Source organism: Squalius cephalus, assembly GCF_949319135.1.
Source record: "Squalius cephalus genome assembly, chromosome: 1".
Lineage (NCBI taxonomy): Eukaryota > Metazoa > Chordata > Actinopteri > Cypriniformes > Leuciscidae > Squalius > Squalius cephalus.
Window position 1 is genome coordinate 2,627,416 of NC_137122.1, and position 55,445 is coordinate 2,682,860.

Below are 55,445 nucleotides of genomic sequence, written 5' to 3' on the forward strand. Positions count from 1 at the left end.
ATATTCTAGGTATTATCAACTGGCCGGAATTTTGAGATCGTAATAGACGTGACGGACTATAATGCGTTAAGAGCTCGCTCAAGTACTGCGGAGCTAAACCATTCAGTGCTTTGTAAGTAATCAGCAATATTTTAAAATTGATGCGATGTTTAATAGGGAGCCAATGCAGTTTTGACAGAACTGGGCTAATATGGTCATACTTCCTGGTTCTGGTAAGAACTCGAGCTGCTGCGTTTTGAACCAGCTGTAGTTTGTTTATTAAGCGTGCAGGGCAACCACCCAGTAGAGCATTACAATAATCTAGCCTTGAGGTCATGAACGCATGAACTAACTGTTCCGCATTTGTCAATGAGAGCATATGGCGTAATTTAGATATATTTTTAAGATGGAAAAATGCAGTTTTACAGATACTAGACACGTGACTTTCAAATGAAAGATTGGTATCAAAGAGCACACCCAGGTTCCTAACCGACGACGAAGACTTAACAGAGCAGCCATCAAGTGTTAGACAGTATTCTAGATTATTACGTGAGGAAGTTTTTTGTCCAATAATTAGAAACTCTGTTTTTTCAGAATTCAGAAGTAGGAAATTACAAGTCATCCAATTTTTTATATCCGCTATGCATTCCGTTAATTTTGTGAATTGATAAGTTTCGTTAGGTTTTGAAGAAATATACAGCTGAGTATCGTCAGCATAACAGTGGAAGCTAATTCCATGTTTCCTAATGATATCTCCTAAGGGTAGCATGTACAGAGTGAACAGCAGCGGTCCTAGTACTGAGCCTTGTGGTACGCCATACTGAACGAATAGAGGAAAGTTGAGTGTCACTCAGAGTCAAGACCATTCAAGACCACAGAGCAAAATCCTCAGTGTTAAAGTACACAGTTCAGAGTCTATATGAGCCCAATCTACAGAGAGGACAAAGTTACACTGGTATAGTGTCACTATATAGCAACGGATGTAAACACTCGGTTGGTCAGATGAGAGGAAGTTAATAACCACAGGAGGAGCTGCTGATGTTTAAAGGAGGAGCTGTAACTATATATAATGAAGAGAAAGAGCTGTAACTATATATAATGAAGAGGAAGACTGACAGAAACAGAAAATGGCTGATAAGTGTGATCTGTGTCTGCTGGGACTGATCATTCTCTCTTCACTTCTCACAGGTAAAGAAATCTGTATTTTCTCTAAAGACATTTAGTGGAATTAGTCTGGAAAGAGTTCATTTGAACATGCTCAGTTTATTCTTGCACACGTTGTGTTGATCTCAGAGTTGTGTATTGATACACACAGATCATACTGTATTATTCCTGATACTGGACATAGTGTCGCTCAAACATCTGATGATGAAGAATTATCTTCATATTAAGAGTGTGTCAGTGATTTGAACAGCTCTCTGATAAAGACTAATAGTTTATTCTGGAGAGTGTGTTGTTTGCTTTAAGTCAGGAAAAATACTATGATTTAAAACTTCTGCTTTTTATGCTGGTATGTTTTATGTTTCATTTATTAATATATATCATAATGATCACTGAGATATACTGTGTTTCAGGAACCAGTGGAGTGAATGTGTTCATCAGTTCTGGTGAAAATGTCCGTCTGTCCTGTAATAAAGCTCTTTCTGACTGCAAATCAACTACATGGACCTACAAGAAACATTACAGTGATTCAGCATCAGTTGAACTGATTACTGGAGGGATAAAGAATAAAGACACAGAGAGACATGAGAGACTGAGTCTGGAGTCTGACTGCTCTCTGAACATCAAGGACATCACAGTAGAAGATTATGGATTATACATCTGCAGACAATACGTGAATGGAGAACAACAAGGACCTGATGCTCATTTTGATGATGTTTTTCTGCATGTTCTTCATGGTAAGTTTATGATTATGTGGTCAATTTAAAAAGGGCAGATTCTCCCTTTAAACTCAGATGATGATTGAAGAGTCTGTGATTTGTGTCTTGTGTTCAGTTTCAGTGTCTCCATCATCATCATCATCATCATCATCTTTATCATCATCATCTCCATCATCATCTTCATCCTCACAGACTGAGATCAGTCCAGGCCGCTCTGTGACTCTCTCCTGTCAGTTGTATACTCTATACTCCTGTTATGGTTGGGCCAGTAATAGTAATAAACTTAAGCTGTTGTGGGTGAATCAGACTGGTGTTGATCTGAAGACAGACTCCAGATATCAGATATTATCATCATCAGATCCCTGTATCCTCACTCTGACTACAACACTCCTGAATGAAGATGACAACAGAGAGTGGAGATGTCAGTTTACTCACAAAGATCAACTCGAGACCTCAGTCAGATACACTGTCAAGTATTCAGGTGAGAAACAACACTCTTTTCTGACAGATTTGTGAAAACTTCCACAGATTGGCTCTACTCTTTCTGATGGCTTCATACGTTTTGGAGTTGTAAAATATTAGTGGTCAAAGTTACAAACTGCATAACAATCCTTATAATTCCCAATATTGGCCTCCTGCATGGGTCATACATGATATATTGCATAAATCAGACGAGTGTATTAAAGCCTAGTATGACCCATGTAGGAGGTCGGGTTTAGGAATTATAAGGCTTATGTCCTTCATACAAGCTGAAGTTCTCTTACGAGAGTTCTCTCGTACTGCGTTTGAAAAACGCTATGGGAAAAGTCTCTTTTCACGAAACACTGAAGCAAAAAATTATCCTTTAATTTTCATATATGTAAAACGCGTTGCGGCAGCAGCAGTCAGCTGAAGCGAGACGGCTTGTCTGCTCATTGGCTGCTCTGCGGCAACTGCATAAGCCTATCGAGCGCAGGCCTGAGGTGACGTCAGGCCAATGAGGGCGCTTTGCGCCCTCCTCGCCACTTCCCGCCGAGACGGGCGTGGCTTACCTCTATAAAAGGAGCTCGAGAAGGCTGATTCACTTGATTTTAATCTCTTCAGCGAAGCGCACGCATCGCTGGATCACGAGGAAGCACGCGTCGTCTGATGCAAGCACTTCAGCGGGACGAGCCCTTGAAGCCGCTGGCCAACGCCGCCTTCTACCGCCGTACCTGCTGCGCTTTCCGACGCCATATCCTTTACATTCTTGTTCTTGTGTATGTGTGTGTGTGTGTGTTCGCTTTGCAACACACACCCCTAAAAGAGCTGCGTCTTTTTCAAGATGCCTTCTCATGCAGCGCTCGCGCTCGCTGACGGCGAACGCCTTCACTCCGAGCCAATTGCCTACGGTGACTCTGAGGACTCGCCAGGCATCCTTTCCGAGGCTGCCCTTCCTGGAAGCGGATGGTGGGATTAGTTTTTCTTTACGTTACAAGAAAAGCTACCCTGCCTCTGCACGCGTCATTCACCGGCGAAGGAGAAAAGAGTGTTCTTAGTCCCACCGTTGGTCGGTCTGACCTCTTTTCTCTCACATTTCTCAGTTCCCTGTTCGGCGACTGGAAATATTATTGCAGCAAGTGAGTCTGTTACACGCTTGCCTGCCAGCAAACGCCGAAGAATACATGTTGACGCCGCTTTCAAAAGCCTGTATCCCCCTGTGGCTCAGTGGTGGAATTATAGGTTTTCCACACGGGAGACCGGGGTTCGGATCCCGGTCTAGCGGCATATATATTTATGCCGCCAATGCTTTGCTCTGTCAGTCCCCTGAAGGCGACTGCAGAGATGCATTTTGCAGCCAGCGAGCGCGTAGTACCCACTTGCCTGCAACCGAACACCGTTTCTACGGTTCCCGCGCGTCACTGGCGAAAGGAGAATGGAGTGTTTTCAGCCCCGCTGAAACTGGGCGATTTCCACTCTTCTCACATTCTGGCATTTTGCAGGCGTCTGAAAATGCAAATCACTCTGTCTGTTCCCCGAGAGGCAACTGCAGACGTGTTTTTTGCTGCCCACGAGCACGTGGTACATGCCTGCAAGCAAACGCCAGTGTGGATAATACTCGCGCTGACTTTGTCTATGTATCTTCACTGTGGTCCAGTGGTAGATTCTTAGACTTGCGTGCAGGGGATCGGAGGTTTGAATCCCAGGCCTGCCGACAGAAAATATTTATGCCGCCGAATGCAATTCACTCTGTTTGTTCCCCGAGAGGCAACTGCAGACGTGTTTTTTGCAGCCCACGAGCACGTGGTACATGGCCGGACTTCTACCGAAGTCCCGGCCACGGCCGATGATGCTATATGTGTAGAGAAGATGCCCACTGCTAGTGCCCATCCCTACACACTAGCACAGCCCTTCACACAGGGCCCGCGCTCATATATTCGACTCGGGTCGATCACGCACGCAACATAGTGAACGTGCCCACTGCCTAGTGCCCACAAACACTATGTTCTGCATGCCTTGTGGTTTCTGTAAAGACGAAACCTGTGTGCATTCACTCTGCTCAGACAGACAGTGCACTCATTGCAGTAACTGTGCCCGCTCTCCCGCGCCCACACTTACTCACGGTATTTTCTGGTGTCCCGGCCACGGCCGATGGTGCTATAAGTGTAGTGCTCGCGCACATAAATTCGACTCAGGTCGATTGCGCTTCCAACATAGTAAAAGTGCCCACTACCCAGTGCCCACGAACACTATGTCTATCAGATCACAGGCTCTCTGTAAAAACGAGACCTGTGAGCGCGCGCGCTGCTCACACAGGCAGCGCGCCCAAAGCAGTAAATGTGCCCGCTCCCAGCCCACATCTACTCGCACACATGAGTCCCACGGGACTCTCGCAGCCCTCCCTCACTCAGCCAAGCACTGTTGTAAGGTCGAGGACGAGCGTTCCGCCCGCTGTATTAAGCGCGCCCCCCGCCTCAAATGCCACAGGCATAACGCCTACGTTTGTGAGCCCCGTAGCACCTCTGTCGCACGGCGAACAGAGTGTGCTCTGTATCCGGCCCTTAGCCAACCATGCAGATGCATGGGCAGCGCTTCCAGGGGTTTCGGACTGGGTCTTAGGCATTATAAAGAGAGGCTTCTCGCTACAGTTTTATCGACGCCCTCCACGCTTCACAGTGCGCGTCGAAACTTCGGTACCGTTGAAAGTAGCACACCTACTTCACGCCGAAATATCAAAACTGATAAGCAAAGGGGCGATAGAGCGTGTTGCCCGAGCTCAAAGCGAACAGGGGATATACAGCAGATACTTTCTAGTCCCCAAAAAGGACGGCGGTATCAGACCCATTCTGGATCTAAGACGGCTGAACAGAGTATTAGTGAAACGCCGTTTCAAAATGCTCACGACCAGCAAAATTCTCGCCGAGAAGACTGGTTCATGTCGATAGATCTGAAGGACGCGTATTTTCAAATACAGATAGCGTCACATCACAGGCCATTCTTGAGATTCGCCTTCGAGGGTCAGACATACCAGTATACAGTCCTGCCTTTCGGCTTGTCCCTGGCACCTCGTACATTTACGAAATGCATGGACGCAGCGCTCGCTCCTCTCAGACTCAGAGGCATGCGAGTGCTGAACTATTTGGACGACTGGTTGATCCTAGCCCAATCACGATCTCAGCTCATAGAGCACAGAGCCATTTTACTCGATCACCTCAAGAATCTTGGTATCACGGTCAATTGGGCGAAGAGTTCACTGAACCCCAGTCAAACGATTTCGTTTCTGGGTATAGTTCTGTACTCACAGTCTATGACAGCGCGGCTGTCGCCACAGCGCGTGCTGAGCATTCAGCGCGCGGCGAAGTCTTTCTGCCGCGGCGCTCTCACCCCGCTCAGGAAGTTTCAAAGGATGCTGGGTCTCATGGCCTCAGCATCGTCAGTTCTCCGGCTGGGCTTGCTCCGCATGCGCCCGCTGCAGTTCTGGTTGAAAGCGCGGGTGTCCGGTCGATTACGCCTCAAGGTCGATCAGGACTGTGTCACAGCCCTGGTGCCTTGGATGGCGGACGACTGGTACCAATCAGGTGTAAGCCTGGGGACTTCCTCGAGGGTGAGGATGGTGTCGACAGACGCATCCTCCTCGGGATGGGGAGCGCTGCTCGAGGGCAGACCGTTCTTCGGCCTATGGTCGGAACGAGAAAAGCTCCAACACATAAACTGCCTAGAAATACTGACAGTGCACAACGCGCTGACGCGTTTTTGTCCCCACATCAAGGACCAGCACGTCATAGTCCGTTCGGACAACATGGCTGTGGTGTCCTACATAAATCGCCAGGGCGGTCTGAATTCCATATCCCTGTACAGGCTGGCGAAACGCCTCCTACTGTGGGCTCAGCACAACTTACGCTCGCTGAGAGCAGTGCATGTACCTGGGCTTCAGAATGTGGGCCCAGACAGACTGTCCAGGAACAACGTTCCCCCAGGCGAATGGTCTCTACACCCACAAACAGTCCGGCTGTGGTGGGAGAGATTCAGCAAAGCGGAGGTGGACCCATTCGCGTCCCACGAAAACGCTCACTGCCCCGCATTCTTTTCAAAGACCGACGGCGCGCTGTCCCAAAGGTGGCCGCGCTGCCCGCTATACGCTTTTCCCCCCGTCTCCCTCCTGCCACAGGTGTTGGAACGGGTCAGGAAAACAAAATGCCCAGTGCTGCTTGTAGCACCGTTCTGGAAGAACCAGGCATGGTTCCCAGTTCTGATGCAGTTAGCAGACATCGCTCCATGGCCAGTGCCGTTGAGGAGAGATCTCCTCTCGCAGGCCAGGGGCTCGATTTGGCACCCACACCCGGAACTGTGGTCCCTTCATGTGTGGGCGCTCAACGGATACCCGTTGGTCTCGCAGAGGGATTCATGAATACCATCACTGAGGCTAGAGCGCCGTCGACCCGGCGGCTCTATGCTTCAAAGTGGTCGGTTTTCTCCGGCTGGTGTACAGCTCGGAGCCTTTCACCCCTCGAATGTGAGGTAACGGAGGTTCTCTCCTTCCTACAAGAACTGTTGGATAAGGGCAGATCCCCTTCCACGCTCAAAGTGTATGTGGCGGCTATTTCAGCGTTCTCCGGTTCAACGCTGGGTCAGTCACTGGGAAGGAATGATTTAGTCATCCGCTTCCTCAGGGGAGCTAGGAGACTGAATCCACCCAGACCTCCTTCAGTCCCTATGTGGGACCTTTCTACGGTCCTGGCGGCCATGAAAGGTGCCCCTTTCGAGCCTATCCAGTCTATCAGCCTCAAACATTTGTCTTTCAAAACAGTGTTTTTGATGGCTCTCGCTTCAGTGAAGCGCATAGGCGATCTGCACGCGCTCTCTGTGAGCCCGACGTGCTTGGAGTTTGGTCCTAACGACTCTAAGGTCATACTCAAACCTAAGCACGGCTATGTGCCGAAATCCCTCAACACGCCTTTTCGGGCTCAGGTTATTTCCCTGGCTGCCCTGCCGGCGTCGAGTGAGGAGGGGGACTCGAGTTTTCTTTGCCCTGTTAGGGCTTTAAGAACTTATATGTCCCGCTCTGCTGCCTTCAGACAGACAGAGCAGCTCTTTGTCTCGTTCAGCGGACGTTCCAAAGGAATGACTGTTTCGAAACAGAGTCTATCCAGATGGATAGTTGACGCCATAGCGCTGGCTTATACTGCCAAGGGCATTCAATGTCCGTTGGGAGTCAGAGCGCACTCTACGAGAGGCGTTGCCTCCTCGTGGGCTTGGTCCAGCGGGATTTCCTTACAGGATATATGTACGGCGGCAGGCTGGGCCTCTCCGTCTACATTTATCAGGTTTTATAACCTAGAGGTTCCCGCCTTACAGGCTAAGCTTTTGTCGGTGTAATCTATTTACAGGCGCAATGCGCTACCGACTATACTGGGCAGAACTGTGTAAGACCCACGTTTCCCACATTAGTGCAGGCTCCCTACCCTGGCTATGTGATGTCATACTCGCGTCTGTGGACATGTCTATATAAGGACGGAGGAAACCCCTCCTGTCTTTAGACTCTCCCTGTGAGGTCATGTTAAGCCTGCGGACGCTACAATATAGGGAATTAAGGCTCCCCCCCCTTATTCCCTGACTCTGTGTGAGTCTATCTGGTGATTATGCACTGTATGCCTGAAATAGCTTCCGGTGATCAGTGTTTTTATCCCAGCACGCACGGCGTTTTGCAAGGGGTTCCCGTAGCGTTTTGATAAAACGCAGTACGAGAGAACTCTCGTAAGAGAACGTACTCGGTTACTAACGTAACCTCGGTTCTCTCTAGAAGAGGGAACGAGTACTGCGTTCCCTGCCGTGCGTTTGGTTCACTCTGGTTTGCTTCGGCGATCAAAATCAAGTGAATCAGCCTTCTCGAGCTCCTTTTATAGAGGTAAGCCACGCCCGTCTCGGCGGGAAGTGGCGAGGAGGGCACGAAGCGCCCTCATTGGCCTGACGTCACCTCAGGCCTCGCTCGATAGGCTTATGCAGTTGCCGCAGAGCAGCCAATGAGCGAACAAGCCGTCTCGCTTCAGCTGACTGCTGCTGCCGCAACGCGTTTTACATATATGAAAATTAAAGGATAATTTTTTGCTTCAGTGTTTCGTGAAAAGAGACTTTTCCCGTAGCGTTTTTCAAACGCAGTACTCGTTCCCTCTTCTAGAGAGAACCGAGGTTACGTTAGTAACCGAGTACGGTTTATTTGCAGAAGCTCAACTGTGTTTCACTCTCATATAAACCAGGAATAGATTATACAGTGGCTCTACTCTTTCTGATGGCTTCATACGTTTTGGAGTTGTAAAATATTAGTTGTCAAAGTCATAAACTGCATAACAATCCTTTTCCGATATGAAAATATGATGTTAAATAAATAATAAATAGATTTATTTTTGGTGAATGGTGATAGTCATTCTCCTCCTGACAGCTTGAGAGTGAAGTAAGAAGATAATAGATGACAGACTCGTGCACATATTCATCATTTCTGTGATGTGAAGCTCCAGTATTATGTGATGATGATGTTGTGTATATGTGGCATTATGTGTTGAACTGAACTAACAGACGTGATCCACAGATCCAGCTGATACAGCATCAGAAACTGAAGTCAGTGTGACTGCTGGATCATTATACAGAGGTACGACACGTTCATTTATACTGACAGCTTTATAACATTAAACTATCAGTCAGTCTGTAAATGCTTCATCAATAACTGTTGATAGTTGAATACCCTTGACTTCAGTCATGTACAGTTTCTCTTCTTCCTCTCATGTTTCCTGCAGTGATTGTGATTATTGTTGAGATCGCAGTGTTTGCTGCTCCTACTGTGATTCTTCTTCAGATCATCTGTGCAAGAAGAGCTGGTGAGTTTTGAGCCGCACACAATCTGATGATTCACACTCATCTGATCTGGAACAATCTGCAATCATGATAAAAACACATACGAGAGGTCAGTCAATGCTTTTATTTTGCAGGGAGGAAAGACTCGAAGCACCCAGAGGAAATAGAGATGCCGACAATATTAGAATAAAATACTGATGAGTTTAGAGCCAATCTGCAGCAATATTTACAATAGCAGAAACTTACAGAGGATTGTTCATTGTTTTATTTTCTTCTTCTCAGAAAACAGAGAAAAAACTCTGAGCACTTATAGTGACATAATCAAGCTTAGATTAAAATGTTTTTTATTTTTCATATTAAAAGCCAGATTTATTTTCATTTATATGTATTTTATGGATATATTTGCCTACAGTGTTGAAAGTCATTCTCTTGCGCTTCATATGTAAACTGCTTTAAATATAATATTAATACAGTAATGGACAGACTCAGACTGTATAATCTCTCTCTGTTCTGTGTGATGGAGCTGATTTGAGGATTCTTGGATCTTGTCTGTTCATTCCTGTTTTCAGCATCTTTTTTCATTTTGAATGATTGCTATACTTTTCTTAATAAAACCTCTGCAGTTGTGTTTAATAAGTCTCCTTTCCTGAGATGTTTGTTAGGAATATGTTAATTCCCCTTCATGAGCTGGTAATGTATCTGTAAGTCCACTGAAGCGAGTTGTAGTTGAGAAGCCGCTTCAATAACCGAGAGCTAGATATTGGGTCTTAAACACCTCACGACACCCTGAAGGACCCACTGAGAGGTCAGACTTGAAGCACTGTTCCTGAGATGCTCTTCTTGGTGGTTAACTGTAAGCAGCAGACAGATCCAGCAAGAGGAGAACTGAGGATTCGGAGGCTCCTCTTGCCAGTCTCAGAGCTTCAATAACCGAGAGCAGGGCCGTCTCAGTTTAGTGGCGCTTCTGAAGCCAGACTGGTTGTTGTCCAGGAGGATGTTCTGTGTGAGAAATGGAGATAGTTGGTCGAAAACGACTCGTTCAAGTGTTTTAGCAAAGTGGTCCAGAAGTTCAGGGAGGCGGAAGTTAAATCAGTGGTGCTTGAGAAATACATCCCAGATCTTCCAGAGCATTTGTAGTGTTGATAAATACTATAAATAGAGCACTTCCAGCCTCTCTTGTAATTGCTTTAGCATAGACTGTTGAGTTGCGATCCCGAGAGGCCCCAGGTCTGCTGGGGTAATTTCTGGGTCGATGGGCAGCTTCATAACTCTTCCAGTCATGAGTTCGAATGGACTGATACCTGTGGCTTTTGAAGGAGTTGCCCGCAGTATTGTTAGAACTGTGGGTTAGGGCATCAATCCACTGGTTTTTGTGTTGTGCAGCCTGTTTCAAGATGCTTTCTTTTATGGTGCGGTTAACGCGTTCCACCATGCCGGAGCTCTGCGGCCTGTATGAAACGTGGAATCTTTGTTTGATGTTCAGCATCTGGCATATGTTTTTCATCACCTGACCTGTGAAGTGTGTGCCCTGATTGGATTCAATTTGGATTGGTGCTCCCCAGAGTGGGAGAATTTGGTTCGCTACCACACGTGCCAGTGTGTTTGCACTGTTATTGCGAGTAGGAATCGCTTCAACCCATTTGGAAAATTTGTCAATTATCACAAGACAATAATGATACCCGCCCTTGGCACTGGGTAGTGGGCCTATAAAATCCAATTGGAGTGACTCCCAAGGTCCTTTGGGTGGCTCTGGTCTACACAGTTTTGTACGGCCAGGCTTACCTTGGTTAATGGTGGCACATACGATGCATGTGTCACACCATCTTTGAATGTCTGATGCCATTTGTGGCCACCAGAAGTTCTTTTGTATCAGCTGTTATGTTTTGGGAGCTGATACATGTGCATAATCATGGTATAACTTTATCACTGGTTTCTGGAGGGCTGGAACGATGTATTTATCGTCTCTCAAAATCATGCCTTCAGTGACCTTGACTAGTTGGTCCTGCTGCAGGTGCGGTGTCAGCTCTCAATCAGAACTCCACAGTTCTTGTTGGTACTGTCAGGCTGCCATTCATCTCCCTTTTGTGCTGCTAATTTGGCTAATTGATCTGCAATGTTGTTGTTTTTCTCGTGTTCATCTGGATTCTTGTTAATGTGCGTGCGCACTTTGATGACGGAGAGTGAGGAATCGCGTGTTTTAATCTCCTGCCAAATTGAAGTTATGATGATAAAATGTTTAATTGCCGTTCCGGCAGATGTGAGGAATTTTCTCAACTGCCACTGTGCCATAAAATCAAATCATCATATGCACCAAAAGCATATCAACTATCAGTGTATACACACAGCGGTTCGTGATGTGATCCGATTGCTTCGAGAAATGCAATAAGTTCAGCTTCTTGCGCAGATGTGCTTGCGGATAGTTTGATTAGCAATTGGTTAGTGCTTGAATCGGGAGAGTGAGGAGTCCACACCGCACATCCCGTGTGGAATTTGCCATCATGCCAGTATCGGGAACCATCAATGTACACCCGTGTCTGATTTGGAAGTTCTTGGTCATGAACTGGGCTCTGAGCTTCCTGTTTGGTTTCGCATGTGTGTGGGTGGCCCTCTACGTCTCCCAATAAATGAGGTAATATTCGGTCGTTCACTGTTGTGATGTCACGTGCCTGTATGTCTGCTAGCCATCTTGCTAACCTCTGCGACGATACACCTTTTATTCGGCCCTGCAACAGCATTTGTATTGGTAGGTTGAAAACCTACAATCGGTTCAGTTGCTGTCAACATCCAGTGAACTGCCAGCACGTGCTGAGTGCACGGGTCGAGTCCTTGTTCGACCGTGGATTTTTTTCCGGCTGTAATAGGCGATCAGACACAATTTTTCCCCATGATCTTGTGTTAAAACGCCACTTAGAGTGTTTTCGTTCGCGTCCACTTGTAAGTGGATTGCTTTTTTAGGGTTGGGCAGTCCGAGTGCGGGAGCACTGCACAAATTTTCTTTTAGACTCGTAAAGGCTTTTTCGTGTTCCTCTGACCATTCAAGGACGTCAGTGGGCTTTGATTTTCCTTTTAAGAGGGAATACAATGGCGTGACTACATTTGCAAAGTCTAGAATGAAGTCTCTTGAGTAGTTTGCTGTTCCCAGCACTTTCTGTAACACGTTCAGCGTGTGTGGTCGGAAAGTTCAGCAAAGCTTTTTCTTTGTTTAATTTGAAGTCAGCTTTACCGAGCGTTTACAGTACTTTGTCAACGAGTAGCAAATGATCATCGAATGATCCCTCAGTCACGATAAGTATATCATCAACGTAATGGATCACGTTTCCGGTCCCTGTCAGTGGATTGAGCGTGTCTTCTAATGCTCTGTGAAAAAAACACAGTGTATGTGTACAATGATTTATCAGAAAATGACTTTTGTCTCTTTGTTTGAAGAAAAACTTAAATCAGCTGGTGCTTAATAACTATTGAAGCTATTAAACACCCCTGAATTCGGTAATGACGTGTTTTTATGTAATATTTATATCACGTTTTAATTTCAACTCAATACTTTATTTCCAAGGGAACATTAGGCTTTATGTTTATTTCACCAGTGATGTCTGTGACACAAAGTAATTGTAGTCTGACTACAAGTATATTAAAATGTAATGTAATTACAAGTACTATATATTTGGAATCTGATTATTTAATCCAGATTACATGAACCAGTTCCTACCCCGGCTTTACATCCAACACTCAACACATTACATGGGGTTTTGTAGAGGAAAGTTGAGTGTCACTCAGACTCAAGACCATTCAAGACCACAGAGCAAAATCCTCAGTGTTAAAGTACACAGTTCAGAGTCTATATGAGCCCAATCTACAGAGAGGACAAAGTTACACTGGTATAGTGTCACTATATAGCAACAGATGTAAACACTCGGGTGATCAGATGAGAGGAAGTTAATAACCACAGGAGGAGCTGATGATGTTTAAAGGAGGAGCTGTAACTATATATAATGAAGAGGAAGACTGACAGAAACAGAAAATGGCTGATAAGTGTGATCTGTGTCTGCTGGGACTGATCATTCTCTCTTCACTTCTCACAGGTAAAGAAATCTGTATTTTCTCTAAAGACATTTAGTGGAATTAGTCTGGAAAGAGTTCATTTGAACATGCTCAGTTTATTCTTGCACACATTCACGTTGTGATCTCAGAGTTGTGTATTGATACACACAGATCATACTGTATTATTCCTGATACTGGACATAGTGTCACTCAAACATCTGATGATGAAGAATTATCTTCATATTAAGAGTGTGTCAGTGATTTGAACAGCTCTCTGATAAAGACTAATAGTTTATTCTGGAGAGTGTGTTGTTTGCTTTAAGTCAGGAAAAATACTATGATTTAAAACTTCTGCTTTTTATGCTGGTGTGTTTTATGTTTCATTTATTAATATATATCATAATGATCACTGAGATATACTGTGTTTCAGGAACTAGTGGAGTGGATGTGTTCATCAGTTCTGGTGAAAATGTCTCTCTGTCCTGTAATGAAGCTCTTTCTGACTGCAAATCAACTACATGGGTCTACTATAACAGCTATAGTCATCCAGCAGGAGTTGAACTGATTACTGGAGGGATAAAGAATAAAGACACAGAGAGACATGAGAGACTGATTCTGGAGTCTGACTGCTCTCTGAACATCAAGAACGTCACAGGAGAAGATTATGGATTATATTACTGCGAACAATCTGTGAATGGAGAACAACAAGGACCTGGTCAATTTAAAAAGGGCAGATTCTCCCTTTAAACTCAGATGATGATTGAAGAGTCCGTGATTTTTGTCTTGTGTTCAGTTTCAGTGTCTCCATCATCATCTTCATCATCTTTATCATCATCATCATCATCATCATCTTCATCCTCACAGACTGAGATCAGTCCAGGCCGCTCTGTGACTCTCTCCTGTCAGTTGTATTCATATATGTACTCCTGTGATGGTCGGGTCCGTTATGATCATAGGGGACTTGAGGTGTTGTGGGTGAATCAGACTGGTGTTGATCTGAAGACAGACTCCAGATATCAGATATTATTATCAGATCAACATTACTGTAACCTCACTCTGACTACAACACTCCTGAATGAAGATGACAACAGAGAGTGCAGATGTCAGCTTACTCGGGGAAATCAACTCTTGACCTCAGTCAGATACACTGTCAAGTATTCAGGTGAGAAAACACTCTTTTCTGACAGATTTGTGAAAACTTCCACAGATTGGCTCTACTCTTTCTGATGGCTTCATACGTTTTGGAGTTGTAAAATATTAGTGGTCAAAGTCATAAACTGCATAACAATCCTTATAATCCCCAATATTGGCCTCCTACATGGGTCATACATGATATATTGCATAAATCAGACGAGTGTATTAAAGCCTAGTATGACCCATGTAGGAGGTCGGCTTTAGGAATTATAAGGCTTATGTCCTTCATTCAAGCTGAAGGTTTATTTGCAGAAGCTCAACTGTGTTTCACTCTCATATAAACCAGGAATAAATTATACAGTAACACAGTAATGCAGTTATACAGTAATACAGTACAGTCTCTTCTCAACTACTGCCATTCTCCTCCTGACAGCTTGAGAGTGAAGTAAGAAGATAATAGATGACAGACTCGTGCACATATTCATCATTTCTGTGATGTGAAGCTCCAGTATTATGTGATGATGATGTTGTGTATATGTGGCATTATGTGTTGAACTGAACTAACAGACGTGATCCACAGATCCAGCTGATACAGCATCAGAAACTGGAGTCAGTGTGAATGCTCTATCATTATACAGAGGTACGACACGTTCATTTATACTGACAGCTTTATAACATTAAACTATCAGTCAGTCTGTAAATGCTTCATCAATAACTGTTGATAGTTGAATACCCTTGACTTCAGTCATGTACAGTTTCTCTTCTTCCTCTCATGTTTCCTGCAGTGATTGTGATTATTGTTGAGATCGCAGTGTTTGCTGCTCCTACTGTGATTCTTCTTCAGATCATCTGTGCAAGAAGAGCTGGTGAGTTTTGAGCCGCACACAATCTGATGATTCACACTCATCTGATCTGGAACAATCTGCAATCATGATAAAAACACATACGAGAGGTCAGTCAATGCTTTTATTTTGCAGGGAGGAAGGACTCGAAGCACCCAGAGGAAACAGAGATGCCGACAATATTAGAATAAAATACTGATGAGTTTAGAGCCAATCTGCAGCAATATTTACAATAGCAAAAACTTACAGAGGATTGTTCATTGTTTTATTTTCTTCTTCTCAGAAAACAGAGAAAAAACTCTGAGCACTTATAGTGACATAATCAAGTTTAGATTAAAAAAAGCCAGATTTATTTTCATTTATATGGATTTTATGTATATATTTGCCTACAGTGTTGAAAGTCATTCTCTTGCGCTTCATATGTAAACTGCTTTAAATATAATATTAATACAGTAATGGACAGACTCAGACTGTATAATCTCTCTCTGTTCTGTGTGATGGAGCTGATTTGAGGATTCTTGGATCTTGTCTGTTCATTCCTGTTTTTAGCATCTTTTTTCATTTTGAATGATTGCTATAATTTTCTTAATAAACCTCTGCAGTTGTGTTTAATAAGTGTCCTTTCCTGAGATGTTTGTTAGGAATATGTTAATTCTCCTTCATGAGCTGGTAATGTCTCTGTAAGTCCACTGAAGCGAGTTGTAGTTGAGAAGCCGCTTCAATAACCGAGAGCTAGATATTGGGTCTTAAACACCTCACGACACCCTGAAGGAGCCACTGAGAGGTCAGACTTGAAGCACTGTTCCTGAGATGCTCTTCTTGGTGGTTAACTGTAAGCAGCAGACAGATCCAGCAAGAGGAGAACTGAGGATTCGGAGGCTCCTCTTGCCAGTCTCAGAGCTTCAATAACCGAGAGCAGGGCCGTCTCAGTTTAGTGGCGCTTCTGAAGCCAGACTGGTTGTTGTCCAGGAGGATGTTCTGTGTGAGAAATGGAGATAGTTGGTGGAAAACGACTCGTTCAAGTGTTTTAGCAAAGTGGTCCAGAAGTTCAGGGAGGCGGAAGTTAAATCAGTGGTGCTTGAGAAATACATCCCAGATCTTCCAGAGCATTTGTAGTGTTGATAAAGGAGTCTGGATCTGATATATTTCTCAAGGCTGGAGAGAGTAAAGCAGAACGTTATTATCCATGTGTAGAAACTCCCTGAAGACAGTTACTATCTGCTTTACAGACGCTCATGTGCAAATGCAGGTTTATTTTACCAAGCTGATGCTAATAATTACTCTACAATACTTTTAAAATCTGTTTTATAATTCAGGAGTCATGGATAGTGGAAACCTTTTCAGTGACAAACCAATTTTATCAGTAATAATTGCAAGATTTTACTTCTAGAGTTTAATGGCATGCTGGAAACTGCTAAAATAAAGAAGTGAAACTAACAGTAATGCAAAGAATAGCCTATAAACTGTTCAGAGCAGATGTGTGTTGAGCCAGTATACGCACTTCTCACACGTTTCACACATCTAAAGCAACACTTCACTGTGGCATCGTGTCTCTATACAGCAACTCTAGCAGAATTTAAACACTGAGTTGATCAGAACAGAGGAAGTTAATAACCACAGGAGGAGCTGATGATGTTTAAAGGAGGAGCTGTAACTATATATAATGGCTTGGTTGAATTCTAATGTAGAATGTGGTCTGTTATTTCTTGATAATTGTTTTTAAATCAATATTTTGTGACAAATTATTGATTTATTTGGTAGGTAGCCATGTAATAAGCTCTACATTATCCCTTGCTTAATGAAGAGGAAGACTGACAGAAACAGAAGATGTCTGATAAGTGTGATCTGTGTCTGCTGGGACTGATCATTCTCTCTTCACTTCTCTCTGTCAAGGTTCTGTCAGTTGTGTCACCCGCCAACAAAAAACTGCTTATTAATCTCTGGTTTTTATGATATAATGTATTCTGGGTAATATTTGTTGTTTTAGAGAAAGTAGCCTACAGTAATATACTGTGAATTAGCAGCGCTCAAAGTCGACACTCAGAGGCTGTGTTCCAGATCACACCCTATACCCTCATCATTTCTCTCATACATGTGTCTAAAAGTTCTTGTTGAGAATGAACAGAGGTTTAGATGTTTTATTGAAAATAATAGAGTCGCTGTTATGGTGATCAGTGTTTGTGTTAGTTGGTGTCTTCACCCTTGACTCTTTAACATTAGCTTTCCTCTGGCTGCTGTGACAGTGTTGTATGACCCCATTGTGCTGGAGAGTAGAGAGAGAGAGAGAGAGAGAGTGTGTGTGTGTGTGTGTGTGTGTGTGTGTGTGTGTGTGTGTGTGTTTTAGGGGTAGGGTTAGTGTAAGGGGCAGAATGTACGGTTAGGGTTAGGATTAGTGTGTGCGTGTGTGTGTGTGTGTGTGTGTGTGTGTGTGTGTGTGTGTGTGTGTGTGTGTGATGGGTAGGTTTAGGGGTAGGGTTAGTGTGTGTGTGTGTGTGTGTGTGTGTGTGTGTGTGTGTGTGTGTGTGTGTGTGTGTGTGTGTGTGTGTGTGTGTGTGTGTGTTTTAGGGGTAGGGTTAGTGTAAGGGGCAGAATGTACGGTTAGGGTTAGGATTAGTGTGTGCGTGTGTGTGTGTGTGTGTGTGTGTGTGTGTGTGTGTGTGTGTGTGATGGGTAGGTTTAGGGGTAGGGTTAGTGTGTGTGTGTGTGTGTGTGTGTGTGTGTGTGTGTGTGTGTGTGTGTGTGTGTGTGTGTGTGTGTGTGTGTGTGCGTGTGTGTGTGTGTGATGGGTAGGTTTAGGGGTAGGGTTAGTGTGTGTGTGTGTGTGTGTGTGTGTGTGTGTGTGTGTGTGTGTGTGATGGGTAGGTTTAGGGGTAGGGTTAGTGTGTGTGCGTGTGTGTGATGGGTAGGTTTAGGTGTAGGGTTAGTGTGTGTGCGTGTGTGTGTGTGATGGGTAGGTTTAGGTGTAGAGTTAGTGTGTGTGCGTGTGTGTGTGTGATGGGTAGGTTTAGGTGTAGAGTTAGTGTAAGGGGCAGAATGTACAGTTTGAACAGTATAAAAACCATTACATCTATGGAGAGTCCCCACAAAGATAGCGAACCAGACGTGTGTGTGTGTATGTGTGTGTTTGTGTGTGTGTGTGTGTGTGTGTGTGATGTTGTGCAGCAGCTGCTTTACGTCTCTGATATTTAATACACACAACAGATGGACACACACGTGCAGCATCACTGTCTGCTATTGTTGAGCGAGCCAATGAGAAGAGTGTGTGTGTGAGTGAGAGAGAGAGAGTGAGTTTAGTGTTCATCTCAAACTCACTGGACCCTCATCTGCTGCTCAGGTAACACACGTTCCCTCTCACGGTCTGTCTCTTCATGCGCTTGTTTCCTGCGAGTTTGAACTTGCATGTGTGTGAAGCCGATTAAAGATTACCCATGATGCCCCTGGCTGCCGCTGATGAGCCCGTGTGCCCGAAGTTCCAGCCCAACATCTTCGACTCCACCCGCTGCCACGACTGCTTGCGACAGAAACACCTGCACAACACCTGCAGCGGCGGCGAGCACGCGCCCGGGCCACGCGCTTCTGACGCGCACAGCGACGAGAAGGACACCAGCGCCAAGGTGAGACACACACACACACACACACACAGAGATAGCGACACACACAGATAGTGACACACACACACACAGACTGCAGACTGATGCTCGAAGCTGTTGAACAGAAACTAGGTATGCAATTTACTGCACAATTGTGTTTGGTTTGGATTCTGTAATAATGACAGATGCAGTGTGTAATAAATTAGAGTAATTAATTCAAGTAATACAGGAGAGTGGATGACGTGCGCGCGCACATTCTCGTTATTAATGAATGAAGGCGGATCATTTTCGTCTCTTTGCGGCATCAGAGTAACACGATACATTCACAGAGAGACTTCGACAGCTGAACACTGCCGTAACTGACAGAAATATATTATTGTGTGGTTGCTATAACACTGGTAAAAAATATATGTTGGATTTACTTAAAATATATATGCACCTTTTTTGCATCACACTTTCTAAGTAATTTTTTCAAAATTGAAATAATTTCAATTAAGAAAACCTTTGTGTATACTTAAATATTTGAGTTCACACAACATTTTTTACTTAAAAATATATGTAACGTGATATAATCTACTAAGTAATGTTAAGTTAACACAACTTGCAAAAAGAATGTTGAGTGAACTCAAATATTTAAGTACATATAACAAAGTTTTTCTTGTTAATTTTAAGTAAAGTAAAATTATTCCAATTTGGGTTTACTTGATGCAAAAACGGTGCATACATATTTTAAGTAAATCCAACACATCATATTTACCAGTGTAGGGTGATCAGTGTGTTTTCCTCCTGCATGGCATGAAAATGTCCTCTTCGGCTCAGGTTCTTCCTTCAATGTACGTCTGTTGGATTTTTTCACCTGTTTTCCATTCCGGCAGGTAAAATGGTTTGTCTGATCCCTCAGTAAAGTAACATCACTGTCCTCAACAACATCACTGATTTGAGGGATCGTTCATGTCTGGAGTTTTATCAGCACCAGTGATGATGACTGATCTAACATTACCAGTGAACACGTGATCCACTCTTTGATCCATTAGAGCTGTTAAATATTGCCAGACAGTAAAGAGTTAACACGTAATCATGTTTATCATCCCAGAAGTGTTCATCCGTATTTGACGAATCCTGATATTTCAGCTGCTGATTATTCACTCATCTGAAATAATAATGAGAAGAAAAGCCACAAACCAGACAGAGTTACAGCTGTGAAACCCTAAACCCGTACAGTGTGTGTGTGTGATACTGCATGTGAAGTGCTATTTTAGTTGCTTAATATCCTCAGAAATCTCCAGTTAACAAGACCTAGATCTAGTCTTATTTTATTTGGAGCAAAACATGTATATTAGTGATAAAGAACCGCTAACATTACTAATGCTGAAACCTTGGTTTATTATAAGCTGGATTCACAGCATCATTCTCTTCTGATGCCTTAAAGTTCCTTCAGAACATTATGGGTTACACAGATGGTTTCATTGGTAATGCGCAGCTCTCTGATTGGGTGTGTTTGTTCCGTCCACCAATCAGGAGGACTCAGATGTGCTGTCAGTGGTCAGCAGCTACTGTGATGTCAGCAGAGGGGGGCGGGGCTTTGAGGAGAGCTCCCTCTGCATCTTGAGTCCCGACTGTGACCTTTATCTGTGTGACGGAGACGACGACCAAAGCTCGGACAGGTAAGCCTGCTAAAGAGCCCTTGCATGTTACTCAGTTTTGAAATGGAGTCTATGCTGTTGTTATGATATTTATCTTGTGCTATAAGAAGTTTTTTGCATTGCATACTTTGCTCCAAGAATGTGTTTTGAGGATAAAAAGGTTGAGAGTGTGTTGAGTTCTGGCCTCATTCTTTCCATATGCAACTTTAATCCCAGTCAGGGTGACGATTCCGTGTACAGCAGCTCTGCCGGTCCTGAGGAATACTCCAGCCTCCTTCATCATCCTCCATCCTACCGTAGAATGACCCGCTTGGATCCGCCGCCGCACCGGACGAGCCCCCGTTCCTGGACAGAGGTGCCTCAGAGTCGCCGCGATGGCTTTGGCCAGATCGGTTTTTCTCACGGTGAGGAAAACACCAATATCCAGTTACCATCCGAGCAGCTTGTGGTGTTGTTGGGATAGTCAGAGTGGCAGTTTGAGGTGTCAGGTGGAGTCGGGTTGCACGGGCTTTTCCTGGGTGCTGCGTCATGGTGCATGACTGCAGGGTATCAGTTCACATATTAACACAGGTCACGATCTTGTCTCTCTGTCTGCAGGCAGCGTGAAGGAAGGAAGGGATCGGGAGAGTGGATATTTCTCTCTGGGAAGGGCTGCCGGGAGCAGAGCTCTCCGTGATCAGAGTCCCCCTGCTCCTTATCGGCATTCTGAGAGAGGGCATCCCCTGCCTAGCAACAAAAGCCCAGAACCCAAAGCCGCCATTCCATTCCGGAACCCGGATCTAGGCGTCCCCTCGGAAAGGAGAACCTCAGAGTTTCAGAACCCCGAGCAGCTCACAGAAGACTATCCTGCTCAGTACCCTCCAGACCCGCTGGACCTCAGCGTGGAGGTTGAGGCCCTCGCCGGTCCCCGAGCGCTGAGTCCAACCCCATTCAAACAAGCTGAATCGATCGGTTCCTCTGGCCGAAGAGGTGGACGAAATCCCCACACGTCTCCCTTACGGCATCCGGGAACGCTCAACTCTTCCCAAAGAGGTTCCGGCCTCTCGCGTTCCTCTTCTCCCTCCCGTAGTACCTCCCCGTTCAGACGGGCCGAGTCCAGCTCCTCTCTCAACACGGTCGGCTTTCGGCCTAGCAGTGTTTCACTGGGACAAGATCGGGCATCGGTCAGTCCGGCACGGAATAGCTACTCTGGAGGTGCGCAGAAAAACCTCAGATCGTTTGCGAGCACTGTAGGCACCCTCAGTACTGTCAGTAAGTCTTACGTGGACCTGAGAGGCTCTTTACAGAAACCCGATACCAACAGCTCCTTCGTTGGGTCTAGAGAAAACCGTGGAAGCTTGTCGCCTTCCAGACGGAGTTATGAAAGTCCGGCTCTTAGGAAAACTGAAACAAAAAGCCCTTTGTATGAGCGCGGTCATGACAGACAGAGTTCCTCCCCCTCAGTGAACCGATTTGATTCAAGAAGCCAGTCCCCTTCCAGACGGAGTTATGAAAGTCCTGCTCTTAGGAAAACTGAAACGAAAAGCGTTACGTATGAGCGCAGTAATGATAGACAGAGTTCCTCCCCTTCAGTGAGCCGCTATGATTCAAGAAGCCAGTCCCCTTCCAGACGGAGTTATGAAAGTCCTGCTCTTAGGAAAACCGAAACAAAAAGCCCTTCATATGAACGCAGTCACGATAGACAGAGTTCCTCCACCTCAGTGGGCCGATTTGATTCAAGAAGCCAGTCTCCTTCCAGACGGAGTTATGAAAGTCCTGCTGTTAAGAAAACTGAGACGAAAAACACCTCGTACGAGCGCGGTCATGACAGACGGAGTTCCTCCCCTTCCTCAAAGGGCCGCTATGATTCAAGAAGCCAGTCCCCGATGGGGAGGCCGGAGACAAATGGCTCATCAAGTCAGATTCGAGAGGGTCGACGCAGTGCGTCTCCGGTCAGGAAGGGCTACGGAACGCTCAGCCAATCAGACAGAAGATCTGTGTCTAATGGGCGGAGTTATGACAGAAACAGCCCCTCCCCATCCAGGAAAAGTTATGAAACGCAAAGCCAAACCACAATGAAGACACCAGAAGCAAAGAGCTCTCTTCACAGCTACAACCGAGACAGCCGACACTCTTCCCCAAGTAGAGGTCCACACGGAAACCTTGGCTCATCATCGCTTCGTAAGTCCGAGACGAGCCAGTCCTCATCAAACCGTGGCCCCAAGAGCCGCAGTCCCTCCCCCTTAAGGCGGGCCAATGACAACCCAAGCCAATCTCTTCCCCGTAAGTCAGAGATATCTACAGGTATGTCTACACTGAGGCGTGACATTGCAGACCACATCCCTCTCAGGAGCACTGTGAGTGACAGAACTGGCTCCACCTCTCATGTAAGAAACTCCACAAGTAACCAAGATTCAACCCCTTCGTCAGGCCGCTGGAGAGGCTCCACCCACTCTCTCAACAGCCAATCAGTCTCACGCAACTCCTCCCCATCACGACACAGCACTGAGAAGAAACATATCAGCTCCTTTCCCAAATCTGTCCCTGTTGTCGCCTGGGAATCGCCACAAGACGGAAGCAAGAAGAGCAGCTTGAGGAAAAGCCAAGAGGTGCAAAGCTCCACGCCTGACAACCGGCGAGCGCCGAGCCGACACAGGAGCCCCTCTCCTCCGGTCCAAAGACACACCTCTTCCCAGAGCTCCATGGACTCGGAGTCAAGCCATCTATCCGCCGGCTCGTCGGGTCTCAACCGGGAAGAATATGCCATGATGGCTGACATTCCCAAGGTCAAAACGGTCTTCCAGAGGGAGGGTCCGAGCCAGCTGGGGGGGATCGAGAGCCGGCAGAAACGAGAACTTTCCCGCTACAAACCGGCCAGGTGCGCAGAAAATATGTCACACAATGTAAAAAAAGAGTAGCAAAGCCAGGGTGTGCTTAGAAATGTTATCAGAAATTCAGGATTAAACTGCAAGTAATTCATAACGCAGCAGTGAGAGCTCAAGGGCAGTTACCAAATTGGACCAAATATGAAATAAACGTATGAGTAAGGTAGTGGTTGACCGATATTGTTTTTTTGATGGCCGATGCCGATATCTTAGAGAGCAAGGTCGCCCTATATATATACTTTAAATTTATTTGAATTAATATTTAATAAATTAGAAATAAATCATTTAAAAATGAAAGAGGCCAAAAATATAAGTTGGTCACATTGGGCAAACAGAAAAACTTACCGGTCGTAAATGAAAAATGCCAAATATCGGCCGATATATATCGGTCGACCACTAGTGTAAACGCCAGAGTATGTGTAGAATATTGTGAATCAGATTGCACAAGGGTTAATCATACCTTCAGACTCATGGTCGTGATGAGCTAGTGACCCGGGTGAATCTGTGTTTGTGTTTCCAGTCACTCCCAGAGCAAATCTCCTCACTGGGAATGGGACGAGCTAGAGGATGAAAGAGACAGTGGTACACTATCAAGAGCTCACTCGTCCAGCTCCCTGCACACACTGGTAATACACACATTCTCTCACATTCACAGCTCAATACTGAGGATCACAGGCCAAGGAGAAGTGCTGTAAACCTGTTCACACCATGGATGATAACTAATAACTATAACCATAAAGTTTTAATAATTGTTCTATCTCTACGAAAACAGTGAAGTCTAAACCACAACTATAATGATAATGTCACAGTGGAAATATGCCATTGGAATCACTTTCAGAGTGAATTTTCTGATGCTGATGAACGATAAAAACATTGACAGCTAATCAGAATCCATCCTGCTTTGAGCTTTTAAAGTGGCACACGACAAAACTGCAGCGCTTAAAATAAACAATGTTATCGTCCACTGGTGTGTATGCTAATATAGTTATTGTTATGGTTTTCATTATAATTATTGTTACAGATATACTCAGTGTAGGAGAAAACCACACACCCTTGTACTTTCCAGTGGATAAACCGGGGTCAGCCCTATGTTCCCACAGCCCTATGTTCCCACATTTCGAAGAATTTTTTTTTTTACGATTTGTCTAAACCCCAGTTACGGGGTAGGCCATTTGTGGGAACATAGGGCTGTGGGAACATAGGCACGCTCCCGTTAAACCCAGCCAGCATGAGTATCTTATCCTGAAAGACATCAAAAAACAAACACACACATACTGTTTGCACACACGTCTGCCCAGGTCCATGATCATGAACCTGTGTGCCTCATGCATTATATGTGTGTGTTTGACAGAGAGCGAGCAGTCCGGTCGAGGAGCAGCCGTCCAGATCATCCGGACAGAAGCAGGTAAAGTCACATCTCTGCAGAAACACTCGAGATCCTTCACCGCTTGATTACACCAGTGTGTGTGTGTGTGTGTGTGTGTGTGTGTGTGTTTGTTCTTCAGAAAGCACACAGACCCTCAGTGTATTTCTCCTGCAGCGTGGATCAGACTGATGAAGAACCAATGCAACAACAGGCACGTCACTCACACTCACACTTACACACACTTACAGGGATCATTCACACATAAATAAAAACCCTGTCATCATTTACACACCATTGTTGTTCCAAACCCGTTTGACTTTCTTCTCCTCTGGAACACAAAAGGAGATGTTACAGGCAGAATGACAGCCTCAGTCACCATTCACTTTCATTGCATCTTTGAACAGAACTGATTAAATCAACATCTACTTTCTGTCATACGGGTTTGGAACAACACGAGGGGGAGTAAGTGATTAGTGAGTCATTTTTGGATGTACTTCACTTTATGAGTAATCTTTTAATCTTAATCTTTTTTTGCTTATTTGACTTATTTTAACTTTATATTCATTTTTAGTTATTGGAGTGGACGCTCGAGTATTGAGTTCTCCCCATTATTTTAGTAATGTGTTATAAACCACCGTAGCAGGTTTACTGTGAGAGTATTGTTTGCGCGCTGCTGATTGGTTGCTGTACTGCGCTGGGCGGTTGTGATTGGCCGCTCACTTGCGCCGGGCGGTTCTGATTGGATGTTGTGCTTCGCTGGGCGGTTCTGATTGGCCGCTCGCTTCCGCTGAACTGTAATCGGGATCCGCCCCGGCAACACCGACAGCAGCGCGAGTTCCGTCAAACTTACGCTGCGATCTACCGATTAAATCAGTAAAAGTATTATTAAACATGATCATCTTCAGCTTTAGTGAAACTTGACAGCGAGCGGTAACGCTTCTCAGATGCGGCGTGTTTAATCTGCGTTTGTGTTTGTGCTGCGGCTGGATTTGAACATCATGACGGTGAGTTTCACTTTAATTCACTTTAATGTCCGTCGCTCTCAGTGTAAACACGACGGCAGTTTAATTCTGTGTTGTACAAGTCCATTCAAACTCCAGTTAGTGTGTGTTGGCGTGCAGTGTGTGTTGTGTTTGCACGGTACGTGAGCAAACACAACTAGTTTTTTTCTGTTTTTTTATATGCGTGTGTTTGTGCGCGCGCGACACACCCGCGGCCACTGCGCATGCGCATCACTGAGGCTGATTTCTGCTGGTTTCTGGTTCATGTAAATAAACAAACTCTGATATAAGTGCTTTGATAATCCTGATCAGAGTTTAGTTCAGCTGTCACCATCACCTGTGTGTGTGTGTGTGTGTGTGTGTGTGTGTGTGTGTGTGTGTGTGTTATAAGGCATGTGATCATTGTGTAACTCTAGAATATTTGATCAGATTAGTTTTTCTAATGTTCATTTATGTGTTCATTTGTCTTTCTGTGTCAAAACCGGTGGTAATCAAATTAAGGCATGAAGCATTAACAACTAAATATTAAATATTTAAAAATGTAATCAAATGAAAATCAAACAATTCCTTTTTTTTGGCAAACAAAATACTACAACTAAATGTTAATGTAAATGTTATAATTAAAATGAAGTTTTAATAAGTTTGTTATTATTACTTTGAAAGGTACAGTCTGCATTACAATAGTATTATATTTCTGTCTTAATTTCATCCCAATCCCGTGACATTGTTGCTCAGTAAATCCCATTATAATGACTGGATTCTGTCCGAGTGTTCGTGAATCATTCTAGAAGCCACTGAATCATCATGGTGAATCATTTGATATTGATTCATTGTATGAATCACAAACACTCATTGACTGTAAGAGCGGTTATTAAAGTTTGTTCATTATTATTACTGAACTACAGAAGAACTGAGTAATCTGTGGTGAAGTACACTAGTGACATATAGCCTATTTATTCATATTTTGGTGGAAATAAGGGATGTATTTTGCAAAATTTTTATTTAGTGATAACTGAACATCAGTTTCACCATCAGTGTCTGTTGTTTGCTGTGCTGTCGTGTTTCTTCCTCACACACTTACACGCATTTGAGTGTGTGTGTGCGTGTGTGTGTGTGTGCTAAGGATGATGCATTGACACTGCTCTGATACACCTGTCTGTCTGTAGCCTGACCTGCTGAACTTTAAGAAGGGATGGATGTCTAAACTGGACGAGAGTGGAGAGGTGAGACACGTCTGTCTGTCTGTTATCATGATGTTGAATGTGTTTCATCATGACTGACTGTGTGTGTGTGTGTGTGTTCAGTGGAGGAAACACTGGTTTGTGCTGACAGACGCTGGACTGAAGTACTACAGAGACTCTGCGGCGGAGGAGGTGAGAATCACACGTGAACACGCATGAACACGACACATGCGAACGTGTGAACACGCTAACATGCAAACACGAGATGCGAACACAAACATTTATGAACACGCTAACATGCAAACACGAGATGCGAACACAAACATTTATGAACACGCTAACATGCAAACACGATACACGTGAACACGTGTGAACACGACACATGCAAACGTGTGAACACGCTAACATGCAAACACGAAATGCGAACACGCAAAGACATATGAACACGCTAACATGCAAACTCGAGATGCGAACACAAACATTTATGAACACGCTAACATGCAAACACGACACATGCGAACACACAAACATTTATGAACACGCTAACATGCAAAAACATATGAACACGCACCATGCGAACACAAACATGTATGAACACGCTAACATGCAAACACGACACATGCGAACACACAAACATTTATGAACACGCTAACATGCAAACACGATACACGTGAACACGACACATGCGAACACGCAAACATGTATGAACACGCTAACATCCAAAAACATATGAACACGCACCATGCGAACACAAACATGTATGAACACGCTAACATAGAAACACAACACGCAAACATGTATGAACACGCTAACATAGAAACACAACACGCAAACATGTATGAACACGCTAACATGCAAACACGACATGGGAACACGCAAACATTTATGAACACGCTGAAATGCAAAGATGTATGAACACGACACACTCATATATGAACACGCTAGCATGCAAACACATATGAACACGTGTGAACACGCAAGCATGTATGAACACGACACACTCGCGTGTGAACACACGCAGACACGTATGAACACGCAAACACATATGAACACGACACATGTGAACACGTGTGAACACGCAAGCATGTATGGACACGACACACTCATGTATGAACACGACACACTCGCGTATGAACACACGCAAACACATATGAACACGACACACTCGCGCATGAACACACGCAGACACGTATGAACACGCAAACACATATGAACACGACACATGTGAACACGTGTGAACACGCAAGCATGTATGGACACGACACACTCATGTATGAACACGACACACTCATGTATGAACACGACACACTCATGTATGAACACGACACACTCGCGTATGAACACACGCAAACACGTATGAACACAACACGTGTGAACACACAAGCATGTATGAACACGACACACTCATGTATGAACACGACACACTCACGCATGAACACGCAGACACGTATGAACATGACACGTGTGAACACGTGTGAACACACAAGCATGTATGAACACGACACACTCATGTATGAACACGACACACTCGCGCATGAACACGCAGACACGTATGAACACGACACACTCATGTATGAACACGACACACTCATGTATGAACACGACACACTCGCGCATGAACACGCAGACACGTATGAACACGACACACTCATGTATGAACACGACACACTCATGTATGAACACGACACACTCATGTATGAACACGACACACTCGCGCATGAACACGCAGACACGTATGAACACGACACATGTGAACACGTGTGAACACACAAGCATGTATGAACACGACACACTCATGTATGAACACGACACACTCGCGCATGAACACGCAGACACGTATGAACACGACACACTCATGTATGAACACGACACACTCATGTATGAACACGACACACTCGCGCATGAACACGCAGACACGTATGAACACGACACACTCATGTATGAACACGACACACTCATGTATGAACACGACACACTCATGTATGAACACGACACACTCGCGCATGAACACGCAGACACGTATGAACACGACACATGTGAACACGTGTGAACACACAAGCATGTATGAACACGACACACTCATGTATGAACACGACACACTCGCGCATGAACACGCAGACACGTATGAACACGACACATGTGAACACGTGTGAACACACAAGCATGTATGAACACGACACACTCATGTATGAACACGACACACTCGCGCATGAACACGCAGACACGTATGAACATGACACATGTGAACACGTGTGAACACACAAGCATGTATGAACACGACACACTCATGTATGAACACGACACACTCGCGCATGAACACGCAAACACGTATGAACATGACACGTGTGAACACGTGTGAACACACAAGCATGTATGAACACGACACACTCATGTATGAACACGACACACTCGCGCATGAACACGCAGACACGTATGAACACGACACACTCATGTATGAACACGACACACTCATGTATGAACACGACACACTCGCGCATGAACACGCAGACACGTATGAACATGACACATGTGAACACGTGTGAACACACAAGCATGTATGAACACGACACACTCATGTATGAACACGACACACTCATGTATGAACACGACACACTCGCGTATGAACACACGCAAACACGTATGAACACGACACATGTGAACACGTGTGAACACACAAGCATGTATGAACACGACACACTCATGTATGAACACGACACACTCGCGCATGAACACGCAGACACGTATGAACATGACACGTGTGAACACGTGTGAACACACAAGCATGTATGAACACGACACACTCATGTATGAACACGACACACTCGCGCATGAACACGCAGACACGTATGAACACGACACACTCATGTATGAACACGACACACTCATGTATGAACACGACACACTCGCGCATGAACACGCAGACACGTATGAACACGACACATGTGAACACGTGTGAACACACAAGCATGTATGAACACGACACACTCATGTATGAACACGACACACTCGCGCATGAACACGCAGACACGTATGAACACGACACATGTGAACACGTGTGAACACACAAGCATGTATGAACACGACACACTCATGTATGAACACGACACACTCGCGCATGAACACGCAGACACGTATGAACATGACACATGTGAACACGTGTGAACACACAAGCATGTATGAACACGACACACTCATGTATGAACACGACACACTCGCGCATGAACACGCAAACACGTATGAACATGACACATGTGAACACGTGTGAACACACAAGCATGTATGAACACGACACACTCATGTATGAACACGACACACTCATGTATGAACACGACACACTCGCGTATGAACACACGCAAACACGTATGAACACGACACGTGAACACGTGTGAACACACAAGCATGTATGAACACGACACACTCATGTATGAACACGACACACTCGCGCATGAACACGCAGACACGTATGAACATGACACGTGTGAACACGTGTGAACACACAAGCATGTATGAACACGACACACTCCTGTATGAACACGACACACTCGCGCATGAACACGCAGACACGTATGAACACGACACACTCATGTATGAACACGACACACTCATGTATGAACACGACACACTCGCGCATGAACACGCAGACACGTATGAACACGACACATGTGAACACGTGTGAACACACAAGCATGTATGAACACGACACACTCATGTATGAACACGACACACTCATGTATGAACACGACACACTCATGTATGAACACGACACACTCATGAACACGACACACTCGCGCATGAACACGCAGACACGTATGAACACGACACATGTGAACACGTGTGAACACACAAGCATGTATGAACACGACACACTCATGTATGAACACGACACACTCATGTATGAACACGACACACTCATGTATGAACACGACACACTCATGAACACGACACACTCATGTATGAACACGACACACTCGCGCATGAACACGCAGACACGTATGAACACGACACATGTGAACACGTGTGAACACACAAGCATGTATGAACACGACACACTCATGTATGAACACGACACACTCATGTATGAACACGACACACTCGCGCATGAACACGCAGACACGTATGAACACGCAGACACGTATGAACACGCAGACACGTATGAACACGCAGACACGTATGAACACGCAGACACGTATGAACACGACACACTCATGTATGAACACGACACACTCATGTATGAACACGACACACTCGCGCATGAACACGCAGACACGTATGAACACGACACATGTGAACACGTGTGAACACACAAGCATGTATGAACACGACACACTCATGTATGAACACGACACACTCGCGCATGAACACGCAGACACGTATGAACATGACACATGTGAACACGTGTGAACACACAAGCATGTATGAACACGACACACTCATGTATGAACACGACACACTCATGTATGAACACGACACACTCGCGTATGAACACACGCAAACACGTATGAACACGACACATGTGAACACGTGTGAACACACAAGCATGTATGAACACGACACACTCATGTATGAACACGACACACTCGCGCATGAACACGCAGACACGTATGAACACGACACACTCATGTATGAACACGACACACTCATGTATGAACACGACACACTCGCGCATGAACACGCAGACACGTATGAACACGACACATGTGAACACGTGTGAACACACAAGCATGTATGAACACGACACACTCATGTATGAACACGACACACTCATGTATGAACACGACACACTCATGTATGAACACGACACACTCATGAACACGACACACTCATGTATGAACACGACACACTCGCGCATGAACACGCAGACACGTATGAACACGACACATGTGAACACGTGTGAACACACAAGCATGTATGAACACGACACACTCATGTATGAACACGACACACTCGCGCATGAACACGCAGACACGTATGAACACGACACACTCATGTATGAACACGACACACTCATGTATGAACACGACACACTCGCGCATGAACACGCAGACACGTATGAACACGACACATGTGAACACGTGTGAACACACAAGCATGTATGAACACGACACACTCATGTATGAACACGACACACTCATGTATGAACACGACACACTCATGTATGAACACGACACACTCATGTATGAACACGACACACTCATGTATGAACACGACACACTCATGTATGAACACGACACACTCGCGCATGAACACGCAGACACGTATGAACATGACACGTGAACACGTGTGAACACACAAGCATGTATGAACACGACACACTCATGTATGAACACGACACACTCGCGCATGAACACGCAGACACGTATGAACATGACACATGTGAACACGTGTGAACACACAAGCATGTATGAACACGACACACTCATGTATGAACACGACACACTCGCGCATGAACACACGCAAACACGTATGAACATGACACATGTGAACACGTGTGAACACACAAGCATGTATGAACACGACACACTCATGTATGAACACGACACACTCGCGTATGAACACACGCAAACACGTATGAACACGACACATGTGAACACGTGTGAACACACAAGCATGTATGAACACGACACACTCATGTATGAACACGACACACTCGCGCATGAACACGCAGACACGTATGAACACGACACACTCATGTATGAACACGACACACTCATGTATGAACACGACACACTCGCGTATGAACACACGCAAACACGTATGAACACGCAGACACGTATGAACACGACACATATGAACACGTGTGAACACGCAAGCATGTATGAACACGACACACTCATGTATGAACACGACACACTCGCGCATGAACACACGCAAACACGTATGAACATGACACATGTGAACACGTGTGAACACACAAGCATGTATGAACACGACACACTCATGTATGAACACGACACACTCATGTATGAACACGACACACTCGCGCATGAACACACGCAAACACGTATGAACATGACACATGTGAACACGTGTGAACACACAAGCATGTATGAACACGACACACTCATGTATGAACACGACACACTCATGTATGAACACGACACACTCATGTATGAACACGACACACTCATGTATGAACACGACACACTCATGTATGAACACGACACACTCATGTATGAACACGACACACTCATGTATGAACACGACACACTCGCGTATGAACACACGCAAACACATGAACACGACACATGTTAACACGTGTGAACACACAAGCATGTATGAACACGACACACTCGCGTATGAACACGCAGACACGTATGAACACGCAAACACGTATGAACATGACACACAAGCATGTATGAACACGACACACTCGCGTATGAACACACGCAAACACATATGAACACGACACATGTGAACACGTGTGAACACACAAGCATGTATGAACACGACACACTCATGTATGAACACGACACACTCATGTATGAACACGACACACTCGCGTATGAACACACGCAAACACATGAACACGACACATGTTAACACGTGTGAACACACAAGCATGTATGAACACGACACACTCGCGTATGAACACGCAGACACGTATGAACACGCAAACACGTATGAACATGACACACAAGCATGTATGAACACGACACACTCGCGTATGAACACACGCAAACACGTATGAACACGACACACTCATGTATGAACACGACACACTCGCGTATGAACACACGCAAACACGTATGAACACGACACATGTGAACACGTGTGAACACACAAGCATGTATGAACACGACACACTCATGTATGAACACACACGCAGACACATATAAACACGCAAACACGTATGAATATGACACGCGTGAACACGACATGCAGATTTCTGTGGAAACATCATACATTTAATTCTTCAGGATTCTCTGATGAGCAGAAAGTTCAAGAGAACAGCATTTATTTGAAACAGGATCTTCTACTGTGGACTTTCCGCACTTTAACGCAGTGAATGTCAGATTTAGCATGATAGTGAAAGCCGGTTTCCTGAAGAGTGTGTGTGTGATATCTGCTCAGAGAGACGAGGTGGATGGAGAGATCGACCTGAAGTCGTGTGTGAAGGTGTTGGAGTTCGACGTGGAGAAGAACTATGGCTTCCAGATCCAGGTCAGTTGAGACGTGTGTGTGTGTGTGTGTGTGTGATCCTGTCCGGACCTGCTGCATTCCTGTTCCCCTGATGCTCACAGTCTCTGACTCTCTCCTGTTCCTCAGACCACAGACGCCGCCTTCACACTCTCAGCTATGACTGCTGGGATACGGAGGAACTGGATCGAGGTTCTGAGGAAGAACGTGCAACCCAGCAGCTCTCCAGACCTCACACAGTCAGTGACACACTCACACACACACACACTCACACACACACACACTCTCACACACACTGACGCACTGATGTGTGTTTCCTCCCTCAGGCTGCCGAGCCTCAGCAGTGATAAAGAGAACGCTCGTCACCGACTGCGCAGCCAATCAGAGGCCTCCTCCACCACTGTAAACCCCGCCCACAGCAAGTTCGACTATGTGGAGCTGTCGCCTGTAGCCACGCCTCCTACTCCTGCCTCCGCCAATCAGAGAGAGTCCGGGGAGGGGCAGGTGAGAGAGCACAGCCAATGGCAGGAGGAGCGTCGGCGTGTCGACACCCACAACCAGTGGGAGGCGGTGCTGTCGAGGAAGGGGGCGGGCCTGTCGGAACAGAAGCGAATAGAGGAGGAGATCGAGAAGAAGTGGGCGGAGTTTGAGCGGCTGCCACTCAAGGAGATGAGGTCACTCCCACCGATGGGCTCGTCAGCCAATCAGGCTCTGGAGAGGGAGGTAGTGCGTGGATACTGTCTATCTGCTCTCATGAATGACTTTATGAGAACTGAATAGAACACAGAGAGACTCGTGAGCCCTTATAGCGCATTCGGCTCCTATTGCTAAATATATTTAGCTTCTTTCCCATATATCACGGCCAGAGCTCTCTCTCTCTCTCTCTTGCTCTCTCTCTCTCTCTCTCTCTCTCTCTCTCTCTCTCTCTCTCTCTCTGCTCGTTCTTTCAGTTAATATGCGCCTTGTCACAAGCGCAGCAGTCTATAACTAATATAATGTTATATTCAAATTAAATTTCTCGTTATTATTATTATTATTATTATTATTATTTTTATTTTTTTTCGTTTTTGCTATAGTTCAAGTATTATTCGAAATGTCAAAGAATTGGCAAGTAAGTAAAAACTCTTATGACTGTTTTTTAAGCTCATGCTCCACCCGGCCAAAATTGACCCGTAAAAATGGTTGCGTGTTTTTTTTTATGCGTTATAAGGGTTAATTTAGCGATCAAATGGTTAAATGAGCTACATAAAGACCTTATGGAGCTTTTTTGCCAGTCATTTGTTCTGCTCTCTGTGTGTGTGTGTGTGTGTGTGTGTGTATGTGTGTGTGTGTGCATGAGTGTTACCTGTCCAGCACCGCTGCGCCCCTGCAGAAGGCTTTACCTCCGCGTGTCTCTCTCTGTCCTGCAGGTGGCGTCTCTGAGGCAGCAGCTGGCGGGGCTGGGGGCGGGGCTTGGGTCGGGGTGGGTGGGGCCAGCGTGCTGTGGGGCGGAGTCTCGCTGCAGGGACAGTCTGCAGCAGATGGAGCGTGTGCACAAGGAGGCTCTGGAGCAGCTGGAGCGACAGCACACACTGCAGATCAGCACTCTGGAGAGAGAGAGAGACTCGCTGCTGAGGGAGGAGACGGACGCCACTGCGAGAGGTACTGGCCACTCCCACTAACATGTGACCCTATAGAGACCAACCGCGGCTCAGGTACTGGCCACTCCCACTAACATGTGACCCTATAGAGACCAACCGCGGCTCAGGTACTGGCCACTCCCACTAACATGTGACCCTATAGAGGCCAACCGCGGCTGAGGTACTGGCTACTCCCACTAACATGTGACCCTTTAGAGACCAACCGCGGCTCAGGTACTGGCCACTCCCACTAACATGTGACCCTATAGAGGCCAACCGCGGCTCAGGTACTGGCCACTCCCACTAACATGTGACCCTATAGAGGCCAACCGCGGCTCAGGTACTGGCCACTCCCACTAACATGTGACCCTTTAGAGACCAACCGCGGCTCAGGTACTGGCCACTCCCACTAACATGTGACCCTATAGAGGCCAACCGCGGCTCAGGTACTGGCCACTCCCACTAACATGTGACCCTATAGAGGCCAACCGCGGCTCAGGTACTGGCCACTCCCACTGACATGTGACCCTATAGAGAGCAACCCCACTAACCCCACTCAGGTACTGGCCACTCCCACTAACATGTGACCCTATAAACTACATTGTTTTTATAGATAACATCTTTTAAATGAATAATTTTATATTTCTCCATTGTTTTCTATTTGATGACATCATTGGCAGTGCTGTGAATGATGTTCACACGTGTGTGTTTGTGTTGTCAGTGATGGAGGCATTACAGAAAGCACACAGAGAAGAGCTGGAGAAAACCACACAACTCTCAGAGACACGTGGGATGGACACACACACGCTTAACAAACAACAACAGTGAGTACACACACACACACACATACTCACACTTAGCAAACAACAACAGTGAGTACACACACACACTTAACAAACAACAACAGTGATTGTACACACACTCAACAGTGAGTACTCACACACACTCAACAGTGAGTATACACACACACACACACACACACACTCAACAGTGAGTACTCGCACACACTCAACAGTGAGTACTCACACACACACACACACACACACACACACACACACTCACTCAACAGTGAGTACTCACACACACTAAACAGTGAGTACTCACACACACTTAACAAAAAACAACAGTGATTGTACACACACTCAACAGTGAGTACTCCCACACATTCAACAGTGAGTACTCACACACACACACACACACACACACACACACACTCAACAGTGAGTACTCGCACACACTCAACAGTGAGTACTCACACACACACACACACACACACACACACACACTCACTCAACAGTGAGTACTCGCGCACACACACACACACTCAACAGTGAGTACTCACACACACACACACATACACACACTCAACAGTGAGTACTCACACACACACACACACACTCAACAGTGAGTACTCACACACACTCAACAGTGAGTACTCACACACACACTCAACAGTGAGTACTCACACACACTCAACAGTGAGTACTCACTTCACACACACTCAACAGTGAGTACTCACACACACACTTACACTCACTCAACAGTGAGTACTCACACATTCAACAGTGAGTACTCACACACACACACACACACACACACACACACACACACACACACACACACACTCACACTCACTCAACAGTGAGTACTCCCACCCATTCAACAGTGAGTACTCACACACACTCAACAGTGAGTACTCTCACACACACACACACACACACACACACACACACACTCAACAGTGAGTACTCGCACACACTCAACAGTGAGTACTCACACACACACACTCAACAGTGAGTACTCGCACACACTCAACAGTGAGTACTCTCACACACACACACACACACACACACACACACACACTCAACAGTGAGTACTCACACACACACACTCAACAGTGAGTACTCGCACACACTCAACAGTGAGTACTCTCACACACACACACACACACACACACACACACTCAACAGTGAGTACTCACACACACACACACTCAACAGTGAGTACTCGCACACACTCAACAGTGCACACTCAACAGTGAGTACTCGCACACACTCAACAGTGAGTACTCGCACACAACCAACAGTGAGTACTCGCACACACAACCAACAGTGAGTACTCTCACACACACACACACACACTCAACAGTGAGTACTCACACACACACACACACACACTCAACACTAGGGCTGTGTATCACCAACAATGTCACGATACGATACGCATCACGATACTAAAGCCACGATACGATACGTATCACGATATGGATCAATTTGGAATTTCAGAGTTTAGTAACAGTAATATATGTTTATTTTATAACCAGTGTTATAACAGTTGTGATCACTGAAAAACCATTTAGTTTTTGTCATAAAAAACGAAGAGTTAAATGAAATAAAAAACTTGTCACAAAAAAGCTTAAAATGGCTTTTCCTTCAGTAGCGCAAATAAATACAATAGAATAAAGATAGCCTACCAATAAAGAGAAAACTTTTTGAAAAGGTCTAGCACTAGTATTCAGAAATACTAGAAACTGAATAAAGTAATCAAATGCAAAATAAAACAGTAGTATTTTAGTCCTGATTAAATTAAATACATATGCTATTAATCCAAATTCTTCAAATTAAAACTATCTTTTGTTGTTTTGACAACAATATTAAATGACAGACACATATGGCTTCTGTCCCTTTAAGAGCTAGTGCACGGATCCTGATTTCATTATACTGCCCCATCATGCGTTTATGCTGAAGACATAACCGACTGTGTTTAGAGGATACTCAACAAGACCGAAATGTTTGACATAATTTCGCGTGTTTTTGTTTAAGTGATATAATCCGCGAAAAATAACTTTTGTTACTCGCAATCTGTTTGTGAGCGCGTCGAGTATAAACGCCTCGTCCGTTTGGGGAGGTGCGCGTGCAGGCAGCGGAGACATGCGCTGCGGAGCCAGGCGAAAGTACAAACAAGGCTTCACGCTCTTTGTGAAGTTTTAAATTGACTGATCTGATTGTATAGTCTGTGTGGATTAATTTACTCATACAATCTACATGCTAAAGTGCAGGAATGATTAAAATTATGCGCAATACCCGCGCCGAAATTCGAGCCCTGATTTGGCTACTTAAGCACAACAGTATCGATACGGAAGCTGCTGTATCGATACGCGCATCGTCAGGAGTTCATGACGATGTATCGTTGTATCGATATTCTGAGCACAGCCCTACTCAACACACACTCAACAGTGAGTACTCACACACACACACACACTCAACAGTGAGTACTCTCACACACACACACACACACTCAACAGTGAGTACTCTCACACACACACACACACACACACACACTCAACAGTGAGTACTCACACACACACTCAACAGTGAGTACTCACACACACACACAACAGTGAGTACTCACACACACACACTCAACGGTAACAATTATGTGGCAGAAAGGTGCTTCGATATGAAACGGATACACACACGCATTCAGTTATTGGGTCTGAACGAGGATGTGTGTGTGTGTGTGTGTGTGTGTGTGTTTAGGGCAGAAGTGGCGTCTCTGCGACGAGAGCTGCAGGCTCTGTCGGAGCGGTTCTCTCAGAAGTGTCTGGATCTGAAGCGAGCGCAGCAGCAGCACGAACACACACACACACAGATGAGCCTGAGAGACCGACAGCTGGAGCAGCTGAAGAGAGACAACCAGGTGAGACACACACACACTACGTACGCTGGCACGATCTTCAGTTCAGGTTCAGTGTGCAGAACATGACGTGTGTGTGTGTGTGTGTGTGTGTGTGCAGGACTTGCAGGCCCGCCTGTCACAGGAAGTGAAGGTCGTTCGCTCGCTGGTCACAGGTCAAGGGTCAGACGCAGATGGCAGCGAGAGGTCGTGGTGTGAGATGCAGGTGAGGCGTTCATCACTGTAGTGTGTTTCTGTCTGATTCACACACAGGCATATTTCACACCTGCAAACTCGTAGTTATGTTTGGGGTTACAGAAATGTATGACTTCAGCAAAGGTGAATGGCATTTTCATGGACAACTTTACGTGTGACATGAACAAGACTTTATTAACTAGTCTAAACACTTAAACTACTCTAACATACATACACACACACACACACACAGTTTACCAAGGGAAAGAGAGCTGAAGCAGAATACAGGAAAGCAAGAAGTTATAGCATTGTTTGGAGTTCAGCAGAATAACAGCCTTGAGCAAACCATCAGTTTAGTTCTAACACGCCCTTCTTTAAAAGGGGTAAGGAGGATACTTAATGTATCAAATAATGAGACTAAGTTTGATACTTGCATGTCTCGCCCATTTGAATTAAACTGTCCTGATGCAGTTTGTTGAGGCTCCAGTTGATCTTTGCTGAGGTGGTCTTGATGAGAGAGAACCAGTGGGAGTCAGAGGATCTTTGGTGAATGGAAAGACTAGGCTGCAGCCTGGCACAAGCTTGGTGGGTCCTTAGAGGCTTCTAGTTCAGCATCTTCTTCACGTCAGCATTTCAGTACAAGAGTAAGAGAGAAGAGCTAAGAGAGAGCTGATCTTGTGACTTTAAAGCGTGAAGATGTCACACCCTCTGGAGGTGTGTGAGCCAATGAGAAGATTTCCCTTTGGAGGGAATTTCTTTACAACCCTTTGTGTTCAAGCAGTGCATTTGAACATGCAGTTTGATTGGGTGTTTAACACAAGCGTCTTCAAGATCATAATACTAATGCGTCACAAAGTTAGCTTAATGTAATGTAGATTAACAAATGGGCGACGAAGATTGGAGTTTATAGAGACCAAACATGCCACACATATGATTTTGGTTGACCATAGTATCCAAAGTCTGAAACATTATCCCAATAGAGTTTAAGCGAGAGAATGAAGACAGGCCAAACCACATAACAGGAAAATCATGAGGTGGGAGAATTAGATAGCCTTCAGCCAATCAGGCGTGAGCTTTTAATCCAGCCGGTCATGATGTGTCTCGCTCAGTGCTTTGACTCCAGCATAGCTTAGCATGTCGGCTCAGGCAGGGCAGGGCTTCATCATCCAGTGGAAGTCTATATCAGTTCAAGGAATGAAGATTTTCAAAACAATTTCATTCATAATTGTAAAAAAATCTGTAGTTTAAATTGATATTTTGTAACTTCACTTTATCAAGTTAGTTATTCAATATTAGGCCTTTTTATGCAAATCAGCAGAGTTGTTTATTAAGAGCCGTGGCTGTGTTGTCTTTGTGTGTGTGTGTGTGTGTGTGTGTGTGTGTGTGTGTGTGTGTGTGTGTGTGTGTGTGTCGCAGGTGCTGCTGAGGGTGCGAGAGAACGAACTGCAGTATCTACACCAAGAGCTCAACAGCCTCCGCAACCAGATGCACTTCCTCACCACGGTAACACACCTGCGCCTGTGTGTGTGTGTGTGTGTGTGTGTTTTCCTCGTCTGTCTGTGTGTGGTCCCTGTGTACCGCATGTTCCCCATCTGTGTGCATGCGTGTGTGTGTGTGTGTGTGTGTGTGTGTGTGTGGTCTGTGTGTAACGCGTGTTCCTCGTCTATGTGTGTGTGGTCCATGTCTAACTCGTGTTCCCTGTGTGTGTGTGTGTGTGTGTGTGTGTGTGTTGTCTGTGTGTAACGCGTGTTCCTCGTCTATGTGTGTGTGGTCCATGTCTAACTCGTGTTCCCTGTGTGTGTGTGTGTGTGTGTGTTGTCTGTGTGTAACGCGTGTTCTCTGTGTGTGTGTGGTCTGTGTGTAATATAGGGGTGCACGATATTGACAAAATGTGATATTGCGATATCGATATTAATTTCGATATTTTTAAACACATGTAAAATTACAAGTTATGGGAAAACGCATCAAAATAGATCCATAACAAATAAAACAAGTTTTCTCACAACACAAGGTTTATTCCAGCTGACTGTCATTTTGGACCAGCACAACACGAATAAATACATAATAACCACGTCTACAGGTTATTAACAATAAATCTAAATAAACAAGTAAAAGATCATGTCCTGAGACACAGCCCATCCACAGCCGTGTGACCTTTAGAAGGACATGTGCACTGTAAGGGGCTGTCTACACCTCTGTCTACACCTCTGTCTACACCCCTGTCTACACCTCTGTCTACACCTCTGTCTACACTTCTGTCTACACCTCTGTCTACACCCCTGTCTACACCTCTGTCTACACCTCTGTCTACACCCCTGTCTACACCTCTGTCTACACCTCTGTCTACACCCCTGTCTACACCTCTGTCTACACCTCTGTCTACACTTCTGTCTACACCTCTGTCTACACCTCTGTCTACACTTCTGTCTACACCTCTGTCTACACTTCTGTCTACACCTCTGTCTACACTTCTGTCTACACCCCTGTCTACACCCCTGTCTACACCTCTGTCTACACCCCTGTCTACACCCCTGTCTACACCTCTGTCTACACCTCTGTCTACACCTCTGTCTACACTTCTGTCTACACTTCTGTCTACACCTCTGTCTACACTTCTGTTTACACTTCTGTCTACACCTCTGTCTACACCTCTGTCTACACTTCTGTCTACACCTCTGTCTACACCTCTGTCTACACTTCTGTCTACACCTCTATCTACACCCCTGTCTACACCTCTGTCTACACCTCTGTCTACACCCCTGTCTACACCCCTGTCTACACCTCTGTCTACACCTCTGTCTACACCTCTGTCTACACTTCTGTCTACACTTCTGTCTACACCTCTGTCTACACTTCTGTTTACACTTCTGTCTACACCTCTGTCTACACCTCTGTCTACACTTCTGTCTACACCTCTGTCTACACCTCTGTCTACACTTCTGTCTACACCTCTATCTACACCTCTGTCTACACTTCTGTTTACACCTCTGTTTACACTTCTGTCTACACTTCTGTCTACACCTCTGTCTACACTTCTGTCTACACTTCTGTCTACACCTCTGTCTACACCTCTGTCTACACCTCTATCTACACCTCTGTCTACACTTCTGTCTACACCTGTCTACACCTCTGTCTACACCTCTGTCTACACCTCTGTCTACACTTCTGTCTACACCTCTGTCTACACTTCTGTCTACACTTCTGTCTACACTTCTGTCTACACTTCTGTCTAAACCTCTGTCTACACTTCTGTCTACACCTCTGTCTACACCTCTGTCTACACTTCTGTCTACACCTCTGTCTACACCTCTGTCTACACTTCTGTCTACACCTCTGTCTACACCTCTGTCTACACTTCTGTCTACACCTCTGTCTACACCTCTATCTACACCTCTGTCTACACTTCTGTCTACACCTCTGTCTACACCTCTATCTACACTTCTGTCTACACTTCTGTCTACACCTCTGTCTACACCTCTTTCTACACTTGTCTACACCTCTGTCTACACTTCTGTCTACACTTCTGTCTACACCTCTGTCTACACCTCTATCTACACCTCTGTCTACACCTCTGTCTACACTTCTGTCTACACTTCTGTCTACACCTGTCTACACCTCTATCTACACCTCTGTCTACACCTCTGTCTACACTTCTGTCTACACTTCTGTCTACACCTCTGTCTACCTCTGTCTACACTTCTGTCTACACCTCTGTCTACACTTCTGTCTACACCTCTGTCTACACTTCTGTCTACACTTCTGTCTACACTTCTGTCTACACCTCTGTCTACACCTCTGTCTACACTTCTGTCTACACTTCTGTCTACACTTGTCTACACTTGTCTACACTTGTCTACACTTCTGTCTACACTTCTGTCTACACCTCTGTCTACACCTCTGTCTACACTTCTGTCTACACTTCTGTTTACACTTCTGTTTACACCTCTGTCTACACCTGTCTACACTTCTGTCTACACTTCTGTTTACACTTCTGTTTACACCTCTGTCTACACTTCTGTCTACACCTCTGTTTACACCTCTGTCTACACCTCTGTCTACACTTCTGTTTACACCTCTGTCTACACTTCTGTCTACACTTCTGTCTACACCTCTGTCTACACTTCTGTCTACACCTCTGTCTACACCTCTGTCTACACCTCTGTCTACACCCCTGTCTACACCTCTGTCTACACCTCTGTCTACACTTGTCTACACCTCTGTCTACACCTCTGTCTACACCTCTGTTTACACCTCTGTCTACACCTCTGTCTACACTTCTGTTTACACCTCTGTCTACACTTCTGTCTACACCTCTGTCTACACCTCTGTCTACACCTCTGTCTACACCTCTGTCTACACTTGTCTACACCTGTCTACACCTCTGTCTACACTTCTGTCTACACCTCTGTCTACACCTCTGTCTACACCTCTGTCTACACTTCTGTCTACACCTCTGTCTACACCTCTGTCTACACTTCTGTCCACACCTCTGTCTACACTTGTCTACACTTCTGTCTACACCTCTGTCTACACCTCTGTCTACACTTCTGTCTACACTTGTCTACACTTCTGTTTACACCTCTGTCTACACTTCTGTCTACACCTCTGTCTACACCTGTCTACACCTCTGTCTACACCTGTCTACACCTCTGTCTACACTTCTGTCTACACTTGTCTACACTTCTGTTTACACTTCTGTTTACACCTCTGTCTACACTTCTGTCTACACTTCTGTCTACACCTCTGTCTACACCTGTCTACACCTCTGTCTACACTTCTGTCTACACCTCTGTCTACACCTCTGTCTACACTTCTGTCTACACTTCTGTCTACACCCCTGTCTACACCTCTGTCTACACTTCTGTCTACACCTCTGTCTACACCTCTGTCTACACTTGTCTACACTTCTGTCTACACCTCTGTCTACACCTCTGTCTACACTTCTGTCTACACTTGTCTACACTTCTGTCTACACCTCTGTCTACACCTCTGTCTACACCTGTCTACACCTGTCTACACCTCTGTCTACACCTGTCTACACCTCTGTCTACACTTCTGTCTACACTTCTGTCTACACTTCTGTCTACACTTCTGTTTACACCTCTGTCTACACTTCTGTCTACACCTGTCTACACCTGTCTACACCTCTGTCTACACTTCTGTCTACACCTCTGTCTACACTTCTGTCTACACTTGTCTACACCTCTGTCTACACCTCTGTCTACACTTCTGTCTACACTTCTGTCTACACTTCTGTCTACACCCCTGTCTACACCTCTGTCTACACTTCTGTCTACACCTCTGTCTACACTTGTCTACACTTCTGTCTACACCTCTGTCTACACCTCTGTCTACACTTCTGTCTACACTTCTGTCTACACTTGTCTACACTTCTGTTTACACCTCTGTCTACACTTCTGTCTACACCTCTGTCTACACCTGTCTACACCTGTCTACACCTGTCTACACCTCTGTCTACACTTCTGTCTACACTTCTGTCTACACTTCTGTTTACACCTCTGTCTACACTTCTGTCTACACTTCTGTCTACACCTGTCTACACCTGTCTACACCTCTGTCTACACTTCTGTCTACACCTCTGTCTACACCTCTGTCTACACTTCTGTCTACACTTCTGTCTACACCTCTGTCTACACCTCTGTCTACACTTCTGTCTACACTTCTGTCTACACCTCTGTCTACACCTCTGTCTACACTTCTGTCTACACCTCTGTCTACACCTCTGTCTACACCTCTGTCTACACCCCTGTCTACACGTCTGTCTACACGTCTGTCTACACGTCTGTCTACACTTCCGTCTACACTTCCGTCTACACTTCCGTCTACACCTCCGTCTACACTTCCGTCTACACTTCCGTCTACACCTCTGTCTACACCTCTGTCTACACTTCTGTCTACACCCCTGTCTACACCTCTGTCTACACCTCTGTCTACACCTCTGTCTACACTTCTGTCTACACCCCTGTCTACACCTCTGTCTACACTTCTGTCTACACTTCTGTCTACACTTCTGTCTACACCTCTGTCTACACCTCTGTCTACACCCCTGTCTACACCTCTGTCTACACCTCTGTCTACACTTCTGTCTACACCTCTGTCTACACGTCTGTCTACACCTCTGTCTACACCTCTGTCTACACTTCCGTCTACACTTCCGTCTACACTTCCGTCTACACTTCCGTCTACACTTCCGTCTACACTTCCGTCTACACTTCTGTCTACACTTCCGTCTACACTTCTGTCTACACCCCTGTCTACACCCCTGTCTACACCCGTCTACACCTCTGTGTACACTTCTGTCTACACCTCTGTCTACACCCCTGTCTACACCCCTGTCTACACTTCCGTCTACACTTCTGTCTACACTTCTGTCTACACTTCTGTCTACACTTCCGTCTACACTTCTGTCTACACCCCTGTCTACACCCCTGTCTACACCCGTCTACACCTCTGTGTACACTTCTGTCTACACCTCTGTCTACACCCCTGTCTACTAGGGCTGTGTATTGGCAAGAATCTGGCGATACGATACGTATCACGATACATGGGTCACGATTCAATATATTGCAATATATTTCGATACTGTGCATAAGGCGATATATTGGGATTTTTTAAAAGTAAAATATATTAAAAATATTTTAAAAAAGACATGATGTGCATAAAAGTCAAAGAAGTTTACTTTAGGTAAACAATTCAGTACACAGAAAATCAAACTGCCAGTTTGGGATTGTGGTTCACAGGTTCTTAGTGAGCAAATTTTTATATGCTCAAGTAGGCCATAATAAAAGAAAATAGGTACATAGCCCCTCCCTGTCACAATACAAAACAACAACGTGAACTGGACGAAAATGAATGAAAGTGGATGAAAGTGAACAAAATAAATGTGTCATATATTGAAATCAAGTTTTATGTGATAAAAGATTTTAAAAGAACTGGACGCGCGAATGAGGCGAACCGCGCCGCGCTAAACGCCTCGTGCCGCAGGACCTCCAGAGGCGCGTAAACGCGTCTTTGCATTGACTTAACATTGAAATCACTCGCGCCAGATGCTCTTTTCGCGTTTGGTGGGAACGATGCACGCGATTACATTTAGAAATAGACAAGCTTTGTTTCCAAATGCACCAAGCAAAGATATCCTTTCAATTGAATAAACTTTTATAAAGCCAGCCAATATAATCACAATAAACACATCCAAAATGAAATATTTAACATATACGCAACGTCTAATTTGTAAACAAAATGATTTACGCACTAAATCCATCATAAACTCCGGCACAATTTGCATATGTTTAAACTCTCAAGACAGACGTCACATCCCGAACCTCACAGCAATTGGCTGCCGACTGCGTTTTTCGCTTGATATTTGTATAAAGGAACTGTCTAACTTTTTGACGCTCTCGGTCGCTCTCAACGCTTTCTCCGGTCCGCTGTCAATCCTAAAATGTCCAGTGGACACGCACCGTTATAGGCGAGCCTGGCGAGGACACTGGTGCGTCTCAGCATAGCTATCTAGTGGTAGGGATTTAAACAACATAAACGTGAACCAACACTGTCTTACGGTCCTACCATGAATATTTTTGGACGTAAAAAAAAAAAAAAAAAATCGATTTTGCGTTTTTGAAAATCGATACAGTATTGCAAAATAAAATATCGCGATACTCAGGTGTATCGATTTTTTCTTACACCCCTACTGTCTACACTTCTGTCTACACCTCTGTCTACACCTCTGTCTACACCTCTGTCTACACCTCTGTCTACACTTCCGTCGACACTTCCGTCGACACCTCTGTCTACACCTCTGTCTACACCTCTGTCTACACTTCTGTCTACACCTCTGTCTACACTTCCGTCTACACTTCCGTCTACACCTCTGTCTACACTTCTGTCTACACCTCTGTCTACACCTCCGTCGACACTTCCGTCTACACCTCTGTCTACACTTCCGTCGACACCTCTGTCTACACCTCTGTCTACACCTCTGTCTACACCTCTGTCTACACCTCTGTCTACACTTCCGTCTACACCTCTGTCTACACCTCTGTCTACACCTCTGTCTACACCCGTCTACACCCCTGTCTACACCTCTGTCTACACCTCTGTCTACACCTCTGTCTACACCCGTCTACACCCCTGTCTACACCTGTCTACACCTCCGTCGACACTTCCGTCGACACCTCTGTCTACACCTCTGTCTACACCTCTGTCTACACTTCCGTCTACACCTCTGTCTACACCCCTGTCTACACCCCTGTCTACACCTCTGTCTACACCTCTGTCTACACCTCTGTCTACACCTCTGTCTACACTTCTGTCTACACCTCTGTCTACACCTCTGTCTACACTTCTGTCTACACTTCTGTCTACACCCCTGTCTACACCTCTGTCTACACCCCTGTCTACACCTCTGTCTACACTTCTGTCTACACCTCTGTCTACACCTCTGTCTACACCTCTGTCTACACCTCTGTCTACACTTCTGTCTACACCTCTGTCTACACTTCTGTCTACACCTCTGTCTACACCTCTGTCTACACCTCTGTCTACACCTCTGTCTACACCCCTGTCTACACCTCTGTCTACACTTCTGTCTACACCTCTGTCTACACTTCTGTCTACACCTCTGTCTACACCTCTGTCTACACCTCTGTCTACACCCCTGTCTACACCTCTGTCTACACCCCTGTCTACACCTCTGTCTACACTTCTGTCTACACCTCTGTCTACACCTCTGTCTACACCTCTGTCTACACCTCCGTCTACACTTCTGTCTACACCTCTGTCTACACTTCTGTACAAGTGTAAACTCATCTGGTCGTTGAAACCACATATGTACATTTTACTCCTCCCAATAATGCTAAAAAAAATAACCGTATGAGAGCGTGTGATAGGCTATATGTGATGTTATAGCCAGATATGACGACGCTACTGCAACATGCATCGCCACAGACGAGCAGCTGAGCATCTATTCATCAAGCCAACGCGCAAACTATCGCAGATCAGAGTGAGAGTCAGTCGCAGACGTTTAACACACAATCATCATCATTAACAGTAGAGAACTGAGATGATCTTACCAGGGCTGTTGCCGCTCTCTCTTACTGCCGTTTTTGATTTAGAAATTAGCAGATGATCAATAATGCAGCTCATAACTGTTGCTCTCTGTGACGGGCACTCCAGGTGGCCTGATGTTTGTGCGCTGGTGTGTGCGTCGAGCCGGCAAGAGTGTGTGTGTGTATGTGTGTGTGTGTGTGTAACGTGTTTTCTCTCTCTCTCTCTGTGTGTGTGTCAGGAGAAGAGCAGCGTGTGCGAGCGCTACCGCGAGGTGTGTATGTGTGTGTAACGCGTGTTCTCTCTCTCTCTCTCTGTGTGTGTGTCAGGAGAAGAGCAGCGTGTGCGAGCGCTACCGTGAGGTGTGTGTGTGTGTGTAACGCGTGTTCTCTCTTTCTCTCTCTCTCTGTGTGTGTGTCAGGAGAAGAGCAGTGTGTGCGAGCGCTACCGAGAGGTGTGTGAGGAGCTGAGTGTGATGAAGAGTCGCAGCGAGCGAGAGGCCGAGGCTCTCCGAGAACACCTGAGGCTGGCTCTGAGCGCTCTGCACGAGAACGACAACACCCTGCAGCACTGACCGCCGGTCACATGACCCTCAGCCAATCACGTGACCCCCTCGGCTCAGGCCGTCAGCCAATCAGCTGCGGGACACTGGAACAGCGCTTCTGCACTTTCTCATGTGTGTCTATGGGACCTAACTGGAACGTCTCTCTGTCGCTGGTGTGGAGGAACTGAACACACACACACACACACACACACACACACTCATAGCTGATAGATGTCATATTTGCCAATCGAATATCATGTGTGTGTGTGTTCTCTGGAAGCTCGTTTCCACCACAGCATACAAAAATATCTTGCAATTCTGAGAAGAAAGTCAGAAATTAAACTTTCCCTCTTCAGTTTACATCTCACAAACTCTGTCTTTTTCTCTCTTGGCTTTGCTGTTTCTCTCTCGCAGTTCAGAGTTCATACGTACACTCTTAATAGCCAGAATTATGGGACAGAGAGAGTTTTGTTCTGCGGCAGAAACGAGCTTCCTCGGTGTTCGACTGTCTTAGTGCCACACACACCAGAGCTTTGCTTGAATGAGCCAATGTTTTTACAGATGTTTGTGTTTTTTGTAATATTTAAGTGTAGAGTTTTACGCATATGTTAACATATCGAGCTATAGCTAATAAATATGGGTTATTTGGTTTCCGGACTCTGAGTGCTTGTTATTTCAGTCTTGTTATAACAGTTGTTTACGCTGAAATAAGGTGAACAACCACACCTGAAGGCTCAGGGATTGTGGTAAACGCCACTGAACGGGTCGGCTGCATGCTATTAACCAGCAGAGATGATGAGTGTGTGTTCATTTACACTTTTAAGATGAAAGTGTGTGTTTATACAGTAATAATACTGAGTGAGTGAATCTAGATCAGCTGTTCTGAAGCAAAGGCCTCGCATTCCCCACAACAACATTCAGAGTTTTACATTTACTTGTACAGCGCTTTTCACAATACACTTCATTTCAAAGTCCATATTACAATTTAGCGTTATCAGAGGTGACTGTCTATGTTATGTACTTCAGAAATGTGCATATATGAAATCAAAGTTAACGAAAAATGTATTAATGTAATAATTTAATGCAGAAGCTATGAGCTCATTGAAGTAATGAACACTTGTTAACAATGATATGTTGATTCAGAGTTTAATTGTGATTGAATTATCGATCGATTAAGCGATAGAATATTTGTACTCATCATTTTCTACTCATTAAAATATTGCAGAGCTTGGCATAATGATGTATGAGGAAAATCACAGTTTAAATTCACATGAAACGAGTCTTCCTTTCTAGGACAGTTGTTGAGGAGGAGGGTGAATTAAAATCCAAGTTAGTTTTAGCTTATTAATGAATGTTTGTTTTGTCTCTTAATCAGTTTAAGTCGTCTTGAGGCTATTGACATACAAAGTCAAATTTATGAGATGAAAAGTCGACATTATGGCTTAGAAAGTCGATTTTATGGCATAAATGTCGAATTTATGACTTAAAAGTTGGTAAAAGGGAGATTCGCATCACCAGAGTTTAAGTCCTAAAATGATGACAGAAGTTAAAAAATAAAAACAGACGTACACGTTTGTATGTGTGTGTGTTCCAGATGTGCGCGTGCGCACTGCGCAGTCCCGCGGCGGGTGTTTGATTGGCGGCAGCGGCGCATGCGCAGAGCAGAGCAGCAGAGGCGCAAGATGGCGGCGAGCTCCGCGACCCGAACAGCCTCCGCGGCCGCTAAAGTCGTGAGGCCGATCTTCAGCCGGGATCTGGACGAGGCCAAGCGCAGGGTTCGGGAGCTGTACCGGGCCTGGTACCGGGAGGTGCCCAACGCAGGTACTGAGCGCGCTCACACCGCGAGACACACACACGGACGCGCGTCAAGGTCACAAACACACGAATATACAGAGAAATGCTCACAGTTACACTACTAACTACACACACAACTGCAGAAACACTCGGTCTGACTGTTAAACATGCACTGTTTCTATGGTGTAGCCCCTCTGTGTGCTTAAACGAGCTGAAGGATCGAGGTGCAACCACCACTAGTATTATATATTTTTATACTAGTATTATAGCTATTATATCTCTGACAGGAAAGATAATTTAATCTGTTCACCGAAAAGATTCGTTCAGTGACTCATTCTGCCACGGACACAAGGCTAATTATCCCATTTTTAATAAATGGTAGTAATAAAAACACAGTGTTTATGTGCTGTCACAGCTTTCCCTAATATTATTAAGCTCGTGAATTAATGTATCATAAGCTTGAATAAATGCGAGTTTCAGTAAATGTTGTTTATGATTATTATTAGTAATGTTACCGATCCTCTTTTTCTGTTTAATGAAGATTCACATACTGAACTGAACCGAACGACTCAGTGATTCAGTGACTCAGTGATTCAGTCAGCAGATCCTCGAAACATTCAATCGTGTGTTGATGTTTTGACCCGTGTGTAAGTTAGTCACAGAAGTGAATCGAGTGAGTCAGAAGGATTCGCTCGCTAATGTGTGTGTGTGTGTGTGTGTGTGTGTGTTTCAGTCCACACGTTCCAGCTGGACATCAGCGCGCGTCAGGGCCGGGATAAGGTGCGGGAGATGTTCGACAGGAACAGTCACGTGACGGACCCTCGGGTCATCGACATGCTGGTCATCAAGGTGAGGAACAGGCCTGCTGTGTGTGTGTGTGTGTGTGTGTGTGTGTGTGTGTGTGTGTGTGTGAGTGTGTGTGTGTGAGATGACCTGTGTGTGATGACCTGTGTGTGTGTGTGTTTCAGGGCAAGATGGAGCTGGAGGAAACCATCAACGTGTGGAAGCAGAAGACTCACATCATGCGCTACTTCCACGAGACCGAGGCGCCGCGTCCCACAGACTTCCTCTCCAAATTCTACCACGGACACGACCCTTGACCCCTGACCCCTAATGTGTGCTGTCATTTCTGCTTCTGTACTGTAAATACACTCATGCTGAAACCCTCCAGTCTCTGTGTGTGTGTGTTATACATCACCTGATATTTGCTCTTCTATAAACTAGTTCCAGTGTTTCTCTGAGCATCAGTTGGACTGAGCAGTGTCATGAGGAGTCTAGAGGAGTGATGAGAGAGGGGCTCGCTGATGAGCTCTCCTGCACTCAGTGTGTGTGTGATGGGTCTATTCCCTCATTTGCATAGTGAGTTGTGATTGGTCTATTCCCTCATTTGCATAGTGAGTTGTGATTGGTCTTTTCCTTCATTTGCATAGTGAGTTGAGATTGGCCTATTGCTCTCATTTGCATAGTGAGTTGTGATTGGTCTTTTCCTTCATTTGCATAGTGTGTTGTGATTGGTCTTTTCCTTCATTTGCATAGTGAGTTGTGATTGGTCTTTTCCTTCATTTGCATAGTGTGTTGTGATTGGTCTTTTCCTTCATTTGCATAGTGAGTTGTGATTGGTATATTCCCTCATTTGCATAGTGTGTTGATTGGTCTATTCCTTCATTTGCATAGTGTGTTGATTGGTATAGTCCTTCATTTGCATAGTGAGTTGTGATTGGTATATTCCCTCATTTGCATAGTGTGTTGATTGGTATAGTCCTTCATTTGCATAGTGTGTTGTGATTGGTCTTTTCCTTCATTTGCATAGTGAGTTGTGATTGGTATATTCCCTCATTTGCATAGTGAGTTGTGATTGGTCTATTCCCTCATTTGCATAGTGTGTGTGATTGGTATATTCCTTCATTTGCATAGTGAGTTGTGATTGGTCTATTCCCTCATTTGCATAGTGTGTGTGATTGGTATATTCCTTCATTTGCATAGTGAGTTGTGATTGGTCTATTCCCTCATTTGCATAGTGAGTTGTGATTGGTATATTCCCTCATTTGCATAGTGTGTTGTGATTGGTCTTTTCCTTCATTTGCATAGTGAGTTGTGATTTGTCTATTCCCTCATTTGCATAGTGTGTTGTGATTGGTCTATTGCTCTCATTTGCATAGTGAGTTGTGATTGGTCTATTCCCTCATTTGCATAGTGAGTTGTGATTGGTATAGTCCTTCATTTGCATAGTGTTGTGATTGGTCTTTTCCTTCATTTGCATAGTGAGTTGAGATTGGTATATTCCCTCATTTGCATAGTGTGTGTGATTGGTCTATTCCCTCATTTGCATAGTGAGTTGTGATTGGTATATTCCCTCATTTGCATAGTGTGTGTGATTGGTATATTCCTTCATTTGCATAGTGAGTTGTGATTGGTCTATTCCCTCATTTGCATAGTGAGTTGTAATTGGTATATTCCCTCATTTGCATAGTGTGTTGTGATTGGTCTTTTCCTTCATTTGCATAGTGAGTTGTGATTGGTATATTCCCTCATTTGCATAGTGAGTTGTGATTGGTATATTCCCTCATTTGCATAGTGTGTTGTGATTGGTCTTTTCCTTCATTTGCATAGTGAGTTGTGATTGGTATATTCCCTCATTTGCATAGTGAGTTGTGATTGGTATATTCCCTCATTTGCATAGTGAGTTGTGATTGGTATATTCCCTCATTTGCATAGTGTGTTGTGATTGGTCTTTTCCTTCATTTGCATAGTGAGTTGTGATTGGTATATTCCCTCATTTGCATAGTGTGTTGTGATTGGTCTATTCCCACATTTGCATAGTGTGTTGTGATTGGTCTATTCCCACATTTGCATAGTGTGTTGTGATTGGTCCATTCCCTCATTTGCGTAGTATTGTGATTGGTCCATTTCTTTTTTCATTTGCATAGTACATTGTGATTAGTCTATTCCTATTTTAATTTGCATAGTGTGTAGGGATTGGTCTATCCCTTTATTTGCATAGTGAGTTGTGATTGGTTTAATCCTTTATCATTTGCATAGTGTGTTGTGATTGGTCTATTCCTTCTTAATTTGCATAGTGTATTGTGATTGGTCCATTTCTTTTTTCATTTGCATAGTGCATTGTGATTAGTCTATTCCTTTTTAATTTGCATAGTGTGTAGGGATTGGTCTATCCCTTCATTTGCATAGTGAGTTGTGATCAGCCTATTATTTTACATTTGCATAGTGCGTTGTGATTGGTGCGCGTTCATATTCATGCGTTTGTGACGGCAGGTTAAAATGATCTCATTCAGATAAGTGTGTGTGTGTGTGTGTGAATGTGAAAAGAAGAGCTGTGTAATAACTAGATGTTCAGTAATTGAGAACTGAACGCACACATAACTGACGGTGTGTTAAACTCTAATAATTCAGTGTTTGACTCTCGACACACTGATGATTCCTCTGAGAAACACCACATGACTGTGACACACGGCTGTAACGTGCCGACACACCTGCAGTGCGCATGTTCCTGTGGAAACTGATACACTTTATTCTTCAGGATTCTCTGATGAAGAGAAAGTTCAAACAACAGCATTTATTAAAGCAGAATCTCATTAGCAGATCCTCGTTAGATTCGACACACTGAGTCACTCACTCGACGGATGCGCTTCACAGATGTTTGCGTGTGTGTGTATATACAGGTCCTTGTTCAGCAGAATCACTAGTTCAGCATCGCCACGTCTCGAGTGTGAACCGTTCATGAGTGTCCAGACAGACGAATGATGAGTGTGTGTGAATCACACACAGATCCTCCTCCAGTGTTGATCGGGTGAAGAAACACACACACACACTCAGTCGTCATCCTCGTCGTCCTCGGGCACGAAGATATCGTGTTCCTCCAGCAGAGCGGCGAAGCTCTTGCTGATCAGAGTCCCGACGTACAGGAACGGGGCCACCACCATCATGATGCGGACCAGGCCGAACGCCGTCTGCACACACACACACACCATTACACACTCAGCCTGTGTGCAGCCGTGTGTTCTTGTGCTGAATCATTACTCTCATGAAGGTCGAGGAAGACTCACACCATGTGACTTCCTTCATTCTACAGGTGAAATACACACACCACTAATCTACAGGTGAACTACACACACCACTAATCTACAGGTGAACTACACACACCACTAATCTACAGGTGAACTACACACACCACTAATCTACAGGTGAACTACACACACCACTAATCTACAGGTGAACTACACACACCACTAATCTACAGGTGAACTACACACACCACTAATCTACAGGTGAACTACACACACCACTAATCTACAGGTGAACTACACACACCACTAATTTATTAACTTATGTGGGAACCAGGAACGTTTATAGGAACGTGTAGGTTCCTTTTTGAACGTTTTCTCCAGGTTATTTTTAGGTTTTACTTTTATAACCGTATGTTATACTGAAATGTGTAATTTTTCATAAAGTATATTTTTATTAATTAATCTGGATTGGACCAGTAAATAAAATACGTATCATATTTTTCAGGTAAATACAATTGAATAGCTAAACATATTAAGCCAAGGTAAGTGTAGTATGCAGATCATAAA

The 55,445-nt window shown here is 45.0% G+C and overlaps 6 protein-coding genes across 8 annotated transcripts in view; 5 read left to right on the top strand and 1 right to left on the bottom strand.

Moving 5' to 3' along the window:
• The first annotated feature begins 914 nt into the window (after positions 1–914).
• On the top strand, positions 915–9,796 carry LOC307167164 (uncharacterized protein). The gene is made up of 5 exons (XM_079886130.1): positions 915–1,877; positions 1,975–2,340; positions 8,902–8,961; positions 9,107–9,187; positions 9,299–9,796. The coding sequence occupies exons 1-5, from the start codon at positions 1,484–1,486 to the stop codon at positions 9,352–9,354; spliced, it is 957 nt and encodes a 318-aa protein (XP_079742256.1). The 5' UTR covers positions 915–1,483; the 3' UTR covers positions 9,355–9,796.
• A 1,950-nt stretch (positions 9,797–11,746) lies between these two features.
• LOC307156540 (uncharacterized protein) lies at positions 11,747–15,788 on the top strand. Its single transcript, XM_079867949.1, has 4 exons — positions 11,747–14,364; positions 14,917–14,976; positions 15,122–15,202; positions 15,314–15,788. Exons 1-4 carry the CDS (start codon positions 13,956–13,958, stop codon positions 15,367–15,369), a joined length of 606 nt encoding a protein of 201 aa, XP_079724075.1. The 5' UTR covers positions 11,747–13,955; the 3' UTR covers positions 15,370–15,788.
• Positions 15,789–20,785: 4,997 nt separating this feature from the next.
• Positions 20,786–24,906, top strand: LOC307166635 (uncharacterized protein; the record flags this gene model as incomplete). Its single annotated transcript, XM_079885102.1, has 5 exons — positions 20,786–20,873; positions 21,009–23,268; positions 23,796–23,901; positions 24,627–24,680; positions 24,781–24,906. The coding sequence occupies 5 exons, from the start codon at positions 20,786–20,788 to the stop codon at positions 24,904–24,906; spliced, it is 2,634 nt and encodes an 877-aa protein (XP_079741228.1).
• Positions 24,907–25,435: 529 nt separating this feature from the next.
• Positions 25,436–50,321, top strand: triobpb (TRIO and F-actin binding protein b). Of its 3 annotated transcripts, XM_079867313.1 has the most exons (13): positions 25,436–25,645; positions 26,809–26,865; positions 26,947–27,015; positions 33,895–33,984; positions 34,090–34,199; positions 34,287–34,683; positions 35,370–35,601; positions 36,301–36,403; positions 39,119–39,278; positions 39,376–39,480; positions 40,866–40,952; positions 48,757–48,789; positions 48,970–50,286. In XM_079867313.1, the coding sequence occupies exons 1-13, from the start codon at positions 25,640–25,642 to the stop codon at positions 49,087–49,089; spliced, it is 1,569 nt and encodes a 522-aa protein (XP_079723439.1). In that variant the 5' UTR covers positions 25,436–25,639; the 3' UTR covers positions 49,090–50,286. The 3 variants fall into 3 exon arrangements, with proteins under 3 accessions (XP_079723439.1, XP_079723440.1, XP_079723441.1); XM_079867314.1 differs by lacking the exon at positions 48,757–48,789 and having other exon boundaries at positions 25,442–25,645; positions 48,937–50,321; XM_079867315.1 differs by lacking the exons at positions 48,757–48,789; positions 48,970–50,286 and adding an exon at positions 48,845–48,925 and having other exon boundaries at positions 25,442–25,645.
• Positions 50,322–50,706: 385 nt separating this feature from the next.
• Positions 50,707–52,021, top strand: ndufa6 (NADH:ubiquinone oxidoreductase subunit A6). Its single transcript, XM_079868026.1, has 3 exons — positions 50,707–50,880; positions 51,587–51,702; positions 51,822–52,021. The coding sequence occupies exons 1-3, from the start codon at positions 50,712–50,714 to the stop codon at positions 51,951–51,953; spliced, it is 417 nt and encodes a 138-aa protein (XP_079724152.1). The 5' UTR covers positions 50,707–50,711; the 3' UTR covers positions 51,954–52,021.
• Positions 52,022–54,412: 2,391 nt separating this feature from the next.
• The window catches only part of smdt1a (single-pass membrane protein with aspartate-rich tail 1a), a 2,482-nt gene continuing 1,449 nt past the window's right edge, over positions 54,413–55,445 (bottom strand). Inside the window, exon 2 of the mRNA XM_079868113.1 lies at positions 54,413–54,821. Within this exon, the coding sequence (XP_079724239.1) occupies positions 54,684–54,821 (138 nt within the window). The 3' untranslated portion in view covers positions 54,413–54,683. The remainder of the gene's footprint in view (positions 54,822–55,445) is intronic.

What these genes read in the sequence shown, in the direction of transcription:
- LOC307167164 (XM_079886130.1), top strand. Translation starts at nt 1,484, where the DNA reads ATGCTGGTATGTTTTATGTTTCATTTATTAATATATATCATAATGATC. An exon ending in TGCTGGATCATTATACAGAG is followed by an intron (nt 8,962 to 9,106) that starts GTACGACACGTT and finishes TGTTTCCTGCAG; the next exon opens with TGATTGTGATTATTGTTGAG. An exon ending in CATCTGTGCAAGAAGAGCTG is followed by an intron (nt 9,188 to 9,298) that starts GTGAGTTTTGAG and finishes TTTATTTTGCAG; the next exon opens with GGAGGAAAGACTCGAAGCAC.
- LOC307156540 (XM_079867949.1), top strand. Translation starts at nt 13,956, where the DNA reads ATGATGATTGAAGAGTCCGTGATTTTTGTCTTGTGTTCAGTTTCAGTG. An exon ending in ATACACTGTCAAGTATTCAG is followed by an intron (nt 14,365 to 14,916) that starts GTGAGAAAACAC and finishes CGTGATCCACAG; the next exon opens with ATCCAGCTGATACAGCATCA. An exon ending in CATCTGTGCAAGAAGAGCTG is followed by an intron (nt 15,203 to 15,313) that starts GTGAGTTTTGAG and finishes TTTATTTTGCAG; the next exon opens with GGAGGAAGGACTCGAAGCAC.
- triobpb (XM_079867313.1), top strand. An exon ending in GAGACTCTGCGGCGGAGGAG is followed by an intron (nt 27,016 to 33,894) that starts GTGAGAATCACA and finishes ATATCTGCTCAG; the next exon opens with AGAGACGAGGTGGATGGAGA. An exon ending in ACGCTTAACAAACAACAACA is followed by an intron (nt 36,404 to 39,118) that starts GTGAGTACACAC and finishes GTGTGTGTTTAG; the next exon opens with GGCAGAAGTGGCGTCTCTGC.
- ndufa6 (XM_079868026.1), top strand. Translation starts at nt 50,712, where the DNA reads ATGCGCAGAGCAGAGCAGCAGAGGCGCAAGATGGCGGCGAGCTCCGCG. An exon ending in CCGGGAGGTGCCCAACGCAG is followed by an intron (nt 50,881 to 51,586) that starts GTACTGAGCGCG and finishes TGTGTGTTTCAG; the next exon opens with TCCACACGTTCCAGCTGGAC. An exon ending in TCGACATGCTGGTCATCAAG is followed by an intron (nt 51,703 to 51,821) that starts GTGAGGAACAGG and finishes TGTGTGTTTCAG; the next exon opens with GGCAAGATGGAGCTGGAGGA.